This window comes from Echeneis naucrates, chromosome 10 (assembly GCF_900963305.1).
Source record: "Echeneis naucrates chromosome 10, fEcheNa1.1, whole genome shotgun sequence".
Taxonomy (NCBI): domain Eukaryota; kingdom Metazoa; phylum Chordata; class Actinopteri; order Carangiformes; family Echeneidae; genus Echeneis; species Echeneis naucrates.
The window spans coordinates 24,172,669-24,244,757 of NC_042520.1; the positions used below are offsets into that span (position 1 = coordinate 24,172,669).

The following is a 72,089-nucleotide window of genomic DNA, read 5'->3' on the forward strand; positions in this document are numbered from 1 at the left end:
TGGAAGATTGATCAATAATTTTTGGCGATAAAATAAAATCATTTCCACTCTGTGATGGGCCAGCTTCCCCTGCAGTTGGTTGAGATTCCTATAGCATTATCATGATAATCAAACAACCACCACTCCTGCAAATTCTCTTTGTGCTGAAGTTACGGGAGATACAGATACTTACTTTTTTTTGGACTAAATGGTGCCAAATAAAAGTGTAATTTATCTGGGAATTTTTCAGAATGTCTAACATGTCATCAGTGAGAATTTGCTGTGCTACTGTTTTCCTTTGATGCATGTTGTTACATCAAATGTTAGACCAGGGTTTTTTTAAAAAGAAGGTTAACATACAGAGTAGATAGGATTTGGGTAGTGTGATGATGAAACTAATTCTATATGAGCACAGCCATATTGTGACTATGAAGGGGTAACTCCACTGGTTGTGAAGTTAAATTGTTTTAAAGTCTACAGGAAAATGTCTTTACTTCTGACATGATTTATTACCCGTGTACATGTTTTGGTAGGGTCTCAGTGTCCAGTTAAGTCTATTTCAGTACAACATGATGGTCAATTAATGGTCCTATTGAGTGCCTGTTACACAAAAGTAGTAATGTGCCACATTTCATCACCTAGACTTAAGAACGAATATATTTCATGTAAAAGTCCAGTCAATTTTAATTTCTTCAAACCAACTCAAAACAAAAATGATTGCAATTCTGATTATAAAACATAAACATGTTAGATGTGTGCTGCAGTGATTTCTTTATGGTCTTCAAGTAAAATGGCGACTTGCTGCACATTCATTAAGAGATTCCTTTTTTAAAGTTAATGTGATCACCTGAGGACAAATAAAATCAAATTCTGTGTGTAGGACTGCATCATGATAGTAGCACTGTGCCCATATTGTAGTATTTGGAGTTAATTAAGCAACGTAGTGCAACCCATTTGAGTCATATGTCATTTAATAGAAAAAATAACACAGATGCACCCAAAATTTTCAACAGGAGTGTGACAACAGGAGAAATAAAAACATGTCAATAGATACAACTGACTACTGTGAGGTCAGAAGTGTTAAAATGCTGTGTTTGTGAGCACAGAGAGTAGAGCGAACAGACAAAGAGCTGAAATCAGCTGATCAGATTACAAATATGACATGATGATGATGATATGAGCAGCACCTAAGTTTTCCATTATGTCCCGAATTTGACACATTAAGCATGGACAGCCCAGTCCGGGATTTGATCAAGTGGAAGTAATCAACGTTATTCATATGTCAAATTAATGGACTTTATTCTTATGTCATTCATATACAGATTTTATGATGTGGCACTGGAGTGTAACTATTTGCACAGGTGAACTCTGTCATTAGAATTTGTGAACATGACTGAGTACAAAGAGATCAGAGTGCAGTAATATATGGAAAACATAGTTTAACTTTGTTAATTTTAGTAGTGGCATAATCCATAATAACAAGTGTCCAATAACAGCTCTTGTTATTTAATGTGTGTTGTCATGATTCATATTCTTTGCCTTAAACTGAGTGGTGGAGGAGGTTAAGTGGAACATCTACAAAGTCAGTGATTCTATCTCCACAGCCAGATAGAGGTTGTGGCCTCTCATACTCATTGCCTTAATCACAGTTTGCAGCTCTCAAGTACATCCAAAGGCCTGCCAGGGAGGGAAGTGTGGCAGAGACATCACAGGGATTAAATGGATGACACAGGTGAGTCCTCACACTTTTTACTTTAATAAATACTTTGCTCTTCATCTGAAAAAGGAAATGAAGAAAACATGTTGAGCGATTTCCATCCTGTAATTGACAATCCTTACTTACATAAGAGCAGGGTCGGACACACTTATGCTTTTTGTAAGATATGTAACACCGATTTTAGTAGAAATTATGTGATCTAGCATGAGAAAACAATCAAGCATAAGTGTGGTAAGAAGCCCAGAACATGCCTAGTGGTTGTTAGCATTCATAACGAGAAACATTACTGAGACAGTTCAGGTCACAAATGCTGAGGTGAAGAAGTCAATACTGTCATTGTATCATTTTATTTTGTTGCCTTAAAGGCTGGTCCCTGGAAATATTGTCTGACATTAAACGGGTCTGTGGCGCTGGTTGGGGACTGCTGATATACTCATTCTGAGAAAGTTTTAAAAATAGCAAAGTCTGTAATGTATGTGCACAACAAGTCGCTTGTGAATGCCAAAGACCCACATGATGAGTAAATGATTATATGATACCATTCAAGTATGCTTAATGCATATGGAAATGCATGCGGAAATATGAAATGAAAAGAAAACATGTAAACATGTAAACATGAAAGAAAATGTTGCCCAACCCTTGAATTAATGTGCTACATATACATATACATACCCTTTTGTGTTTTCATTTAGGCTATATAATGTTGGAATGGAGCAGCACGGTGGTGTAGTGGTTAGTGCTGTTGCACCATCTTGGTGGGTTCGGATCCCTGGAGCCTTTCTGTGTGGTGTTTGCATGTTCTCCCTAAGCCTACACGGGTTTTCTCCGGTACTCTGGTTTCCTCCCACCGACCAAAGACATTGTGTTTGGGTAAACTGGTGACTCTAAATTGTCTGAGACCATAAAGATGGGCACTTTTGAAGCTCAGGGCAGGCAGCTCTGTTTTCACCATCAATTATACCTCCTTTAGATATTTATATGGAGTTCAAGTAATCATCTTTTTCACTGACTTTTTCTGATAATCATCAAGTATAAGTACCATCCCCATTAGACGATCTTAGCCATATATTGTACTTATTGTAATCATAACATTTTTGCTGAAATTTTTTGAGTATAATATGAAGAAATAATAAAAAGGATGACCTGTGCTATGAAGACGCTAAAATGTTGAATTCCATTTAGTTGCATCAGGCTTGACTATCAATCGTACATCAACTGATTAAAACTTGAGTTCACAGTATAAACAAAAAAACTAACCCTAACCCTAAACAATGGACTTGTGGCCTATTATAATATCTACATATATATGTCATCGGCTTTAGGTTTCCAACTCTTAAAAGGAAGTCATTTTGTTGGGTAGGTTATGATTTCATAATATTAATAAAGATCCAAAACCAATGTCATAATCTTTTCAAGAGGTCTGCACTACAGCTGAATTTGAAAAGATTTAAAATCGGTTTTTCCAATTTGGAAAAATCCAAGAAGACAACCGCTATGCTGAGCATTAGAAGGTGACCACAGACAGATAGGAGATAAATACTTTCTGCAGCTGCAAAAAGGCAACAAGGGCATTCCCCTCTCAAAGGCAGAGTGGAGACAAACTGAAGCAGTGGGGGGGGGGCTGTACAGTGATGCCAGACAAAGAAAGTGGCAGACAAACATCAAGGCCAACACAGAGAGCTCACAGACAGACAACAGGCAGACTCAGTGATCAATTATTCAGCTCAGCACTAGGGTTTCCTGGAATGGGTTTTGTGCAGCTCGACCTGTCAGGGGTGTCAGTTCAATGGAGGAGGATACTACACTGAACCTAAAACACACTTACACTACTAACCACCACCAGCAATGCTCAAACACGAACCACAAAGTATCCAACCTTGCATACATATATGACGGATCAGCGCTGTTAATTACATCATGACTTCAGAGATTGGAAAGTCCTAAATCCTGCTTTGATCAAACATTTAATGAAGCCAACAGCTTGTTTATTTTTCTCCATTTTTTTTCATGTTACATTTTCATTTCCCCTCAGTCATTAATTTAACAAAAGATAATATTTTCCAATTAAATTATCCTTCTGTGGCACAATCAAATATGCCCATGGAGGATGTTAAATGATTTAATTCACCTTTATTTTTGTTTTTTTTTTTCTCTCCCTCTGAAATTTCTAAACACTCATTCATGCTATTTTAAAATGTTTTATTTATTCATGGATACCATGCATAGCTGAGGTCTAAAGCAAGCACTTGATGGCTTAGTTTGTAATTTTTCTGTGGTTTGTTGTTAAACATTATTTAAAGAACAACCCCCCTACTGTTACAATAGATTTAGAACAAGAAGAACTGGGTCAGATGTGTTCCCTACATATAGGCTAGAAGCTCCAGGATGTAGCCCAGAACGCAACCCATACAAGATTTTCAATAAATTGATTACATTGTACAATTAGAGACACTTCAAGATGTCTTAGTTTTTCCTGCTCCTGTTGCGGATGTGAGCTGTTGCACTTGAATAAGCTGCAGTCTGCTATTGATTTTTGAGCAAGACCTGAGAAAGTGCAGTAATCCAGTCTGCATGAGACAGAGGCATGCATAAGCCTCTCTGCATCCGACAGGGCAGGCTTCGCTCTGACCTTTGTACTGTCTTTTTAGCTGATAAAAGGTAGTTTTAGTCAAGAGGGTGGGAGTGTACTGAGAAGTTCAGGTAACTGTGGAAAATCACTGTGAGCGCTTTACCTGCTGATTATAACCAGACTTAATCATTTCAGCAGTGACATAATTTATTCTTGGCTGGATTTACTGAGGAAATGGCAGCATGTTAAAGTGTACTGCAGTCAAAGAGAGATAAAGTATGAAGCAGGAGCACCACATGGGAGATCCTGTTGATTAAGGTGAAAGTTGTTCTCCATGTATTTTAAACTTTGTCAAATACACTCTCTCATAATTGTTTTTTTTTTTTTACAATGGTTTTCCCATGGGAAAAAAGTAAAGACTAGGCCTGAGACCAATTGTCCTCGTACTTCCTCTTTGAAAAATCCCATCATAAGATTGCATGGGATCAGGCGTGAAGAACACCAAGACTTATCGTGTATCATGAGCTTCAGTGAGACCCACTGCAGTTAACATCTTATAAATGTTTTTTGCTTTGGTTTGTGGTTTGTTAGCTTGTAACTGGTGGTAAGTGACCAAGCTGATGCAAACTCTTGCTCTGTGTGATGAAAAGCTAATTTTCTTAATGAGTTTATGGTCTCAGTCTCTAGTTTCAAGTTTTAAAGTCTTCAATAGAGCATTACTTTTCTTTTTCCTTTTAGAAAGGTTTAGAGTGGTCTACGTTATGGTTGACAGACTGCATCTGAAATGACAACTTGATTGACAAAGACTGAAGCAGGTCAGAGTCACCTGTTCTCCTCCAAATGTGGTTAATAAGAAAGTCGGAATAACAATGTGAAACTTAAATTGACATGCTATGTCTACTTCTACTTTTTCTGGAACAGTTGACCTTATCTTAAATATGGGGTTAAATAATTATTATTAGACATTTTATGTTATTTTATTTTTTTATTTATTTCTGGACATTCACTGATCATTGACATTTGGCCTTTTCTTATGGTAAACATGATTCATTGTCTTGTTATTCCGCACATCTGTCACTCAACATATCGTTATGATGTTAAACACTGGTTCACTTATCTGGAGACAGAAATCACTAAAGTTTAAAATGTTCCACTAAAATTAGGTAGCCAGTGACTACTGATGTCATCCTGTTTTATGTTTTGTTTTTCTCTCTATGAAACATCCTCAAATCGCTCATTCACATGTTTCTTATTTATAATAAAGAGAAAAAAACTCACATACAAAAAAATTTTTTTTTGCATAATATTGTATCCAATTTTATTCCATAAGGCTCTGCTAATGGAATAAAATTGAGACAGAGACATGGACTGAATGCACATATCTGTGTGTGTCTGTGTTAGCCAGTCTGAGTGAGTGTGTGTGGCAGGGTGCAAACAAATGCGTGGGACCCCTGCAGACAAACAGAGCAGGAATCTGGGTCACTGTGTTGTCTGTGGTTCAGTGTAGAAGCATCTGGGAGCATCACTGCTCTCCCAGCATAACACACCGCCCAGTAGGTTGTCCACAGCCTGGGGTCACACACACAGTGGAGGGGTGGCGAGGAGAGGGCATGCCTGTGGGGGCATGCAGGGTGAAAAAGATTAAACACACAACAGAAACCACACTGACGCACTGTGTTCTGCGCTGTGCATGTGTGTCTGTGTGTGTTTGTGCTGAGTTGTTTTGATGTGACTGAACAAACTCACCATAAGCAGCCACTTAGACCCCAACATGATGTTTCTCTGGGAGTCTTTATCTTTAATGAAGGCATCCTGAATTCTAACGTGAGTAGTTTTCTTTGTATTATTTGTGGCTGGCAACCATTGGTCTTAATTCTTAGTAATAAGTAAAACAATTATAATTATACTAGCTATAAAATTTAAACTTAATGCATTGTAAGTTTGTCCATGAAAAATGGCAATGAACCTGCATAAATGTATAAACACTGTATGACTTTTTTGTAAGATTCTTCACTGATTTGTAACGTATTTACAACAAAAATGTATTCATTAAATGAAGTCCAATAAATGCAACAATTCATAAACTGTTCTCAAACCCTTTGAAAAGGTGCTCCTATCACTGATTTCAAATTCCAGTTCAGATGTGCAACATAATCATTGACAAAGACCAAACCAAAACAATAAAAATTAAAGACAATATGCTGACTTAAGTAAAGCCTAGGGATGTAGCTCAGTGGTAGAGTCCATCCATTGCACACAGAGGCCCCATGTTCAAACTCCAGCCATGACCCTAACAGTGGTACGCTTGTGCTTGTCCCGAGCCCGTAAAAATGGGGAGAGCAGAAAGGGTATCCCATGTAAAAGCTGTGGTCAAGTTTTCCGAGTAATGGCAACTCCGAAAAGGGAAAAGCAGAAAGAGAAAAAAATAAAAAACAAAAAACACTTAACTTAAATAAACTAACTTACATGGCAATATGCGGTCCAATAACCAAACATAAATTGAGGTTATTTAAACATGATAAAAGGTCAGCAAGGACTAAATAAAAGATCAGATGAAGAAACACCTATTGGCTGAACAGATTAACAGAATTTTGTATAAGGTCACAGCGAAAGATTCAGTATGTGGAACACAAATGTGAAGGGCAAAACTGAAAGAACAATACAGTCATTCATTCATTCTCTACTGCTTATCTATTTCCAGGGCACGGGTGGTGCTCAAGCTAATCCCAGCTCACATTGGGTGAGTGCGGGGTGCGCCATTCTCTCGCAGTCCAACATACAGAGATGAACAACCACTCACACTCAGACCTATGGGCAATTTAGAATCACCCATCAACGTACAGTATTAGACTGTGGAGAAACCAACACAAGCACGGGGAGAACATACAACAACAAAAAAACTCCACACAGAAAGGCCCCAGGAATTGAACCCACAACTTCCTGGCTGCAAAGCAACAGTGCTAACCACTAAAAAAAAAAAAAAATGATTTTGAATCCACCAGCTGCTGAAAACATTCCAATAATATATGGCATTTGTCTAAAGTTGGAGTGATGCCACAATCTTGGAGTTGAGATGCTTGTGCTGGAACTGGAGCACAGCAAAAGGTCTAGGGGAAATTGGATAAAATATCCTGCAGCATGAATTCTTGGGATCCAGAGCCTGTAGAGGGGATTGTGGTCAGCATAAATGATGATGCAAAATAAAATATTGTGGGTAGATCATGGGTGATGGTGTTTGATCAGATTTTAGCAAGTACCCAACAGGCTTTTCCTCATTAGCCTCATCTAGTCCTGACTATATACAGAAGATCCAAAAGAATGTTGGAGGTGGTCATGAAGCTTATGCCTATGATAATTATTTATCCTTAGATTCCAATATTTTATCTGTTAACTCACAGTGGGACGCGAACATTAAAATGTATTCTTTCATTCATTAATTCATCTTTTACCGCTTATCCCTTTCAGAGTTGCAGGGGTTGCTGGAGCCAATCCCAGCTCACACTGGGTGAGAGCGGGGTACACCCTGGACAGGTTGCCATTCCATCACAAGGCCAACATACAGAGACAGACAGAGACCAACAACCATTCACGTTCACACTCAGACCTTCAGACAATTTAGAGTCACCAGTTAACCCAAACATGATATCTGTGGACAGTGGGACGAAACTGGAGTACCTTCTTTTGGGGGACCTATCCACATTAGGTGGCTTCATTCCATCTTGTTTTGACTAGATCCAGGCTACTTCTATGTTAAAACAAAAAATGACTAGAAAATCCCGTGTGTACCAGAGCCATGCTTGTGACATTTCTTGGCCTCTCAGACTCATAATCTAAACTGCAGGGACTTTCACATTCAGATACTTGTTGTAAAAGTTAAACGTTCAAGGCCTCTCAGCCAGAACTGTTATCATGCAGGTGAGAATCCTACCCCTGAGCCATCAATGCATAGGTAGTGGTGGACAACCATGAAGCCATGCAAGCTCCATCCTTACTGGATAAAGGCATTACCATAATATAGACTAAATGCTTTATTTTCTTTCGTTGTTGACATCGAGAATCAAAAATATGAATTTGTCATGAACCAATACATAATAAGACATGAAAAAGAAAAAAAAGAAAAAAAGAAAAAGCATGAATATAAAAGAATATAGAATATGACCTAAATGACTGTGATGAGGGGTTGGTGGTGGGGGGATATCAACATTTTTGTCAATGTAGAGATCTATAAAATATTTTAAAAAATACAATCACAATACGTAATACTTAATACATAATTGTCACATAAAATGCACACCAGTAAACTCATCTGTCACTATCAAACAAAAACTGCTCTTACTTTAATTACCATAAATGCCGGTAGATAACTGCAACAAGTCATCTGTCATCAATCAAAATCAAAACCTAATTTCCCATAGATCCCATAGCTCTTTTCCCTGATAGGCTCTCCAGTGTTTTGTCTTTCATGGCATCGGTACAGCAAGTGTTTCTGTCCTCTGGCATTACATTAATGGGGGCTGCCAACCTTTCTGCTGATTGTTTCATTTGTTTACAATAATTATGCTTCTCTCTTAAGTCTGCTCATCTCAAAAGGACTACACTAATGGTTAATTCATGTGAAGATGATTTATTAAACCTAAGCCAACTTTGTTCTCCTTTATAAACAATGAGGCCAGCTGAGAAAAAATAAGGAGTGCTTTAATTGTACACATAGTTTATAATGTGCTGCTCATAACACAATGTGAAGCCTGCTCTTATGCTTTGCATTCATGTTCTTCTGACAAATACAAGCGACGACTGAACTGAACTGAACTGAAAAACTGCAATAGTAATGACTTTATACATGACCAAATGTCAATGCAGACTGTCATTATTTTAATGTGAAAGTATAATTCTCATCTTGTGGCGATTTATCTTTTATATAATATCATCCTGCTGAGAGCAGTCAGAGCACCGTTTTCCTCTCCTTGCCAAAAAAGTGTTTTCTGGCCATTTAAGCAGCGTCAGATTTTGTTTCTTTCGTCTTTTTTTCCCCCTTAACAGTAAACAGTTTAAGGGGTTGTATGACTTTAATGTAAATATTGCAACGAGAAGCTTTTATAGAAATATCAACAAGGGTTATCAACAAGGACAATAATAAAAATGGGCCCAGCTGAAAACTTGGGCTTGGACAGAGTATACCCTGAATAGTGTGCCAGTCATAATGAAAACTACTAAAAACTACTAAAAGTACATTCACTAACTAAAAGCCTGGATCCACAAAAGAAAATAGAGAAGAAAAGATGCCTCTAAGTCAAAAACTTGAAAGTAAGGGCCATTTTGTGGTTGATGGTTGAATAGTTCATTAATTTATTTGTTTTTGTAACCTTAGCAAACGTGAATTTTTGCTGATTTATGCTTTTTGAGCCATTGTGACATGAATACTCAACATAAATATCGGCTTGTTATATGAATAAACATCTTTGATAAAGTTTTCTTCTTTTCTTCTTAGATCTCAAGGTAGATAGTTAATTCATTCATCTTCTACCACTTCTCCGTTTCCAGGTCGTGAGGGATGCTGGAGCCAAACCCAGCTAACATTTAGCAAGGGCAGGTTACACCGTGGACATATATATATATGTCTGTCATTTGCTGCAGAATAATTTTATGGTTGCTTCCATTGCTGTGCACTTCGGAATGCGTGTATTGAAAACTCCCTTATAATATGATGATGATGAGTCAATTTGACTTGTCAATGCCTGTCACTGGTTTCCTTCCTCCCAGAAATAACAAGAAAACACGTTTATATATATATATTATACAAATACTGAAAAAGTAATTTATCATGCTTACATCAAACTTCCTTAAAACTTTAAAGAAAATTTTCAGTAGTTTTATTGCAATTCTTTCTCATTTCAAAAATTACATTCTTTACCACAGTTATTAAAACATGAAGTGAAAAGTGAAAACCTCTGACAGTTCCTTTAGGAAGACTCACCACTTCAGATGGTGTTGATGGAATACGTATATGGTGACTATAATTCCATCCTCCCACTGAGTCTGTATGTACACCAACAGAGACCCAGAACAGATCTCATTACATATTTTTGGTCTTTTTATGGGAGTTAAACCTCCTCCGTCAAACAAGGGAGATTGCCTTATCTAATTAGATGATTCAAATGATATCATTTGTTAGATAATTTTCAGACTGGATCTAATTTTGAACTTCATTGCAGAGGAGTCAAATGGGTGTAATAAATATCAGAATAAAATAATTTCTTGTCCCCATGCCTATTACTTATGTCTCCATAAAAGTAGTTGAGTGTATTAAGCTGGCAATTAGGATTTCATTAAAATCTATAAATGGAGGTTCATTTATAGTGGATGACTTATCATAGACATCTTTACATACTGTCTCCAGGGCAGATTGGAGATGAAATTATTACACGCACACACACACACACACACACACACATGCTTATAGCTTCATTTCAAAAGAGATCAGTTTACTCCATCATATTGAGCCAAATATATGTCGGCGCCGTGTGCTTCTCGGAAGCCCAGCTGCACCTTTGTGGAAGAAAGAAAACAAACAAACTGTTCTATCCATGTGCTGTCAGATGCAAAAATGCCCTGCCCCCAACTGTCGGCTCTCTGACACATGCACAAAGGAGACAATCAGGCGCTGCCAGCAAACCTGAACACAATAGCCCATATTAATATTTCATTTCATTTCTTTGTCTTCATTGACCAGCACATACCAGAAACCCTTTGAATGGCAGTTTTAAATGATTGTGTGTCTGAATTGGGGGATGGATGTTACTGTTATGGGGCTGTGGGGGAAACTGTCCACAACCGCCCTCACCCATCCTTATCTGAATTCTTTTTTATATACTGATGGTGAATGAAAACCTTTAAGAGTTACAGTATGCATGAACTTAATTACAACATATTGATGATTCAGAATGTGTTCCTAGATAGCAAATAAAATGTCCGGCCTAAGACTGGGCCTGATCGTGGGGCCAGAAAAAAACATTAGCTTTATCACAAGAATCATGATACTGAACATCCAGCCCATGTTTGGGTCAGATTTTAAAACTCAGACATCTCTTTGCATAGTTATTAATTTGGAGATCTGGAAAAGCAAAATTGTATGACTTAAGAAACACAGCATCAGCATCTCTTCAACTACAGTTTAGTTATGTTTACATTTTCCACTTATCCATGTTGAAGATGTTCACTGGTGTTAATAAACAATCCTGTTTGGAACGTACTGTACTGAGGTTTTAACTTATCATGGTTGACATAAAGGTTGTCAGGAGTTGCTCTCACTTAATCAGTTGTGGTGTCATCCATCTTTTCACAGGCACGCACATGCATTCACTTCCCACACTGACCTTTCTCCATATTTAACACACATGACACATTAGTGGTTGATACTGCGGAGCGGAGTGGAGAAAGTATCTTTCAGGCTACATCAGTCGACCAGCCTTGCAATAAATTCAAAACAAAGATGAACAAGCCTTTTTACATACTTACAATTATTGGGTGTGTGATTTTAATTTCTGATTAATAAATTCCTTTGATCCTATGCAATCCCATTTTTTGCTATTAAATACTGGTAAATAGATACATTATGTACATTCAAAATCATTTCAGGGAATTATTATTATTATTTTTTTTTGTATTTCACATTTATAATTCAGGAGACTTTTTTTTTCTCCTAATGCCATGTATATTTTCAATGAGTGGGCATTGTCTCTCCAAAGTTTCAGACTGACATGACAAGCTTTATTCCTATTTATCTGTTGGCTAAATTTGTATTTACTTCTTTATTTTATTTATTTTATTATTAATCTTATAGCAGTCAATAGTTTAAGTTTTGAGATTATTTTTTTTTTATTTGTTTATTTAATATCAAATAAAATAGAATTTCATCCAATTTAAGGTTGGACACAGGATTAAGGTAGGAAGTTCAGGCATAGCTTTGGGCAGGGACTTTTAGTCTGACATAACAAAGAAGTTACATTACATTACAGACGTTAAAGAAGTTGAATTAAGTCTCTGTGCATTTTATCCATGGATTGCACACTTCAAACTGCACCTAAACCTGCTTCATTATTAAAAATGTACTAGGGCATTTCACTTTGCACACCATCAAACATTTTCAAAGTGCATCCTTGTTATGATACCACAGTTTAACTACGAATTGTTTTGTTGTCTGAACATGCATTTTCCGATTTCAGAAGGAAGATGATACATTTTTCAGGATGTGAATTATCACGGTTATATCTGTGTTCGCAATAGCGATATGTTTCACTTTAAATGTCTCTGAAATTTAATCGCAATTGAAAAATGTTTGAAATAAAATCTGGATTGTAGATTTTTGAAAGCTACAGACATGATTACACCCTCTGTCATCTTAGATTCCATCCAAAGCCAGTGCCAGTGCCATCTGGTGCACCCCATCCAGAGATCAGCCCATGTCATACAATGCCAAGAACCCTGCAGTGCTCTGCAGAGAAGATCAAACCACTCTCTGTACTGCCTGTACTCACAATCTACAAGGATCGCAGAGGAGAGAAAGAAGAGGAGAGCAAGGAATGAAAAAACAAAGCTGGAAAACCAGCAAGCTGTAGAGATGGACGAATACAAGACTGGGGTTGTGCTGCTCCGATGGGGAGGCAAGAAGTCCTGTGCAGAACTATATTTCTCTGTATAACAGCTCCTCTGTGTTCAACCTTTTACCCAAAGAGCCACATGAGACACATAAAAGCACACCCCTATATAGACACATACAGAAACATAAAATCAAAACAAGACAAAAAAAAAGACATTGCTTGAAATATATCAGAAGATAACATGAAATGCAACATTTATGACCTTGTACGTCTGTGTATGTATCTCTCTCTATATATAGATGTATGTGTGTGTGTGTGTGTGTGTATCCATATGTGCATGCTGAAAAGACGTGCAGAGAAGGAGAGAAGATGAAAGTGAGAAAGCTGCAGGATAGAGCAGCTAGAAGCCCACCACATCTTCATGTTTTCATATATTTGTGTTAAGAAGCCAAAATAATAACTAGCAGGGCACTTGGAGAGAGCAGACTTCCGTCAATGCAAATGTCAATCAATATGTACCAGACATCAAAGGAAAAAAAGTTTCACATTCAAAGTAAATGATCTGGATCCGGACCAAAATTCTCTGGGTTCTACCCTGGATGGTGCCCAATCCCTTGAGCAGGTCCATTGCAAATATGCTCAGTGCTTTTAACATAATCCTGCTGACAAACCAAGAAAACCAACAGATGTGTGAAAACATAAACTCCTTGATGGAGGTAATGAACACTTTGCAAGTCATGGATGGTGAAAATGTTTTTTTTTTGCTGGTTCAAAAGAAGAACAATTTGTTTCATTTCTTTGTTATGAATGTTAGCCATGAACAAATTCTTAAAATATTCAAGTTCAATGCTCCCATCAACACATTGCCCCACGTACTGCAAATACAGCGCTATTTCTCCATGATGGTTTACGCTAGACAAATCATATTGTTTTTGAATTCCTAAAGGGGGAGAAGTAATCCAAATTTTCTATGTGTGAAATTTTCTTCCATAGTCCTGAATGAACTGAGTTATTGATTCTCATCTACCAACATCTAGAGACACAAAACTACATCAGACATGCAGTGAATGATGTCACAGCTGATCAGAGTGTCTCATTCAGATGCCTAGCTGTCAGCTGCTTGTACAGCCAAACTTTCTAGGCTCTCTGGGTTGGTCTTTATTTATTGCACTGACCAAATAAAGGAAGAGTACATTGGACAAGAAGATACAGTGGGGAAAAAAAGTATTTAGTCAGCCACTGATTGTGCAAGTACTCCTACTTAGAAAGATGAGAGAGGTCTGTAATTTTCATCATAGGTACACTTCAACTATAAGAGACAAAATGAGAAAAAAAAATCCAGGAAATCCCATTGTAGGACTTTTAAGGAATTTATTTGTAAATTATGGTGGAAAATACATATTGGTCACCCAAAAAAAGTACGATTTCTGGCTCTCACAGACCTGTAACTTCTACTTTAAGAAGCTCTTCTGTCCTTCACCTGCTACCTTTATTAATGGCATCTGTTTTAACTCGTTATCTGCATAAAAGACACCTGTCCACAGCCTTAAACAGTCAGACTCCAAACTCAACCATGGCCAAGACCGAAGAGTTATTGAAGGACACCAGGATGAAAATTGTAGACCTGCACCAGGCTGGGAAGAGTGAATCTATAATAGGCAAGCAAGTTGGTGTGAATAAATCAACTGTGGGAAAAATTGTAAGAAAATGGAAGACATACAAGACCATTGATAATCTCCCACGATCTGGGGCCCCACGCAAGATCTCATCCCATCGGTTCAAAATGATCATGAGAATGGTGAGCAGAAATCCCAGAAGTACATAGGGAGACCTGATGAATGACTTGCTTAGAGCTGGGACTAAAGTAACAAAGACCACCATCAGTAACACTACGCCGAGGGGGACTCAAATCCTGCAGTGCCAGGCGTGTCTCCCTGCTTAAGCCAGTACATGTCCAGGCCTGTCTGAAGTTTACCAGAGGGCATAAGGATAGTCCAGAAGAGGATTGGGAGAATATCATGTGGTCAGATGAAACCAAAATAGAACTTTTTGGTAAAAACTCATCTTGTCGTGTTTGGGGGAAGAAGAATGCTGAGTTGCATCCCAAGAACGCCATACCCACTGTGAAGCATAGGGGTGGAAACTTCATGCTTTGGGGCTGTTTTTCTGCAAAGGGGACAGGACGACTGATCCTTTTAAGGGAAGAATGAACAGGGTCATTTATTGTGAGGTTTTTTGTTTTTTTTTTGTTTGTTTTTTTTAAAGCCAAAACCTCCTTCCATCAGGGAGAGCATTGAAGATGGAACTTGGCTGGGTCTTCCAGCATGGCAATGATCCCAACACACTGCTAGGGCAATGAAGGAGTGGCTCCATTAAAAAGCATTTCAAGGTCCTGGAGTGGCCTAACCAGTCTCCTGACCTGAACCCCATAGAATATTTGTGGAGGGGGTTGAAAGTCCGCGTTGCCCAGCGACAGCCCCAAAACATCACTGCTCTAGAGGAGATCTGCATGGAGGACTGGACCAAAACCAGCTACAGTGTGTGCAAACCTGATGAAGACTTACAGGAAATGTTTGTTTCATTGCCAACAAAGGTGATGTTACAAAGTATTGAGTTGAACTTTTGTTATTGACTTATTTTCCACCATAATTTACAAATATTACACAATAGCTCAGTGTTTTTATGTATAAAATTAGGAACAATATTTTATGAAATACTACATCCTATTACAATGATCAGAAGTTTTTTTTTGCAGCATTTTTTAATTAGCTGAGGTTGTGCGGATTTTGACTGTGTGGAGTACTCGAACATTTTTAAAATTTAGAACTTCATAGGGAAAAACACAAAGGCAGGAGAGAACTGAATGTTGGACATCAAAAATTAACGTTGAGGACACAGGAAGGTTTTTGATCACTATGTATTGTAAAACATTTTCATCTTATCTGTCTAGCAATAATACAATCAAGCATTTGGTGCAGAAGCAGATGAGTCTGTTGCTAAATAAGAACCCAGCTCTGGAAGAGCATTGCACAGGCAGATTCATCTAGCTGTAGAGCATTCAGTGTTGAGGTGAACTGTATAGTAGCTAATAAAACCACACATCTGTTGTATTTAAACATCAAAAAAATTAAGCAAATAAAGTCACTTGAGAACATGTAACATGTTGGATTGATTTCCCTCGGCTACTCACAGGGCTCTAAGAGTTGGTTTTGAGAAATGTCAAGGGCAAAACGCAGCATGGTCTCCAAGAAATTATACAAGAACATTATCTATATTATATCATACAATGTCACAATCAAGTTCAAATCAAGTTTTTTTTCAGAACATCTATAAAATAGCTTTATTTTTCTGCAAATGGTGTTAGTCCTCCTCTCAAGAACATAACGGATCACTGACATGACACCGTTGCACAAATTTTATATATAAATAAATATATACAGAGTAGGAATAATTGAAACTTAGGGGCTTCTAAGGGGCTGCTCTGCATTAGAGAGAGGAGGGAGGGTAGCTAGCATACAAGCCTTATATGGTAAGAGGGGGGTTTCAGGAGAGATTTACAGGTTCTTTGGTGTTCTCTGGTGATGCAGTGGAAACAGTCAGGTGAATGCGAGGGGGACTTTCGGGGTGGAAGTTGCCTAATCAGGGGTTATGACTTCACAGGGGAGTCCAGATAATACAAGTTCCACAAAGGAGAACAGATGAATTTTTGATGTTAACACTACGTGGTGCCAAAAAAACTGCTGATGACTGGAGAGGACCACTGAGCATTTGTCAAAATCAAAGTTGATTGGTAGTAGTTGTACAGGAGTGACCCAAAGGAGAAAGTGAATCATCCACAGCCAGCCACACAACACGCACACACAACATACACAGACGTTCAATATCAAAGATTGGGAAGAAAAGCAGAGAACCACACAGGAACCAAGAACGTACTTCCTTAACAAGAAGTATGAAAAAACTTTTAAACAGTTATAACACCTGATGTAGGGCTTTCAGACAGCCTGGTACTCCGTGATAAACTGGAGCATTACTGACAGCAGCATTAAACTTAAACATTATGCTTAGCTCAAAGGCAACCAACACAGCAGTAAAAATCAGCCAACCCTAACAGTCAACATAGCATACATTTATTTCAATGACCTGTGATGATTGGATTAATTTTACTACAGACCAATTTGTGTTTTCTAGGAAACCCTAAATGAGATTCAGACTGTGTATTGACATTGATGTGCCAAGACCAGAATTAATCAGACTGAAATTTGAGGAGTAGACTGTGCAGAAAGCAGTTAATCTTTGGTGAAAAAAATAAAAAATAAATAAACAAAATATGCTGCTTACAAAAGGTTAATCAGCGGGCCACTTCCATTGAAGACAAAACTGCCTGCAAGTTGATTAGGACCTGAACTATGAATGACTGACGATAATGGCGTCCTTGCGGTCTTCAAAATTGAAAGCAGTTTTCATCCAGATGTCAGCTGACAGCTACATCTGTGTACTACTTTGACTTTTTGTGTGCACTTCAGATATAAAACAACATTTTACTCTTGCTCCCTAGCCCAGAATTAGCAGCATCATTGCTGTTCAGATCATGATGTACAGCATGACTGAGAATATAGGACAACATGGCATAACATTTAGATTTTTATCTCAGTCAATCTTATCACCTAGCCACATATCCGTTATGTCTGCAACAGTTTTGGAATAAATGTTAAAAAAGCAAAAAGAGAAAGGAAGAAATTTAAAATGCTTAAATGCTAAATACCAAATCCACAAGATGGTAGATTGATGAGACAGCATCAATCATTAATTAGTCATTCAGTCAAACTTTCTATGAAAACTCTTCAAAATTTCTGGTGATAACAAATTCAGGATCCAGGTGAGAGCATGCAATAGGCTCTAAACATATTGGCACATTTTGCAATGAGAAGTATGATCCTCTTATGCTTCCCACAAAGATACTATTCATACGAGAGATATTATGTGCCTGAAAATATGAAAAAAAGTGTGATCCTTGGTGATGTAATGTGATGCTAGCGTCCAACCAAGTGTCGACCATCTGTGACTTTCCACTGAATAATCAACTGTTGTTTTGTATTCTTGAATTTCTAGTTTGTTCTTCAGCAATCTTGTTTTTTTTTGTTTTGTTTTGTTTTTTTTTACAATGAGAGTAGATCATCAAGGTCTTCCAAAACTGTGTAGTAGAGTCTGTCAATCACACACTCCTAAACCATCATTTCAAATGTTGAAATTGTGTTTTATAATAATTTAAAGCTAGAGACAGAGAGTGTAATTTTTCAAACATTTACTGAGATATTAAATCAAATAAGAATTAGGACCATTTTTCCATAGACTTCAATATAATAATTAATAATCCAAACATAAAGGTAATTCCAAAGGCCCTTGACAGGACCAAGCTACAACAAAATCCATAATGAAATCCTAAAATGTAAATAAACAATTCACCAACAGCTAAAATCTGCATCAGCTGTTTCATAACATTTTAAAAGTTTCAGGTGACTGCCATCCGGAAGCATGAAAACATTTACAGCTTTGGCAGTGACATTTCATGCAGCTGTCCACTGAGTTTACTCTTTGACTAAGGAAGCAGCAAATGAAACCAGGCTGTTTCAAAACAACCACACACACCACAAGGCAATATTCTGTCTGTTTATGCTGGAGATGTCAGATTACAGAGGTTTATCAAACCTGGCAGTCTCTGCTTTCAAGGCGTTACCAAGTGGCATCTCATGTTTTACTCTGTAATTGGATAACGTTGCTGCACTGCAGTATCATGTTTTAAGAAATTAGATTAATGTTTGTGAAATCAGAAACCATAAAAATTATTTTAAAACTGTCATTTAAATGGCTTCACTTGAGGGTTGCCTTTTTTTTTTGTTGTATCATTTATTTTCAAGGTCAATAAAAAAATCCACTCCATCTGCCATCAGCTGCACATCAAAAGTGTGATGCTTTTGTATTGTTTCACTCAGTACAATCCAGGAAACAATATGATCTCCTGAAGAAGCCTCTTGTCATTTGCTGAGCTGTTGTCATTTGTCACTGTGACTGCCATGGCTGTTTTGAAGCGATGAGGCCTGTGATGTGAATGGCTGAGAGTGTGTTTATAAAACACAATAACCTCCAGTCGATATCACCTCCCCCAGCTTCTCTGCACCTACATGAGCCATCAGAGCTGGTGGTCCTGGAGACACCCACGTTTTTCTGTGTCAAACAGGCAACATTTTGCACTTGCATCTGGGTATCTGCATCAAATCAAATCAAATCAAATCAAATCAGATTTATTTGTATAGCGCCAAATCATAACAAAGTTACATCAAGGCACTTTACATATAGAGCAGGTCTAGACCAAACTCTTTATAAATTTTTTTAAAGAGACCCAACAGATCCCCCGATGAGCAAGCACTTGGCAACAGTGGCAAGGAAAAACTTCCTTTAATCTGCATTTATGAGGGCTCAATGTGAATGAATGACGCTCTACATTTATTCTAATCAGAAGATGAGGTGGGGTTGGATTATAGGCATTGATAGCAAAATACATGTGGCCTTTACTTCTTCCGCCTGCTTTTGTTTCTTTTGTTTCAAATTCCACACAGGAAGGGGCACACACAGGAAATCCTGTAGCAAACTTGGAACTAACTTGATATCTTCATTGTAGTTTGTGGTTAAGAGCAGAGACACATTGGATGTGTTGTGTTCATTTTCATTTCAGCTCTGCTGTTAACGGATTGATCCAGCAGCACATCATATCAGCAATAAGACAAAAAACTATCACTTTCCATTATAGTCTCCGAATCTGAATCTGATATATATAATACATGTAAAGACAGAGAAATATGAAAACATTTCTATGTCAGCAACATTTTACATTACATTTACCCTAAAAAAAAAAAACAAAAAAAACAAAAAAACATTTGAAATCATTTAGTGAAAAGAGAAATTAAACATTTGGGCAAGCTGAAAAAACTATGTCACCATATATAGAGCAGGCGTTAGTACATACAGCAGACACACAGCCTATACGAATACTTTGTTTTAGTGCAGTAGCAGCTCAGCATCTGTAGCTGTGACACACACCACGAAACCATTGTGTTTCAGACAGTGTTGAGCTGAATCTCAGGAATAGTTCTCAAAGAACTACACTTCCCAGAGTGCACCAGCAGCAGCACACCAGCTGCTTGTTACCTGACCAGTCATTGTTACTGATGTAGAGCACCTGAGAAGGAATAGAGGCTCTCAGTCATTCAAACAAATAATCTTCAGAGAGAAGAAGCTCCAAGTAAACTCAATAGCTTCAGCCCAAAGATGCCAATGGTTGGTAAAATGGAAGGAAGGAGCCAGGCCGGGAACTGACCTGCGACTTTCTCTTTGCGGGGAAACAGTGCTAACTACTACCCTACTGTGCCGCCTGCTTTCTGCATCGTATACAATGAATATCAGAAGGGCTCTGATTGTGTTGAAGCCTAAGGCAAAATTGATGGACTTAACACTTGGTTTATCATGTGAATATGCATTTTCCAAATTAGTTTATCAGAATCTCTAGTATCAAGTCTTTTTCAACACAGGATGTTTGCCTGTTGGGATCCAGATGTCCAGTGTGCAAAAGTTTTGGGAACAAAACTCATAAAATCAAGGAATTAGTCATCTCTCTGTGCCAAGAAATCCATTCAGTGAAGTTTTTGTGGCAGATGACATTAGATAGGGGACACTGACTCCCATAGTTCAGGAAAGTGAAGCTGAAGCATGAAAGATTGAACACTGATCTGTGTAATACTCTGACAGGAGAGTTAGATGCCAAGGAGAAAAATTTCCTCCTTTGTCTGCTCTTTGAAATCAAGGTAGTTGGAGATGGCCTATGCTTTTTGAACATGTGAAGGAAATGTGATGTTTGTAAATCTGTGCTCTTTTAAATTTAAATCATTGACATTGATCCTTACCTATTCATATATGTATTTTCCCGATGTTTCCAGTGCAGCCTGTACAATGATATTTCAACTCGTCAGAATTGTAGAGATAATGGCTCAAACAAGGTCCATTTGACAATTCAACTCTTGTCTTAACACCAACTCAAGCATGTACAAAAAAAATCACAACATAGAAAAGTGTTAAATTTGCTCATGCTTGTTTTTGTTCTTTTTCCATGTATTGATGCAATATAGTGCCTGAGTTTAGGTTCTGATACCAAAATAATACTCTTACTTACTGGATTTGCACTGGTTTAAGTCAAGTAAATGACAATTAACAGTGAGCAAATGCAACAGATTTTTATCGCAGTGGATATTGGAGATTAGGGTTAGGGTTAGACATAAAAAGCATGGAAAAAACGTTTTTTAGATATATATCTATATATATCTATATCTATATATAGATATAGATATATATATATATATAATCCAAGAGAGAGTTTAGCCTCTTCTCAAAACCACAGAACGACAGCTGATTTGATGTCCTTGTTCCAGCAATGAGTGCCTCAGTGGCTCAGGCTCCACTAACTGACCAGCTCCTGCAGATTTTAGTCTTATTTGGCTTATGTACATTAATCTCTCAAAGAGAAAAATTGACTCACCCCTACAAGAAGTAAAAAAAAATCAAACAAGTTCTGGAGCCAAGACATTTTCCATATGCTCCAGTGAGATCTATAAAAATCATAAATAAACCAAACACAATAGTCAAAATTTTGAGAGAGATAATGCTAAGCGATGTATTCTGCTTGTGTTTTTCTCCTGTATTCCTAAAGGTATATGTTTTTGTTTTCACCTGTCTTTGATTGTGTATGTGTTTGAGCTATTTATTTCTGTAACTGTATGATTGCATCTCCCGCAACCTACCAGCTGTCTCCACTTTGTGCTTTTCTTTCGTATTCAGCTGCTCTGTTATGTTCATTCTTTCTTGAATAATGCCTGAGGGCATTTCTGAGGTCATGAGGACAAACTACGTTTTACAAGTGCGTATGTACTCATATGGGAGACACACTCTTGTGTCAGGGCCATAGATTGTGTATAATAGAGGACAGGTCTGAAAAGTGAAGTCACTGCTTTCTGCATTGTCCGTCCATCCATCTTCTACCGCTTTTCCTTTGTACAATGCCCCAGCCAGCGTTCCCCGCGAGGTACACCCTAGGCAGGTCGCCAGTCCATCACAGGGCCAACACACAGAGACGAACAACCACTCACACTCAAACCTACGGAAAATTTTGAGTTACCAATTAACCCAAACATGATGTCTTTGGATGGTGAGAGGGAAGCGGAGTACCAGGAGGAAACCCATGCAAGCATGAGGAGAATATACAAAATCCACACAGGAAGGACCCAGGCCAGGAACTGACCTGTGACATTCTCTTTGTGGGGAAACAGTGCTAACCACTACCCCACTGTGCTGCCTGCTTTCTACATTGTATACAATGAATATCAGAAGGGATCTGATTGTGTTGAAGCCTATGAAAAAATTCCTGGACTTAACACTTGATTTATTATGTGAAAAACGAAGGCAACAGGAGTCAAATTACAGAATGGAGGTTTCAGACCAATTGATGATGTGTTGAAATTGGATTAGAATGCAACACAACTAAACCTGTTTATGCTTAAGGTCCAAAAAGAATTTTTCAAGAAAAACATTAAACTGACAGAAAAGATAACTCAATAAATAAAATCTTCATGTGATGTATGTCAACAATCTGATATAATGGTTTGGGGTGGGCGTATGAATCCAAATATCAGTGGTATCAATATTTCAGTATCGAATCAATACTAGTGTGATACCATGAACATTTTTGTGGCAGTTTCTCTTCTTATTCAGCAAATTATTTGCATTTTCTCCTGTTGGGATATTGTACATATTAAAAGTATGTATTCAGATAACAGTTAATTACCAGTATGCCTTTTTGTATTAAGATGTGTGCTTCCAAGCTTGATGTGTTATGAAGAATATGTAGTTGCTTGGATAGTGGAAAAGTACAGAGTGTCCGTTAGAAATGAACATACAGAAGACACAGGGTTTGAAGTAGATGTCCTTGTAAAGTGTGTGCGTCAGAAAATAACAGAGAGTGTGCGTACTTGTGACAGAAAGGAAATATCTCTCACAGACAGACAAAGAGGAGTCAGATAGCAGCGAGGTTAGGTCAATCAGAGAGAAAACGCACTGCACGCAGATTCATAGCAGACCAATCAGAAGTGGAAGACGACGCGTGGACATCGACAACGGACCAATCAGAAGAGGACATCGGCTTGCGTGCACATTTATCTGAACTGTTACGTCTTATATACTGGGTCAGGGAAATACAGAGTGTGAGACTTCGTGAACTGACACACATTTGTTGGTGTTAGGGAAAGAAGTTTCGACCCAGAGCTCTGTAAGCTTTATTCTTCTGCTGGATTAAATAAATACTTGAATTGAGACCGAATATCTTCTCCTATTCTCTTCATAAAAGAACGCGCTGGAGACGGCTCACACATAGAGTACGTTGTTTAGTAGATTGAGCAGACTGTTCTCCAACAAATTGGTGACCCCGACGTGATGAAGAAGGAGAAGTGACGGAGAAAAAGGAAAAAAAAAAAAAAAGGAGTACACAGCGGAGGATCGCAGTTCGGTGACAACACTTGGCCGGCCACAAACGAAAGGTAAGCAGACGCCTGTTTAATCAAAAGTTCTGCAATTGGACATACCAAAAGTGTGTTGTCATTTAACTAAAGCCTCCTAGTAAACCTAGAGCAGAAAGAATAAAGCTTAAAACGATAAGTTGTCGACAACAGGACGGGGGTGAGATGCCCGGAGACGGACCTTAAGTCCGCACTCTCTCCAAACACGAGACATAGTCGGGGGAGTGGCCCTGGAATGATTCATAAAATCATCTCCTAAATATTAAACATAGTCTAAGAGGCCCTGAGACTTAGGGTGTGCCATCCAGTCTCTACAGAGGTGACCTCGCCTCGGGGGAACATCCATAAGGTGGTCCCTTGGACAGGTAATGATATAGATAGCTCGGGGAGACATCCATAAGGTGGCTCCTTGGACAGCTGGTGGTATAGTCGTGAGCGTCCTGAGAGAAGTACTAAAGAGTGAAAAAAGAGGTTGAAAGACCCCTGTGTTGATTGTGGAAACACAGAAAAGAGGTTACGGAGTTTTGTAAGCGGGGGAGCGTGTGCCATGTGATCCTCAACCTGAATACTATCGCTCAAATTGAGACACGTATATTCAGCGGCTTGCAAAACCACTCCATTTCTGGAGAGTGTAAGATATGAAGTATTGTTGGTTTGTATAAAATAATTATGGTATAAATTGTGTGGGTGGTTTACCGACAACCAGCTATTTTTACGAGGCGGAAGTGCTGTGTAGGGCCTAGTAGAGGTGGCCCAAATTCCAGCGCTTTGTCGGATCTCGAGCGGTGTCGTGTTCGGTGGGGCATAAGGGAGGAAGTTGTGTAATTTTGCCTCAAGATAGAAGCTAACTGTCGCCGAGCAATAGGCATCCCGCACCCTCTTAGGAGAGAGGTGTAGAAGCTTGGATGTGTCGGCCTGCAGCTAGTGGAACTTGAGAAGCAGAATCACAGCAGTAAAAGGGAAGAGTAAGTCCGCGGTGATCTGCATGCAGTCGCAGTCACGTGGCGTGTAGTTACAAAAGAACATAGTTTGATAATTCTTGTAAAAGTGTGACTACATTGTTACATTACCATGGAGGGAGAGTTCGAGAGGGAGTGTGGGGAGTATGGAGGGTGCGACGGATTAGTACGCAACCAATATAAAAACATTAGAACACAACTATTATCTGGCATCGTAGATAAAGACAGAGCAGCCACAGGGAAAGAAATAGATGAATTATGGTTGGAACTCCAGAAAAATGGCGACATTCCAGCCGATGACTCAACACACAATGTGACTAAACGCATACAGAAGGCGGAAATACAGGCAGCCGCTGAACTGGCAGAACATGTGAAAAAAGAAAATGAACCCAAATTCATAAAGAGAAAGTGGAAAGATCAGAAAAAACTTAAAGATAGACGAAGAGCACTTCTTCACCAGATGGCGCTGGCGGCCTTAGCAATTGACTCAGCAACGGTGAAGCCGCCAAAAAAGAGAGACAAAGGGGGACCTGCCTTAAATTCGCCAACAAACCCCCCGCCAACTGCGCCGATATATCCGACATTACCCGTAGAGGGAAAACCCCTTCCGCCTCCTTACGGCAAAGCTAATCAGATGCCACTGTTTGTAGTCCGCGAAGGAGTATTCAATGCACAAGTCGTAGAAGGAGCAGAATATGACGCTGAGAAAGCCCGTCTAACCAGAGAAGCCGAAGAGGCAATAGTGAAGGTAGAGCAGATGAAGAGAGACGTACAACTCGTACAGGAGGTAATAGAGCAATCGATGGAGGTGCATAGGGAGAGCATGAAGCTATTAGGGAAGGAGAAAGCTGAGGGAAGATTTCCCAGCTCAGCAGTTATAGCAGAGAAAGAGGAAGTGGAGAGTGACTTAGAAAGTAGACTTAGCAGAGGGAGAGAGTCAATAATGACCAGCACACCTCGTGCACCCGAAGGGGCCGAGAGGATATTTGGAATTCGAGCACAAAGAGAGGGAGGAGCAGAGAGACAGGAAATAGAAAGAGATGAGGAAGTGGATGAAGAGGAGGAGCTAGACAGCAGCAAACACTGGTCAGAAGACGATGAGGAACGACAGGTGGTGATTGAAGGGAAGATGATAGCCCGTAAGACAGCCAAGGGACACCAAGAGCTTAGGGAGAGACCTCATACTAGCTCTCCATACATCAGCAAGCTTAGGTCACATCACAAAAGCCAAGTCAGCCATCACATGATGCCACTTTTACAGAAAACACCAGATGGAAGCGAGGTTTATCGACCCTTCTCCTACACAGACATGCACTGCATCCTGGATAAGATGCCTCCTCCTACAGAAGGTGGAGGCCCATGGATGGAGAAATTCTGTAACCTTACAATGGGACACAAAATCGCACTAGGCGATTGGAGAGCTCTGTTGGCACAACAGCTCTCCAGCTGGGAACTTACTGCATTAGAAACACAAGCAAAGACTTCAAAACGACCTGATAGTGAATCATTTTCCAGGCATGCCACGGCCATTGGCCGAGCTATGAGACAACGTTTCTCCACTCCAGCTGGAGCCATACACTCTCTCACATTTCACATTGACCCAGAGGAAAATGTTACCACATTCCTCCACAAATGTAAAAACACTTGGACTGACGTAGCAGGTGTACACCCAGGCTCTGATAGCTTACAGACCACTTTGTTTCGCAAAGCAGTGATGGAAGGAGTGCCCGCAGCAGTTAGAGAGGCCTTAGATAACAATCCTGATCTCCCAGGGTGTGACACCGAACAATGGGAGAAACATCTAACACACCATCTTAAGAAACATAGAGCCAAACAGATGGAGGTTAAGAATAACACAGAAGCTAACCAACTTCAACTGCTTAAACTTCAGTTGGAGGATGCTCGCCGTAAGGCAACAGATATCAAAAAGGCAGATAAAATGACCAATAATCAGATGGTGGCTCAGGCGCAGCAGCAGTCCTCCGAGCCACACACGCCAGATCTCTTTCCCACCCCACCATGGGTGGATCCATCTCCTCCAAAATGGGGTAATCAAGGGGGGGGCATGAGAGGTTTTGGGAGTCGAGGTACGGGCCGTGGCGTGTCTAGGGGTGGCCGTGGGCGTGGTAGTTGCCATATCTGTGGGGACCCCGGTCATTGGAGAAACCAGTGCCCCCAACAGACTTGGTCTTATGGTACGGATAACGACTGGTCGGCCGCACGCAATCGAGGCAGAGGCTGGGGACCGCCACGACCAGGCGGTTTTAGGGGGCAACCCAGAGGAGGGTTTCAGCCGCAGGGACACCAGGCTCCAAATTCTAACCTGGCCCCACAGGGACAGTTCCCGCAGGTGCAGTGGGACGAATCCCAGACTTATTGACGAAGCCCAAGAACCCCAACGCAGGAGGGGCTGGCGGACCCCTATCTGCAGCTGACAGTACTAAAACAAGAACTGCCTTTTTTGCTTGACTCAGGGGCAAGGTATTCCACACTCAACTCACCAGTCTCTAGAACCTTGCTCTCATCCTCTGCAGTCGAGCTCACAGGGTTCTCGGGACGACCGCAGAGTCTTCCGCTCACAAAACCCCTAACCACAACCATCCTCCATGCGGGACAGACTTTTGCACACAACTATGTTTCCTCTCAATCGTGCCCCGTCAATCTCTTAGGGCGAGACATACTGTTGAAGTGCGGAGCTTCCATTCTCTGCAGTCCAGAGGGACTGATTGTCACATTTCCAAACGGATACACCATAAACTGTTCTGTCTCCACCACACACTCCACCTCTCAAATGTTGCTCATGGCAGACAACACTCCTGGAGCAGAAGGACTGTGGGCAGACATTTACTGGGGTCTTGTGAACACGCCTCCGGGGACCCAGGGTATTGGTGCTCTCTATCAGTCTTGGCGTCCCTGGATTCAGTCATTACACCCGTACACTCCTCCTCCCGATCCTCTCCATGTAACTCTTTACTATGATCGAAATGGTGATGAGCTATATCAGCAAGCCTTCTATTCGGACGCAGAAGGGGTGGGATGGGAGATCCAGTCGACATGTGTGTGGGTGGGAAAGGAGGGCGTGGCAGCTGCGGTTGAGCTAACCCCCGAGCAGTTAAGATGGTACGAGGGAGCTGCAGACGCATCTCCCCATATCTCTTTAGCTATACATGCCAACCATCAAGCTAAAGACTTAGGTCCTATGTGTAAAAGACTGTCACAGCTCACCGATTGGCAACCCACACAAATTCCACAGGTATTGTTTTCCCCATCTGAGGGTGCATACCAAATAACACAGACAGCTGAAGACACAGCCGTATTGGAGCACAGGCAGATAGAAAGATGGCATGGCAGGGAGAAGACTGACCACGTAGATGCTGCTGCAATGTTGAGGGCCCTTCCAGACAGCTTGTGGTCCGCAGGATCAACTGATGTAGGGTTTTGTTCTCACATTTCTCCTGTAACCTTTGACCTCACAGACTCCACACCTATTTGGCAGACACAATATCGACACAAACCTGCCGCCGAGGCCGGCATTGCAGACACCATTGAAGGATTATTTGCCGCAGGAGTATTAGAGCCCTCCACCTCTAAGTGGAACACACCTATTCTACCAGTTGAAAAACAAAACACAGGCAAATACCGTATGGCTCATGATCTCAGGCGTATCAATGCTATTGTCTCCACCCCCACTGTCCCTGTCCCCAATCCGTATACAGCTCTCTCTAGCCTCACACCAACACATCAGTGGTTCTCCTGTATTGACTTGGCTAACGCTTTTTTCTGTTTGCCCCTTGCCCCTCACCTGCGTGACATCTTTTCCTTCACATACGGCGGTCAGCAGTTGCAGTACACTAGAGTCCCACAAGGGTTCATACTCTCACCAGGGGTGTTTAATCAGACCCTGAAACATCAATTGGCAGACCTCCCTCTGCCCCCTGACGTGGTTGTCATACAGTATGTGGATGATATCTTACTGGCGGCCCCGACCCCTTCCACCTGCCTGGAGGCCACGCAGGCAGTCCTGCTTCGCCTCTCTGACACTGGCTTTAAAGTCTCCAAGTCCAAACTTCAGTGTTGCCGCCAACAGGTGTCGTTTCTTGGCCGTGTTGTATCTAACAAAGGCACGGCCCTGTCACCTTCTCATCGGGAGTCCATTCTTAACCATCCTCTCCCTCAAACTGTGAAAGACATGCTATCTTTTCTGGGCCTTACAGGCTACAGTAAAAACTATGTAGCCGCCTACGGGGAACTGACACACCCCCTCCGGGCCCTAGTTAACGAGCAAGGCATGAGAAATCTAGCTGCACCTCTCAACTGGACCAAGGATGCAGAATCCTCGTTCATCCAGCTGAAACAATCCATGTCACGCGCAGCTGATTTGGCCATCCCAGACTACACTCTCCCGTTTTTCCTGGATGTTTCTGAAAAAGCACATACCGTATCCGGAGTTCTTTTTCAGAAAAAAGGGGGAGGTAGACAGGTACTGATGTATGCTAGCATTTCCCTAGATCCAACAGAAGAGAGACACCCACCATGCACACGACATGCGGCTGGAGTGGCTAAAATTTTGCAAAAAACAGCACACATTGTGATGGGACACGCGCTAACAGTATTAACAACACATAGCATAGTGGCCTACGTCAGCTCAGCAGCATTCACCATGACATCACTCAGACAAACAAGGCTGGAAAAAATCCTAAACGCACCTCACATAACATTCACACATGAAGGGATCAATATGGCAGATCATATAGGAGAAGGTGAGCCTCACAGGTGCGAGGAGAAAGTACAAGAAGACGTCAGGGTAAGAGAAGGGCTACACACAAAAGCTCTAGCAGACGCAGAAGAGATCTTGTACACAGACGGATGCTGTTTCAGACATCCAACAGAAGGGCTAAAAGCAGCATATGCAGTGGTCAGGCAGACAGATGCAGGGTTTCAGGAGATCATCACAGAGACAGTGAAAGGGAAAGAATCCTCCCAAAGAGCTGAACTCCAAGCGATGATTGCAGCTCTAGAATGGTCAGCTGGAAAAAAGGTGAATATCTACACCGACTCTGCCTACGTGGTAGGAGCCATCCATGTGGAGATGCCTCAATGGATGAGATCCGGTTTTTTAACAACAGCCAAAACGCCCATCAAACACAAAGAGGAGATGATGACACTTAAAGAGGCTCTTATGAAGCCAGACCAGGTAGCTGTCATCAAGTGCAAAGGACATGATAACTCAGGGACAATAGTATCCAAAGGGAACAGAGCAGCAGATGAGGCAGCAAAAAGAAAGGCAGGGTATAGCACCCAATATGTGATGCTACAAACAGAGAAAACAATACATGATCTGTTGCCCCCGTGTGATGTAAATATGTTAATAACAGAACAAGAAAAAGTATCACCAGAAGAGCTCACTGTCTGGAGAGACAGAGGAGCAACCAAAGTAGAAGGTATATGGAGGTCCCCGGATGGGAGGCCAGCATTACCTCCAGGACTGAAATTGTCAGTCCTACAAGAAGCACACGGGATGTCTCACTGTGGAAAAACACAGATGGCAAGACACCTAACACATTGGTGGCACCCATTCTTACCAGCTATGGTAGAAAATCATGTGCGTGAGTGTGAAATATGTACAGAATATAATGTGAAGTCAACTGTGAAGCCTCATCAGGGAAGGTTTCCACTTCCAAAACTACCAGGTCAGGAGATTGTGATTGATTACACAGACATGTTGGAGCGAGTAGGAGGATACAGGTATCTTCTGGTAGCAGTGGATGCATACACTGGCTGGCCAGAAGCCATACCTGCAAAATCAGAGGATGCAAAAACAGTAATCAAATTGCGTGCACATTTATCTGAACTGTTACGTCTTATATACTGGGTCAGGGAAATACAGAGTGTGAGACTTCGTGAACTGACACACATTTGTTGGTGTTAGGGAAAGAAGTTTCGACCCAGAGCTCTGTAAGCTTTATTCTTCTGCTGGATTAAATAAATACTTGAATTGAGACCGAATATCTTCTCCTATTCTCTTCATAAAAGAACGCGCTGGAGACGGCTCACACATAGAGTACGTTGTTTAGTAGATTGAGCAGACTGTTCTCCAACACTCCCAAAATCTTTGAGAGGAGTGCTGCTTACACAACAGGACTGGTAGAGAAGGTGCGCTCACACTCTGTTCAGGCTCACTTTGCCCCTCCCCCTCCCCCTCCTTCCCCACTCTGCCAGAACAGAAAGAGCAGCTCACCACTGGCTGGAGTCCTGATGATTAAGGAGAGGAAGAGGAGCGCTGTTTGAAGCTGTTTTACAGCTGTTTCACAGCTGCAGACAAAGACACCTGTGATGTGTTCAAGAAAAAAAAAGGTTACATTTTAATTATGCATTTTTTGGCTCTCCAGTAATAATTTTGTTCACTTTTCATATTTGCAAATTGAGTTTGTTGATAAAATTGATTGAATATTGAGTAAGTTAATAATTTCAAAAGCATCCAATGATCTTGAAATTTCAAGTAAAAACTATTGGTGTCAGAATCAGTATTGGCAAGTCTGTCTCTGTATTTACTTGATGTTGATAGCAAAATTTGTAGTGTTGCCCACCTCTAATGATGGTTTACTTTTACACAAGAGAAGCTGACAGCTGCAGAGCTGTCAACTCACTGACAAACCATGTACTCACTCAGCTTCAACGTCTCAGATGAACAGCAACAACAAATATCTGGCGAGATAAATTACAAATTGGTCGCTTCTAAACAGCAGTTCAACAAGTATGTGATATCACAGTAGGTTGATTCTTGGTCGCATTATCTCCATGAGCAAGTCTCTCATAGCCCAGCTTTCATTTTTGGAGTTCAGCTAAAAACTTGGTTCTGATTGCCTAACAGAAAGATTGAAGACTACTGCTCACATGTGGTAGCTAATAAAGACATAGCTCCCTGGGCTATTGGAGAAACACTAGGAAACACAGTTCCAAAATAAAGCGTATCCTGTTCAACCCAATATTTATGTGGGGATCAGTAAAGATTCAGTCTTGCACATCTTGGATCCTTTCTCTTTGCCTAAACAGAGAAAGTCCATTTCTGAAGTAACACCAAAGGCTGTGTAAAAAGACTTTTTCCCATATTGCTCATGTATCCTCTTCAACCTCCATGCAGCATAACATACTGCAGTTGTGAGTGAAGAAGCATCTTTTTCATTCAAGGATGTATACAACAGTTTTAATGTCATGCCTGCGGCCTGCAGAGCAATAACACTTATCACCAGAGTAAAGCAACAATACACATGGCAACATTCTGCTTTTCAGCAGTTAGTAGCTCAAATGAAACCTGGAGCATTGTGAGAGCTTTTTCCTTTCCTGTTAAACCTGCAGCAACAAGAAAGACCACAGCACTGCTTTAATATTTCTGACAGCCATTTTTTTTCTTCTCAGAGGGTATGTTAAACAAAAAGGGGTAAAATATGGCCTGAACTTGCTCAGGTCCAGAATTAAATCCAGAAATATATTTCAAGAAAAGCATGGGTTTGCATTGCTTAGCATTTTAATGACTCATTGTATTGAAGGCTATGAGTCTTGTCATGCTGCATTTGTTCTGTACAAATGCCCCAGAGGAATTTTGGAGGTTATATGCATTTCGTATCAGAAAAGTAACTTCTCTACCTCAGCTGGAAACTGGCAGCATGTTTTGTTTTTTTTTTTTGAGCGCGCATAAAAGACAGGATAAACATAAAATTGCCAACTGTTCGCAAGTTAAGATATTTTCTTTTCAAAAGTGTAAATATCTGGAGAGATTAAATGTCAGGCGCCATACACACTAGCCCAGAAGTCATCAACCCATCGATCCCAAACAGCAGACCTTATGGACTTTCCCAAAAATAATGGGAAAAATTATATACAGTCACATTTTGCCTGATTGATGTTGTGAACATTTTGTTAGTTAGAGAGAGAAATGCCTGCCCATTTCCTCCCTCTTGAATCAGCTCTATTGCTGTCATAGCAGCGTGAACGTGACCAATAAGATAAGAAAAGAATAGAATTATTTTGGTAATGTAAAAAAAAAAAGAAAAAAGAAAAAAGCTGTTTTTGTAGTGTTGGATGTAGTTTCATACGTAAAGACATAGTGGCTATGTTTGCTAGGAAGCAGCCAGCAAGGTGAAAATTTACTGATAGGGGAGGAAGAATTTATTTTTGCATTTGTGTTAGACAAGTGTATATGTGTGTTATGAAACCAAACTCAAGTACTGGGCAAATTCAAAATCTTCACAATGAACTGTTAACAATAACTGTCTTCTATTATCCACTCATGATCTATTCATCACAGAATGTTTTGATGTTTTTCCTACTATCAACATATTAACCTGACATGCATAATTGTGTGGACCGGATACACAAAACGACCATGCCTTTGATGTGAAACTGTTGATGAGAAAATGTGTTGTTTTATTTCCACCATTATGTACATAATTCAGTAATATGAATTAGATAAATGCTTGTGTTCTTTGTGTTCAGAGTTGGCCCAAATGAAAGGTCTTTAGGTAGAAGTAGATAATTTCCTTGTCCAGGGCAAAGATTAGACACCTTATACACACACACACACAGTACTATATATAACAAGTGCGAGTCGTAATGCAGAATTAGGAAAGAGTCCAGTTGACCAGGAATTACACCTTAATCTCAAAATAAAAATTAGATTTGTGTGCCCATCATAAATAAGATAAGAGATAAGATGGCTGTTGCAGCTTTTCAAGTGACCCAATCAATGATTTTGACTGAAATTACATATGAGTTGAATTTAACTCTAAAACAACAACTAGCCCTCCGCTATTCATTTGGCTTTGAGATCACTGTTCAATGAAATTAAACAGAATCTTTTCACAACAAAAAAACAATATATCAAATAAGAATTCAACTTTCTCAGCCAGTTAAATAAATAAATAAAATGTAACATCCATCCTGGTAGTTTCAATTTCTCCTGCCCATGACATAGGATTAGCTATTTCAGCTGATTCCTCAATCAGTCAATTGCTCAGTCAAGTTAATTGTCAAGTCTATTGCACAGCCGGTGTGGTGGGTACACTGTAGCCAACATTCATAGCTTAGAATATAAGATATAAAATTATGTTATTGATTTGATTGAGGATTTAAATTATTTAGGATGGTGTGTGTATGATCCTGATTATAATTTAAAATGCTGATCCTAATTTCTGTTTTTCTCTTGAGGTTTTCAACCTGACTGATTGACTGACTGATCAATCCAACATTGAAGCAAAATCAAATAAAGAGTGAAAAGTTTGAATGAGTTGACTCCTGCATCCTCTGTGCAAGGCCTGGTCGACTTCAAGCAGTTTAAACTAGATAACTAGACAGTTGAAAATCACGCAGGCAGCCTGGACAGGGAGATCAACATCTTCGAAGTCCAATGGAAACCTGCAGACTTAAGAGAGGCTGTGGATGACTCAAGATGGCAGAAAAGGTTCTGGGGAAGACAGTTAAGCAGCTCAAAATGGAGAGGACCACTGCAAAAAGCAGCTTCACAAGGCAATCCAACGCCATCAGTAAAGGAGCAGACAGCATGGTGGAAGAAGAGCTGGGTGAGAAGTTTTGACCGCTTGATTCCAAACTCTATAATCTCTCATGAAAAATACCCAGTTAAACATGTATTCATTAATTGTGTTATGATATCTTTAAAAAAACAAAATAACACCAAGATGTATATTTTAACAAGTTTAATTATACATTTATAGCATCTTAAATCGTAATTATTGCATTTTTTCTCGATAGAATTCAACATAACGTTGAACACAAATACAAAAATTTTAAGTATTATATATGATAGTTAAACATTTTATTTTAACATTTGTAACAAAACAGTCATCCCTGATGTTCTTCAGCATGCCATCATGGAACACACATAAAAAGGCTCGGAGCGAATCCTCAATATTGCGCTTTGCGTGCGCTGTGGGGCTAGCTACCTCCGGCCGAGAAGAGAGGGCAGACTGGACACTGGCTCAGAGGTATGTACTGGTTCGGGAATCCCTATAACAACAACAACAACAATAAGAAGAAGAAGAACAAGAATCGGCTAATTATAATAATAATAATACTAATAGTGAAAGGGTCGCAGAGAAAAAGGCAGCACAGGACTTAACAGTGGAGCAGCAGGAGAAAAACACAGGACAGTGGAGCTCACCTGGCCCACGTCAGCCGTGAAGAGAACATCTGGATCCACAGTATCCAATGAAAAGAGACTGGTTAATCTTCATACTAGAGCCCAGCAATGCATGACTGCATCATGATGATGGTTTCTGCAAAGACATCGACCTGTGCAGAAATAAAGCCTGTGACAAAGATGGTACCTCTGATCACCATTACTTCCTCTGTCCAGCCAAAGGCAGCAAAAAATTCAGCTGTGAAGACAGCAGGAAAGACAGCAGAGGGAAAAGCAAGCTGACTGAGGAGCAGGAGAACTTTCTGTCTGAACTTTCACCTGAGATGGCAGAGAGATGCAGAAATGCATTGACCAACAGTGTTGCATGGACAGCTAACACAAATAAGAAGCAGTCAGAACTTTTGCTACGTGAACTTCCTGTTATCCTGATGTTGATAGAAATCACTGCCAACGCAGGACAGAAGGTGGGAATCCTGGTGGATCTTGCATCTGATACCAACTACATCCCCCACAAGGCTGCTGACAGGCTGATGTTGCAGAGTGAGAATGTGACTTTAGTTTCACATGGTGTTGGTGGGATGACTATGAGAGTGAACACAAGGAGGTACCTTCTCAGAGTCAGGGTAAGGACAGCCACAGGCAAGGAGAGAGCCCATGAAATGGTCTGCTATGGACTGGATGACATCGCCAAGGTGCACAAGGTCATTGAACATGAAGATTGAAAGAATTCTTCCTGGAGGTTGAGCTGGAGGAACTAAGGAGGCCGGAGGAGGTGGAGCTTCTCATCAGCCACAAAGAGGGAAGGCTTGCTCCTCAAAGGAAGAGAGGAGTTGGAGACCTAGTCTTCTGGGCGAGTCCCCTTGGGAAGACAGTCGGAGGAGCACATTCCAACCTCTTTGAGGAAGTCGAAGTGGCAGTGCATGGGTCCAAAACCCACTTTACCTGGTCTATGAGAACGGCTGCTGTTAAGTATGACGAGATTATCAGAGACAGATCAGAAGCTGAAAGTTCCCATCCAAAAAATGAGTACACAGCATATACAATGTTCACAGCAGCCACAAATCATGAGTGGTGGAGATGGGAGATCAAATCAAATCAAATTAGATTTATTTGTATAGCGCCAAATCATAACAAAGTTACATCAAGGCACTTTACATATAGAGCAGGTCTAGACCAAACTCTTTATAAATTTATTAAAGAGACCCAAGAGATCCCCCGATGAGCAAGCACTTGGCAACAGTGGCAAGGAAAAACTTCCTTTAAGAGGCAGAAACCTCGAGCAGAACCAGGCTCACGGGGGGCGGCCATCTGCCTCGACCGGTTGGGTTGAGAGTGGGAGAGAGTGAGATAGGCATTCGAGGGGTTGGGGGGGGAGTTCATGCATGCATGAAGTTCATGGATTTGAGCTCTATGGGACCAGCAGGTGTTGCAGGAACATGGGATGGCGATGAGTCACCACCTGCAGGATGAGGACAGGGAGAGAGAGGAGAGGAACTGGGAGAGACAGAGACTTTGGCAGAAAATGGTTAGTAAATGCAGTATAAATGCTTAGAACTGTGTGAAACGGTGTTTTTTAAGAAGGATGGTTCTTAGCAACGCATGCAAGGGGGGAGGTAGGGAGAGCGAGTGAGAGGGAGGGAGAGAGAAAGAGGGAGAGGGGGAGAGAGGATGACAGGGAGAGACAGAGAGAGAGAGAGAGAGAAGCTCAGTCCTTCCCCCAGCAGCCTAGGCCTATAGCAGCATAGCTAAAGAGTAGAGGACTTTAACTTTTTAACTATAACCTCTGTCATACAAAAGAGTTTTAAAGCCCGGTCTTGAAAATTGAAAGAGTCCACCCCCGGACCGATACTGGAAGTTGGTTCCATAGAAGAGGAGCCTGATAACTGAAAGATCTGCCTCCAGATTTACTCTTGGAGACTCTAGGAACCACAAATAAACCTCCATCTAGAGAGTGGAGTGGCCTACTAGGAGAATAAGGGACTATGAGCTCTCTGAGATATGATGGAGCTTGGCCATTAAGAGGTTATGTTGACAGAAGGATTTTAAAAATACTACTCTGTATTTTACCGGCAGCCAAAGAAGAGAGGCTAACACAGGAGAGATGTGATCTCTTTTTTTAGTTCCTGTTAATATTTGTGCAGCAGCGTTCTGAATCAACTGAAGGACTTTCAGAGATACAGTAGTCCAGCCTAGAAGTTACGAATGCATGGACTAGTTTTTGTTTCTGATTTTCCTAATGTTTCTTAGATGGAAGAAAGCTGCCCTGAATTACTTGTTGTATGTGAGGGACAAAGGACATGTCCTGGTCAAAAGCTACTCCAAGGTTTCTTACAGTGGAGCTGGAAGCCAAAGTGATGCCGTCCAGACTGATTAGATGATTAGATAGCGTTTCTCTGAGGTGCTTAGGGCCGAGTACAATAACTTGTTTTGTCAGAGTTAAGAAGTACAAAATTTCCAGTCATTCAGACTTTTATGTCTTCAAGACATGTCTGCAGTCTGACTATTTTACTGACTTCATTTGGCTTCATTGATAAATACAGCTGAGTGTAGTCTGCATAGCAGTGAAAGTTGATGCTGTGTTTCTTGATAATGTTGCCTAGAGGAAGCAGATAAAGTGTAAAGAGGATTGGTCCAAGTACCGAACCCTGCTCTGTGTGGTATATTCTATCAATTACATATTGGCCTTGACCTAATGCATACTTCGTTTTGTGGTCTATTTTCCACGTTGAACAAGACTTCAAAGTAGAGACGGTAAACTTACCATCAAAGTATGTACTCAGGTCATAAATCAAGCGAGAGGTAGGGCCAGTTCCTGTAGAGTTGTCTGACTTTTTTCCAGACTCAGAGAAGTTGCCTAGTTATAGTAATCAGATAGAATGCAGGTTGAAACTTCAACATGTTCAGCAATGACTTTTCAACAATAATGTTTAAGTTCATTTTTATCTACAGTCTCTGTATTTGAAGTTGTTGAAGTTCAGACCTCTTCAGAGAAATTCTCAGAAAATCTTCTAAACTCAAACACAGCTGAAGTCATATAGGACGTCTCCCTTTTCCTCTGGCGTGTATCTACATTGTTGCTGTCCAATGCTCCAATGCTGTCTGGTGACTTACACGCTGTTGTTGTGGAGCGCCCAACTCCCCCCACAGCAAAGAGCAGGATGCATCTCTTTGGTGTCTGAAGACTTCTCGTGTACAGTCTGCTCTGAGACAAGTGCCTCCATCCTGATCCGACAGACTAGTCTTCCATTTCGCTGACCCTGGATCTGTTGGCTAACCCCCCCACACACTCACACACAGAAACTGTTCTAACACCTCTTTCACAAGCCCCTCCAAAGGTGCTCACACTTGCTCTATCACATCCATAAAAACAAATAGCCATTTGAAATTATTTATTCCTTCTAATTCAGCCAAACCTTCAAAGCCCCAAAAGCCTTTCAACTGCTGCTCATGTGTTCTCTTTCTTGTCACTTGTTTGCACTTTAAATACATTGCCAGAGAACTCCATTTGAAATTTAACAGCTTTGCAGTTGTGTGGCAAGAAATTATGATATGAGGGGGCTGTGTGTGTCTGTGTGCATCTAAAAGTGTGCTTGTTTGCACACTCTTGTTCAGGTCTAGCACTGTCCTACTGTCACATGAAATGTGCCATTGGAAATGTCAGGTGGTGGCTCCATCACAGCTAATTGTTCTTAGATCACTCTAAAATTTGTTTTATGATAAGGAAAACATGTAAACAGGGAACAGAGGATTATTACTGCAAAGGGAAAAAGTGCAGCCTAAATTGCCTTAATTAGAATTATTATTAGATTATTTTTTTCTTTTTTGTAATAATATTCAGTGACTAATTCACTCCATGATCCCACCTCGCACATATCGTGCCTATTTGCAACACTCTTCATGTAGCTGTCTCTGATTATTCTGGTGCTCGCTTTACCACCCAGCTATGGCTGAGTGAATCTCATCCTCAATCAGTTTGACAGGTTATGCCTCATGTCTGGGCGTGGATGTGGAAAACTAAATGTTGAATGTGAGATGCTGTGAGCCCAGAGAGAGCAACAAACACTCGACCAGCAGGTCAAGAAAAAGTAACAGGTAAGAAACCACAAATGTCCCCATCATTAAATTCAATGGGGGGACATCAATCAGAGGTCATGAGCTGTTGGGGTTCAGTGGCATCCACGAAAACAGCAGTAGAGTGGAAATAAAACAGAGTAGGGGAGATAGACAGAGACAGAGATCCAGGGGGACAGTGAAAGCAGAGATAAAACAACTGGATGGAGGGATGTGATTGGACAGTTGATGCTACTGTAAGTGGGACAGAGAGGAGGAGACAGTGATGAAATATGACATGTGACAGCCTGAAGCCTGTCCACTGAGACAGAGCAAGACAGACAACCACACCAAGAAGCTGATTTAGTTTTTATGCTTGACACATATATAGTCATCCTCTGTGTCAACACCGTTTGTTGTGTTTCTTTACTATAGTAGAAATTTGTGAATTCTTATGGAATAATTTTCAGAACTGTGCAGGAAAATATTAAATCTGATGGCTGAAATGGGCTCATTTATAAGGAAACATTAGATCATTATTACCAAGGGTTTTTTGTTTTTTTTTAATTCAGCGTGACAAATAAATCTCACTGAAACAGAGATGCTGTGTTTGATGAAAAAAGAAACTACTTTAAAAGGCTCATTCAAATCTACGCAGGTTACTGAAATCATTTTAATATTTAAGCCTTGGGCCTAGATTTACCAGACTGAAGACTGAAGAAACAAGACAGTTGACAGCAGCAAAAATTGAGAAATAATATGTTTGTCTCTGTGCTGAACTACTTTCCAGCATCCTAGATGACAATGGCATCACATCTCTCTGATTGTAGAGAACATCAAAGTCTTTCTTTAAGACCAAACAGCTCAAAATTAGATCTACCAAATAGCTTTCCCAATGATTTGCGTTAATGTAAATGCTGTGGATTAGGGGAAAATAATCCAAGTGCACTATCTACAACTGTGAACATTTCACTATCTTGTGCAATTGCTGGAGTTCTGAGCTTTACAGATAACTCTCTGTGTGATTTTTCTAATAGTCAAATAAAATTTGACAATTACATTTTTTTCTGCTACTAACTGGAGTAAGTAGGGCTTTTGTTGAAAATGAATCCACATTTAAAGCTGTATTGTGTATTTGAGGTATTGAGATAGTTCATGGGGGACTGATTCAGAATAATGTAGAGCTGTGTCCCAATTGAGGCGTCGCAACCGTTGGAGGTTTCATTTGAAAACCGATCAAATCAAATCAAATCAGATCAGATTTATTTGTATAGCACCAAATCATAACAAAGTCACATCAAGGCACTTTACATATAGAGCAGGTATAGACCAAACTCTTTATAAATTTATTTAAAGAGACCCAACAGATCCCCTGATGAGCAAGCACTTGGCAACAGTGGCAAGGAAAAACTTCCTTTAAGAGGCAGAAACCTCGAGCAGAACCAGGCTCACGGGGGGCGGCCATCTGCCTCAACCCGTTGGGTTGAGAGTGGGAGAGAGTGAGATAGGCATTGGAGGGCTGTAGGCAGGAACATGTTGCTGCATGAAGTTCATGGAGTTGAGCTGTAGTACAGAATTCATGAAATATGGGACCAGCAGGTGTTGCAGGAACATGGGATGGCGATGAGTCAGCACCTGCAGGATGAGGACAGGGAGAGAGAGGAAAGGAACTGGGAGAGACAGAGACTTTGGCAGAACATGTTTAGTAAATGCAGTATAAATGCATAGAACTGGGTGAAACTGTTTTTTAAGAGGGATGGTTCTTATCAGCGCATGCAAGGGGGGAGGAAGGGTTAGGTTAGCTCACCAGACTGATGAGATGATTAGATAGTATTTTTCTGAGGTGCTTAGGGCCAAGTACAATAACGTCTGTTTTGTCAGAGTTGAGAAGTAAAAAATTTCCAGTCATTCAGACTTTTATGGCTTCAAGACATGTCTGTCTGCAGTCTGATATCTCACTGACTTCATTTGGCTTCATTGATAAGTACAGCTGAGTATCGTCTGCATAGCAGTGGAAGTTGAGGCTGTGTTTCCTGATAAGGTTGCCTAGAGGAAGCAGATAAAGCGTAAAGAGTCCAAGTACCGAACCCTGCGGGACTCCATGACTGACTACAGTACATGAGGAGGAGCTGTTGTTAACATGAACAAATTGATGTCTATCTGATAAGTAGGATTTGAACCACCTTAGTGCAGTTCCTTTAATTCCAATTTCATGTTCCAGTCTCTGTAGTGAAATATTATGATCTATGGTGTCGAATGCAGCACTAAGATCTAGAAGGAGAAGTATGGAGGCTGGTCCATTGTCTGAAGCCATTAGCATGTCATTGGAGACTTTAACCAGGGCTGTTTCTGTGCTAGGATGGGCTCTAAATAGTTGTTTTGCTGCAGCTTTCTCGATTATTTTAGAAATAAATGGAAGGTTCGATATGGGTCTATAGTTTGCCAAAACATCTGGATCAAGATTAGGCTTTTTAAACTGGGGTCTGAGAGATTCAGAGGTGAGAATGATTCCAGATGTAAAAGAGGCGTTGCAGCTGATTCAGGAGTTGTTGTATTAAGTAGGAGATTTTTATCTAACATAGGCAAGAGCTGATAAATTCTTTCTCTGATCGTGAACTAATATGAACTTCTAGTACTAGAGCTTTTTTATATGTTTTTAGGCTATCTTTCCAGGCTCTGTGAGACTCTTCTGACTTACTGGAACGCCAATTTATTACTAATTTCCTTGATGTCTGCTTTAAGACACGGATTTGGTAACTATACCAGGGAGCCATCCTCCTCAGATTGAATACTTTCTTTTTGAGAGGGACAGCATTGTCGAGATTTGAATGCAGTGTGGCCATAGTGATAGTCACAAGGTCATCAACCTGCGTATGGGAGAAATCCTCATTTGAATTTAGATATGGCATTGTTGGGAATGATGACCGAATGTTCTCTTTAAATTTAGTCACAGCAGCTTCAGATAAACATCTTCTATAGCTGAATGAATTCATCAATGCTGTGGAGCCCATTAAAGTAAACTCAAATGTAATAAGGTAATGGTCAGACAGGAGAGAATTTTGGGGAAGAATTGTTAGCTTGTCAATTTCAATGCCATATGTTAGAACAAGATCAAGGATATGATTGTAGAAGTGAGTGGGCTCATTCACATGCTGGGAAAAGCCAATTGAGTCTAGTAGGGAAAGAAACCCAGAAATAAGGCTGTCGCTTTTTACATCAACATGTATATTGAAATCTCCCAGAATAATGATTTTATCTGTACTAAGTACTAACTCTGATATAAACTCAGAAAACTCTGATAGGAATTCTGAGTACAGACCAGGTGGACGGTATACTGTAACTAACAGAACTGGTTTTTCACCTTTCCAGTCCGAGTGGGAAAGACTAAGAGTGAGGCTTTCAAAAGACCTGCAGCCAGATAGCATCATAATCACAATTAGACTGACAGGAAGTGAGTTTTTCCATAGAATATGTTTCCTTTATAATGCCCAACCATTGTTTGGCCTTGGGAGGATATAGGATTTCTTGTGATGGCCATTTCGTCGACAGAAATCAAGACTTGGAATAATTGTCATTTTCTTTGGACAGCTGGATGGAAATTAGAATTTTAATTGTAATTATTGTGTTTCAGCTAAATGTGCAAATATTAAAACTGAGGACCTCTAAACCACAGGTTTAAAAAAATATATATTAAAGACAAAAAACATGTTTTCATTGTTATTAAGAAATAACACAATTTGCATTGCAACAGTATGTGTGAGTGTAGCTGATGACAGAAAACAAATATTGTGCATAGAACATTTCATTTCAGCTTGGCCATCATTATCAACATAGAGCCACACTTTCATGGACTGTGGCCCTTTGCAGTTTATGTGCATGGCTGTGGGATGTGACAACCTGCATGGTGTAGTGCAGCACATTCATGTTTTTTATTTACTTTTGAGAAGTAATGCCTCAGGAGAATAAAGCATATCAGAGTTAGTATACAAACAGATTTGGTCAATGCATCATGCAGTTAAAATATTTACACACAGCCACAATTATAAAAATAAAGAGGTGGGGAAAATGTCAATATTAATATTGCATTTTCTATGTAGGTGTTGTATTTATGCCATAATGTCGGCAGTAGATTGTAAATATATATTCTTCCACTTGAAATCTTTAACAGGAATGCCAGCCCCTGTCTACCAAAAGGAAATGGTTATGGGGACATAATGAAAGGCGATGGATGAATTTTTGTACAATGTAAACGGATTACTCAATCATTTTTCAGCAGCAGGTTACGAAGCTATCCTGGTCCGACGGAAAAAAGTACATAAATAATAACAACACTAAGCCTGTTTTTGTGATTGTTTTCTTGACTGCCTATACAACCACACACCCCCCACCCCACCCCACCCCACTGGACTGTGTGATTACTTTAATCCATAATCTGGCATGGCTCCATCCTCTGTCACTGAAATGCAATTTGACTGAATTAAGATGTAGTCCTCAATTTCGAGGTTAAGAGGCACTTTGATAATTGAGGCGCTGGAACTGCACAGATTGTGTACAACATGTAGAATGTAAACTTAACGGCACTGTGACTTACATTGGTTAAGGCCAAGCCTTCTGTTAGCCCCAGGGACCTGCCCTTCATCACCAGGTCAGGCAATCAAGACAATGGACCTGCCATTAGGAATATTAATGAACTCCACTTGGACTTCTCTTGATATAAAAAAGATTAAAACACACACTAACATATGTGCTGTTGTAATGAGAGACAAATACTTAATTTCCAACCCTGGAAAACAACATTCTAAACTTGTTTTCAATTGGAAGATGACTGATGCCTGTTTTTTTTTTTTTTTTTTTTTTTTTTTGAGTTCATCATATTGTCAATCTACTGCAAAAACAGAGAAGAAATTCATACTGAATTTGCTGTTGCCATCGGTCCGTTCCATCCTTCTCCATCTCCTCCTAACACAGCCTGCCACTCTTTACCGGACTCCATCTTTGTATCTTACTATAATTACCAGGGTAACTATGGGACTACGGGATGTACTTAGCTGCTACACAGACTGAACTGGAACAGCAAGGCCAGCCAACTGGCTGTATGAGTGATGAAGTTACACTGTTGGCTGTGTCTTCCCAAATTATGTTAGGCATATAGTTTTTTTAAGTTGCAATATTTCCAGGGCATAGTTATGCCAAGCTTTTTTTTTTTTTTCAAAGAACGCCCACCTACATATCTAAAAAAAAAAAAAAAAAAAATGTAGAGTCTTCAGTATTGCCACCAATGAGTGAGAGAGACAACTCCTGTCCACTGTTTTCAAGGTGGAGTTAATGATGTCAACAATGCTTTACACTGATCATGCATAACATTATGACTACCTGTTTAATATTGGGCTGATCCCCTTTTTGCTGCCAAAACAGCCCTGACCCATCAGGGCATGGACTCCACTAGTCCTCAGAAGGTATGCTGTGGTAACTATTACCAAGATGTTAGAAGCAGATCCTTTAAGGCCTGGAAGCTCCATGGATTGGACTTGCTTTTCCAAAAGATGTTCAATGGATTGAGGTCTGGGGAGTTTCTAACCTTTCCTGAACTATTTTGTTTTTGTTTGGCGCATTATGCTGCTGAAAGTTTCAACAGCCATCAGGGAATATGATGTCTGTGAATGGGTGTACATCGTGTGCAACGATGCTTTGGTAGGTTGTTTGTGCCAAAGTAGCATCCACTTTGATGGCAGAATCCAAGGTTTCACAGCAGTATCATACCACCAGGTATGCAATGTGCACACATTGCCATCCACATAATGTGGACAAATATAATCAGACCAGGGAACTTGTTCTTTTGCTCTAATGTCCAGTTTTGATGCTCATTTGAGCATTGTTGGCTCTTTTGGAGGTGCACATGGATCAGTATGGAGACACAGTGTGATGCACTTTGTACCATGAAACCTTCCTATCAGAACCAGCATTTAACTTATTCAACAATTTCAGCAGTCACAACAGTACCCCGTCTGTTGGATCAGACCACATAGGCCAGCCTTCATTCTCCATATTCATCTGTCAGCCTGGGCTCCCCCCGATCCTGTCACCCCTTCACTACTGTTCTTTCCCCGTAATATATTTGATCGATACTGACCACTGTATAATCTCAAGAGCTGCAGTTTTTGAGATGACCATCACAATATGGCTTTGCAAACTCACTCAAGGTACCGTGATGAAGAGATAATCAGTGTTTTTTCACTTCACCTATCAGTGGGCATAATGTTATGCCTGAATTGTTCAAATCCCCAGAACCTAAAACCTTGGGTAAATGGAGACCCACTATGTTCATTGTGTTCAGGTACTGCAACTCTAAGGCACATCTTGTGGTATACACGGCGACATAAACAGGTTTTAAAAAGCTTAGCTGAAGGCATTTAAGATATACGGAGGCAGGCAAATTTAGGGGGGTCTAAAACAAAGAATTGCAATTCAGTTTGTTCAAGTAGGAGGGAAAGTTAATAAGATAAGGAGGCAAGATAGCTTAGAGGATGCTGGTGACTGGGAGATGCAAGTGGATTTAGTAGGAAAGCTTGTTGTTCCCCGTAGGAAATAGCCTGTATGCAGCTAAGGCCTGATATAATTTTGTGGTCTAGGAGTAGAATGAAAGTATATTTCATAGAGCTGACTGTGCCATGGGAGGATTCAGGTGAAGAAGCATATGAAAGGAAAAAGCTCAGGTATGTAGGGCAAGGTAAAGATGCTGAGCGGCAAGGATGGAAGGTTAGGATTTGTCCAGTGGAAGTAGGATGTAGAGGGTTTGTAGAGGGTTTGTAGCCAGATCTGTTGTTGCTTTGTTGAGGGAGTTAGGAGGAAGGGGACAGAGTGTGAGGAAAATAGTCAAGGAAATGTCGGATGAGGCAGCAAGATCCAGTCAGTGGATTTGAACTAATAGTAGCTGGGGCCCCAGCAGGGGGAGTTCTTCAGATAGACAGACTCTAGGGAGGAGCAGAGGAAGAAATTCAGGAAGAGGAAGTGTATTTAAGTGGAGGGTGTGGCCTGTTTGAGCCTCTTTGAGACCATGTGGTTAAGCAAGGTGAGTTGGCCTGTATTGGGTTGATTTGGTTTGATTATAGGACTGTTCAGGTGAGTTTGGTTGCTGAATCTACTAGTGTAGCTTGTCCTCCACCTCCTGCACCCTCTATACTTCTATTTCTCCCCCCTACCCAAACCAGGGTCTGTATCCCCACCCCGTTTTCACTGGTGCAGTTGGTGAGAGGTCAGAGCAGTTGACAGTAGTGTTGTTTGAGAGAGTTGTCTTTGTGTGAGGAGCGGCGATGGCTGGCATTAGGGTGGTGGCTCTGGGCTCTCAGTGTTCACTATCTAGCCTACTGGAGGTGTCATGGACCTAACTAGACGAAACACCAATGAAAGGCAGTTCCCACCTGATGACCCCAAAGACATGTTAGCTATCACTGTTCAATGGCCTAGTTAGATATTATCTGTAGAGTACATAAAGCAGTGCGAAAGTTTGTTTTTGGGGAGCAGTGATAGTTTGAAGTTTGTTGTTAGTTTTAGGGAGTCAATCACTGAGTCTGGTCCATGTTTTTGTCAAACAGGTTTCTTGTGTTTACTCTAAATTCAAATGTTAGCATTATTTGGTTTCACATATCCCAACATATTCATCAGCAAAACTGCAAAACATTGATATTTCTTTGTAGAGGACAGATTTATGGTCATGATTTTCTAGTTTCTTTCTATCTGGTTAAATGTGATTTGCACACAAAGAACGTAGATTTGAACTCATCTTCATCAGCTTTATTTATGTCAGGGGGCTGCTGGAGCCAATCCCAGCTCACATTGGGTGAGGGGCGGGATACACCCTGGACAGGTTGCCAGTCCATCGCAGGGCCGACACACAAGGACAAATCACTCATGCTCACATTAACACCTACGGTCAATTTAATGTTGCCAGTTAACCTATACATGCATGTCTTAAGACAGTGGGAGGAAACTGTAGTACCCAGGGGAAACCCATGCAGACACAGGGAGAACACGCAGACTCTGCACAGAAAGGACCCAGTGCTGCCCTACGGCAATACAATGGGAGTCAAATATGTTTTACCCAAATTAGAAACTATAGACAGTGCAAGTATGTTATTTAGATTAGATTGTCTAAGATTTTTCTGTGTGAAGTCTTGTAATTCTGAATATACTTAATTCATTTCTCACAACCCTAAATAGTCAAAACAATTGCAACTCCACCCACTGATTTAGGAACTGATGCACTTTTTTCTCTTTTCTTTTTTTTAAACCAGAGGAAGCCATATTTGGAGATTTTGAACTGTTAAGACATTTGTGGTAGTCTGTCAATAGCTATGTCCTAATCCATCCCGTACAAAATAGTCTATTTTTCCACTACACTGGATCATAATTAAAAAAAAAAAAAAAAAAATTAACATCACTTGAGACTGAGCCATAAACTCCTGAAGGAAACTTTTATTGAGGTTACTGCTTTTAGGTTAACTGAATAACACTGATTATCTGCTTACCATGGCACCTTTATGTGGGTGGGATATAATGGGCAGCAAGTGAATATGTTGTTAATGTGTTTAAGCAGGAATAATGGACAAGCGTAAGGATGTAGCGACTTGAGCAAGGGCATCATCCTACAACTGTGTTAGGGCATCACCCAAAAAGCAATTGTGAGAGCTTCCTGCAATATCAACACAGTGCCTTCCACAGGTGGTTCAAGGAAGAAGAACTGGCCCACTGCCAAAAGCACTTAAAACTGGCATGTGAGCATCAGGGCAATGGAAGAAGGTGGCCTAGTTGAATTCAGGATGCAGTATGAGACAAAGAGACACTGACCAAGACAATGCTGATGATGGTGTAGTAATCAGGAATGATTTCAAAACAACTAGTTCAAGATGTTAATTTAGCCTCACCCATCTGTGGGATGATCTGGACGAACAAGTGACCCATGGTCAGAACTGTTTTGTCACCAAAACTGGGATCTATGCAAGAGCATTTTGGCATACACACACTATTTTGTGTGTGCGTGTGTGTGCGCGCGTGCGCACGCTCTCTTCCATGCATATTTCAGAAAAGATGTTTGAACACCAGTTCAGTGTGGGACAGTAGTAGAAACGTAATATCCAGGGCAATGTCCATTGTGCATTTAATCAAACACAACGGTATTCTTTAGGCATCAAAAAATTAGATTTTCGTTCATGTCATCAGTTGAGCCTTAATTTCACATAGTGTTGCGTCTTTACAGTACAGTAATTTTTATCTTGGAACTAGCTAACATGACGATATGTGATGTTCAATCTCTTAACATCTCTTTATTTCACACAAAATTAATGTTTAACCTTTCATAAACTGCTTATATTTCATATGCAGGGGTATTCATCACCATTTTGAAGTGTGGACTGAAGATTAGTGAGTGATGACATTCACAGAGCCACTGGCAAAACATACATTAACACCCACACCCACTCACACAAGTAGGCCTGTCCAATCAGAACACACTTATACACACGCCACCATGCTATGATGTATACATCCTTTGTGTTTTATTGTTGCAGAGGGAGCAGAACGAGCCACAAATATCCCCTCTGATCCCCCTCACTGCCTAATCCACCATTAGCATAATGAAACCTGATCTAATCGAATCAAGAGGCTCTCCCTAAAAGGATCGTGCATGGATGACAGATTAATAAAGAAATAGAGAGAAGAATGAATTGTGCTTATGTGTGTGTGTGAAGGTGGTGGTTTGGGGTGGGATACAATCCAAAATAGATATTAGACTTATTTGGGTCAGTGGGAATCAGAGGGGAAATTGAGATGTTGTGGCTGGTGTCCATTTTACAGGGGCTTTAGAGGGTGATCCACAGGCTGGGGTTTTTTGAAGCTGCCTCTGTAACACTGCCACTGGAACAAACTAGAGGGATTATCACTAAGTACTAATATTTTTTCAGTGTTCTTTCCTCAATTCAATGACAATAACTGCTGTGATAGTAAGATCTTTGGAAATATGTGCACCCTAACAAGCACTTAAATGTAACCTAAGTTTGTTCTTTTTTTGTGATTGTGAAATTTCACATTTTAATAGTCTTCAATCAACCTCCATGCCTTAGCGATGGTGATAGCTGTAGCAGTAACAATGGCAATAACAATGGTAATATCATGCACAGCAACACTAATAAACAGTGATTGCAATGACAATCACAATGGCACAGCAACAGCAATAGCACTGGTCTATCTATGGGTCTTGCGTGTGAGGAAGAGAGAGAAGGAGTGTGTGCGTATGTATGAGCTGTAAAGATGGCCGCAGAGTCATGTGAGTGGTGCCTTTAATTGCCAAGATGGCGACGGAGTGACGTAAACTACACACCCCTCAGAGCCAAGATGGCAACTAATCACAGCGTGTGAACGGCATGAACAAAGAGAGCGAGAGAGAGAGAGGATGACGTCCTGGGGCTTAGTTACTGAATTTGCAGTAACAGGGTAACAGATCTGAAACACCATCACAATCAATGCAAGGTGAATGTAGAGTGTATGTGAGTCGGAGAAAAGAGAAGGAGAAAGAGATCAAAGAAGATATCACCATAGTTGACAATTACAATATCACTACACACAGTTTGCCAGCAAACGGAGTTCACTGGTCGGGTATTGGTCCTTTAACTAGTGATATTGCTTAATCACTGATCACAGTGACTGCCGACACGAGATCTGTAGCACCAACCAAGTTTACAACTAATGGGACTTAAAGGAAATACAACAAAACAAACAAAGCAAAGCAAAGCCAAACAAACAAAACAAAATACCAAATAAAACAAAATACATGCTATTGTAACTGTCTCTGCCCAGACATAAGCCTCTTTTGTTGCTCCGCTCCTCCAGAGTGAGGGAGAAAGGGAGAGAGCAAGAGATCTGCTTTGAGTGTCCGCAGCACGTTCTTCAGCTCGTTTGAGCGGTCCGTGTTGCTCCTCAGACAATGGCGATGTGATGAGTTCCTCGGCGGCAGCAGGAAGATCACAGAAGATTATGTTCTTTGTTAGCTTCAGGTAACAAAGTTGGCGTGCTGGTCTTCACAGCACGTGGAATCAGATGATTGTGCGGCGGTCTTGTGCTGAGTTCGAGGAGAAGAGAAAAAAAGAGAAAAAACAACAAAAAAAAAAACACAGCAGTCTGTGCTCATGACGCGAGTTGAAGAGTGCAACCCAGGGTTTTGTGGTGGTAGGATCCAAATGTTTGATGTTGCTCCCTTTGGCGATCCGGTCAAGACGAAAGCTGGGACAGCTCTCTACTGCAACTAGAGCCTGGGAAAAGGCAAAGGTGGACGGTTGCCATGGGTCTTCATCACCTGGGTGACGTCACCGGGGACCCCTACTGAGGGCCAGCCAATGTCTGCGTTCAGGTCCTGTTCAAACTCAAATCCACACTTTTAGTGTGGATCATTGAGGTTGTGGCGCCATTTTCAAACAGGCAGACAACTCTGGCCCAGGCTTCTGGAGGGACATGTGGGCTTCTCTATTATTCTTTTCAGAACACATGTGAGGTGATCCCAACAATTTATATATCCATATACATGTACATAAATTATATTACAAGGTGCATTATGCAGCGCTCGCACCATCTATAAGTCAGTGGCCTTAACTGCATATACAATGTGATGCATCTCCATCTGTCCTGCTTCCTATCCCTGCCTTAAGTTTGGACAGAGAAGCAATGTTGCAGCACTTGACAGTAGCAAATGTTGAGTAATAGTGTCAGCAGGCCCATTATATTGTTAAGTGGCACTGCTACTTACTAGAAGACAATAGCTTCCACAGAGCCAGGTTAATCAGCAAGCAAAAGCAAAAAAACTAAAGAAAAAGAAGAAAACATACAAAAGAGACACCAATAAATACAGCAAGTCACCATTTAAAAATGTCTAACAATCATGTGCTATTCATCTGTTGGAATTGTATTTTTTTTTTTTTTTTAGTGAGCATGGTTTACCATATTACCATGGTAATCCCCAACTAGAAAATTCCAAGAAATTTTGAAGTGCCACGGGTCGGCGTCCCCTCGCCCGTCGTCCCCTCGCCCGTCGTCCCCAGCCCGGACGAGCAACCCACGTACCGTCATGCTGTCGAAAGCCATTCTGGTGAAATTTCCGTTTGGAGAACCGATTGAGCTTGATTCTGTGAGTGTGTCTGTATATCTGTCTCTTTGTATGTTTGTGTATATGTGTGAGTGCGTGTGTATATCTGTCTTTGTGTATGTCTGTGTATATGTGTGAGTGCGTCTGTATATACGACTCTATTTGTGTCTGTGTATATGTGTGAGCGCGTGTCTATATCTGTCTCTGTGTGTATGTCTGTGTATATGTGTGAGCGTGTGTCTCTTTGTGTGTCTGTGTATACGTGTGAGTGCGTGTCTATATCTGTCTCTGTGTGTATGTCTGTGTATATATGTGAGCGTGTGTCTATATCTCTCTATTTCTGTCTGTGTATATGTGCGATTGTGTCTCTGTATATGTGCGAGTGCGTGTCTCTGTGTGTGTCTGTGTATATGTGTGAGTGCGTGTCTATATCTGTCTCTGTGTGTATGTCTGTGTATATGTGTGAGCGTGTGTCTATATCTCTCTATTTCTGTCTGTGTATATGTGTGATTGTGTCTCTGTATATGTGTGAATGTGTGTCTGTAAATCTGTCTCTGTGTGTGTCTGTGTATATGTGTGAGTGCGTGTCTATACCTGTCTCTGTGTGTATGTCTGTGTATATGTGTGAGCGTGTGTCTATATCTCTCTATTTCTGTCTGTGTGATTGTGTCTGTGTATATGTGTGAGTGCGTGTCTCTGTGTGTGTCTGTGTGTGTCTGTGTATATGTGTGAGTGCGTGTCTATATCTGTCTCTGTGTGTATGTCTGTGTATATGTGTGAGCGTGTGTCTATATCTCTCTATTTCTGTCTGTGTATATGTGCGATTGTGTCTCTGTGTGTGTCTGTTTATATGTGTCTCTGTGTGTGTCTGTTTATATGTGTGAGTGCTGAAGGTCAGAGGTCAAGGTCTTCTGAGCCGTTTAAACTTTGAACGGCGTTTCTGTGACAAAGTATGACGAAGCAGCGAGGCTCCAAAGTGAGGTGGGTTTGATCCACAGCAACAGCTGCACACAGACCTGTGCTGAGGGACCTGCGGTTGCCACGGTGATTTGAGAATTCAGTCTGGTCAGAGCTCAGACTCCCTCCAAAACTCTCCCAAAATTGGCTTTGGACCACCTCCCGAACTGCTTCGAATTGCGAGCAAACCGTAGCTCCGTTCCCAAAAGCGAAAACACCGTGAGAGGCAGAAGAGTCTGGGGATTCCAGCAGTCTTTGTTTGATTAGAAAAGTCCTTAAAATGAGCGTGTAGGGACAGTGCGAAGTCAGAGTGAAATTGTTTTTAGTGAAAGCTTGATTTGCATTGCAGTCAATTGGGGCAAAAGCAGGTGTTGCTGGCGCTCTGAGCGCAACTGTGTAAATTTGGTGAGGAGTAGAGCTGTCAAAGTTAGATTTTATGAATCCCAAGACCTGTGTCTACGTTTTCCCAAAAAATCATTTGCCTCCCTTTCACGGTTTGGCCGTGAGCTCGAGTTAAAAATGAAAATGTGGGTGAATTTTTCACAGTGCTCTCACTCTAGTTAACGACCCTCTCCACTCTAACTTGGAGGAAAAAGTGAATCGGACTGCTCCTTTGAACGCTCGTAGTTCGAAAACCGTACAACCTAGGAGAAAAAGGTTTGATGTTCTGGAAAGAGCACAAGATTTCCTCCGTTTTGACGTTTGAATGACATTTCTAGGCGCACGTATGACTGAGCTACGCGACTGAGAAAATAGGTGAAATTTGGAGGCGATTTCTCTTCGGACCCCATTCATTCCTATGGAAGATTTTCGGTGGTTTTTTGGGAATAACTTTGGGAAAAATGGGAATATCGACTACCCAGAACTTAGCACACTTGTCACGATCGAGCCGCACGTTTTGATATATATATTGTTGGGCTACGTCAAGCGGTACGGCCCGCATTAACTGCCGAAAAACGGCGGAATAATAATAATAACTAGAAAATTCCAAGAAATTTTGAAGTGCCACGGCGTCCCCTCGCCCGTCGTCCCCTCGCCCGCCCGTCGTCCCCTCGCCCGTCGCCCCCTCGCCCGTCGCCCCTCGCCCGGACGAGCAACCCACGTACCGTCATGCTGTCTATTTGCTCTCTATTTCTGTCTGTGTATATGTGTGATTGTGTCTGTGTATATGTGTGAGTGCGTGTCTATATCTGTCTCTGTATGTATGTCTGTGTATATGTGTGAGCGTGTGTCTATATCTCTCTATTTCTGTCTGTGTATATGTGTGATTGTGTCTCTGTGTGTGTCTGTTTATATGTGTCTCTGTGTGTGTCTGTGTATATGTGTGAGTGCGTCTGTATATATGTCTCTGTGTATGTCTGTGTACATGTGTGAGCGTGTGTCTATATGTCTCTATTTCTGTCTGTGTATATGTGTGATTGTGTCTGTGTATATGTGTGAGTGCGTGTCTCTTTGTGTGTCTGTGTATACGTGTGAGTGCGTGTCTATATCTGTCTCTGTGTATGTCTGTGTATATGTGTGAGCGTGTGTCTATATGTCTCTATTTCTGTCTGTGTATATGTGTGATTGTGTCTGTGTATATGTGTGAGTGCGTGTCTCTTTGTGTGTCTGTGTATACGTGTGAGTGCGTGTCTATATCTGTCTCTGTGTATGTCTGTGTATATGTGTGAGCGTGTGTCTATATCTCTGTATTTCTGTCTGTGTATATGTGTGATTGTGTCTGTGTATATGTGTGAGTGCGTGTCTCTTTGTGTGTCTGTGTATACGTGTGAGTGCGTGTCTATATCTGTCTCTGTGTATGTCTGTGTATATGTGTGAGCGTGTGTCTATATGTCTCTATTTCTGTCTGTGTATATGTGTGATTGTGTCTGTGTATATGTGTGAGTGCGTGTCTCTTTGTGTGTCTGTGTATACGTGTGAGTGCGTGTCTATATCTGTCTCTGTGTATGTCTGTGTATATGTGTGAGCGTGTGTCTATATCTCTGTATTTCTGTCTGTGTATATGTGTGATTGTGTCTGTGTATATGTGTGAGTGCGTGTCTCTTTGTGTGTCTGTGTATACGTGTGAGTGCGTGTCTATATCTGTCTCTGTGTATGTCTGTGTATATGTGTGAGCGTGTGTCTATATGTCTCTATTTCTGTCTGTGTATATGTGTGATTGTGTCTGTGTATATGTGTGAGTGCGTGTCTCTTTGTGTGTCTGTGTATACGTGTGAGTGCGTGTCTATATCTGTCTCTGTGTATGTCTGTGTATATGTGTGAGCGTGTGTCTATATCTCTGTATTTCTGTCTGTGTATATGTGTGATTGTGTCTCTGTATATGTGTGAGTGCGTGTCTCTGTGTGTGTCTGTGTGTGTCTGTGTATATGTGTGAGTGCTCAAGGTCAGAGGTCAAGGTCTTCTGAGCCGTTTAAACTTTGAACGGCGTTTCTGTGACAAAGTATGACGAAGCAGCGAGGCTCCAAAGTGAGGTGGGTTTAATCCACAGCAACAGCTTCACACAGACCTGAGCTGAGGGACCTGCGGTTGCCACGGTGATTTGAGAATTCAGTCTGGTCAGAGCTCAGACTCCCGCCAAAACTCTCCCAAAATTGGCTTTTGACCACCTCCCGAACTGCTTCGAATTGCGAGCAAACCGTAGCTCCGTTCCCAAAAGCGAAAACACCGTGAGAGGCAGAAGAGTCTGGGGATTCCAGCAGTCTTTGTTTGATTTGAAAAGTCCTTAAAATGAGCGTGTAGGGACAGTGCGAAGTCAGAGTGAAATTGTTTTTAGTGAAACCTTGATTTGCATTGCAGTCAATTGGGGCAAAAGCAGGTGTTGCTGGCGCTCTGAGCGCTCCTGTGTAAATTTGGTGAGGAGTAGAGCTGTCAAACTTAGATTTTCTGAATCCCAAGACCTGTGTCTACGTTTTCCCCAAAAAATCATTTGCGTCCCTTTCACGGTTTGGCCGTGAGCTCGAGTTAAAAATGGAAATGTGGCTGAATTTTTCACAGTGCTCTCACTCTAGTTAACGAGCGTCTCCACTCTAACTTGGAGGAAAAAGTGAATCGGACTGCTCCTTTGAACGCTCGTAGTTCGAAAACCGTACAACTTAGGAGAAAAAGGTTTGATGTTCTGGAAAGAGCACAAGATTTCCTCCGTTTTGACGTTTGAATGACAGTTCTAGGTGCACGTATGACTGAGCTACGCGACTGAGAAAATAGGTGAAATTCGGAGAAGATTTTTCTCCAAATCCCATTCATTCCTATGGAAGATTTTTTGTGGTTTTTTGGGAATAACTTTGGGAAAAATGGGAATATCGACTACCCAGAACTTAGCACGCTATTCCCGATCGAGACGCACGTTTTGATATATATATTGTAGGGCTACGTCAAGCGGTACGACCCGCATTAACGGACAAAAAAGTGACGGAATAATAATAAGAATAATAAGTATGGGCGAAGAATAAATAGTGCCTCGTGCTATGCACAGAGGCCACTACTTCTGTAGAAGTAGTGTCCTCTGTGCTTATAGCCCGTGGCACTAAATAAGTATGGACAAGATTAAGTAGTGCCTCGTGCTATGCACAGAGGCCACGTTATAGCCCGTGGCACTAAATTACTGGCACAACCGGCACTTTATGTGCGAGACTCACACATACACAAACACAAGGAGGCGAGGTGTACTATTTTTTTGATGGTTGTGTGGAGAAGAGAGCCAATTAGCGAGCATCCAGATGCTGTTTAGCTAATCCCTGCTCTGGAGGAGACACACAGACACAGACAAACAGAGAGAGAGAGAGAGAAACACCCTCAAACCTATACACTAATATAAGCAATTAAGCTTCCACAGAGTATAAATCAAACATATGCATGTAAACATAGGCATGTCCATAAAATATGCACATATCCATTTAAACAAACAGAGTGCATATGAAGTGATGTGCTGTTTCCCTACTTAATTGCAGCATATTTGCACAAATGTGAATTGGCCCGCACAACAACCGTTCAACAAGTTCCCATTCATCCCAATCTCCAAATTTTCAAGTGAATCACAATAACTGACTAATTTCCATGAAATGTGATCAACAACCAAAAGACTGTGCTGACCAGTGAGTGCCCATGATAATCACAGAGTGAAGCCTCGTATGAAAATGTGTCATGGCATGATCAAGTGGAGCAGATGTTATGCTAATGTGGGCTATCCATCAGTTAGCTTGATTGACAGGGAGCTGCCATTAGAAAGAGAGCGAGCCCACTCATTACAATTTCAAATGCAAAAAGCTTGCCTTGGAAGAAGCAGCTGTAAAATCTAGTATGGGGTGTAAATGTTGGAGCTAATTTAATAAGACAATTAATAATAATAATAACAATCATCTTCAGTTTTGTCGCTCTTCTTGCCACTGATAGGTCTCCCCAACTGTGACCCCCCCCCCCCCCCACCCATGGAAAAGAGGGTTAAATCTTCAAAACAGAAGCAATCAAATTCCTTTCAATAATATACTTCACAACATAAGGACAGAAATGGAAGACGAAGACTCACAAACAGTCCACAGGTCCAGTCAAAACAAGTGTTTGGCAGTAAGAGCAGCAGTGATGTGATTTTGGTTATCAGGGTAATAATGCTAAGGTTTGTGATTGCGGATTCATACATTGCTCATCTCTTCATTTATTGTTATTGTTTTGGCCCTGATGGTGACACGTTTGTGTGTGTTAGTGCGGCTCTTGTGCTCTCTCTGTCTCTCTCTCTAGCCCAGGTGGATGCTCCACCCCCAGATACAGGTGCTTCGCATTCACCTGAGCAGTAGCTGGAGGATAAAAGGGGAAGAGAGGTAACATTCGAAACCAGTGTGCCACTGTGTGTCAGCCGTGGTCTGTGGTCTCCTCGGTGTGTGTCAGTGTAAACCCTACATTTGTTTCCCCTTCTATGTTTCTGTTACTGACCTGCGCTTGTTTTCATGGTCACGCTCTGACATTGCGTTGATTGCACATATGTAAAGTATGTGTACCTATATCCATGTGTCTTTATTATCTGTTTCTGTTTCATAGTGTGTTTATGTCTTATTTTGTGAATATTTTTATATTTCTTTTTCTTTGCTGAAAAATACCAAAAAAAATCTGTATGTTTAAGCACGATGACAGTACAGAATTCTTGATTCTTGAGAGAGAGTGAGGAGTGAGATAGGCATTGGGCGGGGGGGATATAGGCAGGAACATGTTGCTACATGAAGTTCATGGAGTTGAGTTGTAATACAGAATTCATGAAGATATGGCACCAGCAGGGGCTGCAGGAATATGGGATGGCGATGAGTCACCACCTGCAGGATGAGGACAGGGAGATGCAAGGGGGGAGGAAGGGAGAGCGAGTGAGAGGGAGGGAGAGAGAAAGAGGGAGAGGGGGAGAGAGGGTGACAGGGAGAGACAGATGGGGAGAGAGAGAGAGAGAGAGAGAGTGAGAGAGAAAGAATCCCAGTCCTTCCCCCAGTAGCCTAGGCCTACAGCAGCATTACTAAAGAGGAGAGGACTTTAACTTTTTAACTATAAGCTCTGTCATACAGGAAGGTTTTAAGCCTGGTCTTGAAAATTGCTAAAGAGCCTGCCCCCCGGACCGATACTGGAAGTTGGTTTCATAGAAGAGGAGCCTGATAACTGAAAGATCTGCCTCCAGATTTACTCTTGGAGACTCTTGGAACCACAAGTAAACCTCCATCTAGAGAGCGGAGTAGCCTACTAGGACAGTAAGGAACTATGAGCTCTCTGAGATATGATGGAGCTTGGCCATTGAGAGCTTTATATGTTAAAAGAAGGATTTTGAATTCTACTTTATATGTTACTGGCAGCCAATGAAGAGCAGCTAACACAGGAGAGATATGATCTCTTTTCCTAGTTCCTGTTAATATTCGTGCAGCAGCATTCTGAATCAACTGAAGGACTTTCAGAGATACAGTAGTCCAGCCTAGAAGTTACAAATACATGGACTTCTCTCTCTCTCTCTCTCTCTCTGTCTCTTCCTGTCTCTCCCTGTTACCCTCTCTCCCCCTCTCCCTCTTTCTCTCTCCCTCCCTCTCGCTTGCCCTCCTTTCCTTCCCCCTTGCATGTGTTGATGAGAACCATCCTTCTTAAAAAACACAGTTTCACCCAGTTCTAAGCATTTATACTGCATTTACTAACCATGTTCTGCCAAAGTCTCTGTCTCTCCCAGTTCCTCTCCTCTCTCTCCCTGTCCTCATCCTGCAGGTGGTGACTCATCGCCATCCCATGTTCCTGCAACACCTGCTGGTCCCATATTTCATGAATTCTGTACTACAGCTCAACTCCATGGACTTCATGCAGCAACATGTTCCTGCCTACACCCCCCTCCAATGCCTCTCTCTCTCTCTCTCTCTCTCTCTCTCTCTCTCTCTCTCTCTCTCTCTCCCTCTCCCACTCTCAACCCAACCAGTCTAGGCAGATGGCCGCCCCCCCCTGAGCCTGGTTCTGCTCGAGGTTTCTGCCTCTTAAAGGACGTTTTTCCTTGACACTCTTGCCAAGTGCTTGCTCATTGGGGGATCTGTTGGGTCTCTTTAAATAATTTTATAAAGAGTTTGGTCTAGATCTCTATATGTAAAGTGCCTTGATGTAACTTTGTTATGATTTGGCACTATACAAATAAATCCGATTTTGATTTGATTTGATTTGACTTGTTTTTCTGCATCATCCTGAGAGAGGATGTTTCTGATTTTCCTAATGTTTCTCAGGTGGAAGAAAGCTGCCCCACTAATTTGTTTTATGTGAGGGACAAAGGGCATGTCCTGGTCAAAAATTACTCCAAGGTTTCTTACAGTGGAGCTGGAAGCCAAAGTGATGCCGTCCAGACTGATGAGATGATTAGATAGTATTTTTCTGAGGTGCTTAGGGCTGAGTACAATAACAATAAAGTTTTGTCAGAGTAGTTGAAAGGTAAAAAAAATTTCAGTCATCCAGACTAGATCCAGACTCATCCAGATAGTCTGACTATCTGAGTGACTTCATGTGGCTTCATTGATAGGTACAGCTGAGTGTCGTCTGCATAGCAGTGGAAGTTGATACTGTTTCTTGATAATGTTGCCTAGAGGAAGCAGATAAAGCGTAAAGAGTCCAAGTACCGAACCCTGCGGGACTGCATGACTGACTACAGTACATGAGGAGGAGCTGTTGTTAACATGAACAAACTGATGTCTATCTGATAAGTAGGATTTGAACCACCTTAGTGCAGTTCCTTCAATTCCAATAGGCTTGACTGAAATATTGCAGCCAACCCCCTCCTCAACCTGTGGTACGACGGATATGAAAATTAACATGAGTTGGGGGTGTAGCTTATCATACTCATCCTGCTGCAGCCACATTTCAGTTATACAAAATAAATCAATACGATGATCAGCTATGAGATCATTTACTAGTAGACATTTTGATTATAATGATTGAATGTTCAACAGTCCACATTTGATCGCAGTGTTATTTTTGTTCTAAATTTAGGTGGTCAGGGGACAGACACAGTTTCTATAGACCTAAATATAGACAGAGACTCTATTCTATTCTTGGCAGGTGACATGCCAGGTGACCTCTGACTGAGTCGCAGAACTGCGGCTCTGCCTCCTGGTCTTACTCACAACATTTAGATAGGAAACCACTCATCAACAAATACGGCAACATAGTCTACCCCATAACGTCTAGAATGCTGCTTTTAATGATGTGTGTTGGTCTATTATATGTTTATATATAATATATAAACTTAGCACAAAAAAAAAAAAAAAAAAATTGTTTGATAGGTTATTTCTTTGTTGTAACAATGCTTCTTGGCAATAAATCTTATACTGTTGGAAAGCCTGTTAATTTAACTTTTAAAGGGTACCACATTCGTAAGGAACATGCTGCCATGCAGCTTATTCTGCTGTTGCCACTGACTCTTGTTTTGAGCTTCTGGTACTCCCAGGTGCTGCCAATCAGGTGCCAATCACCAGTGTGTATGGAGTCAGAACAGACTCATAATAAATGAACTCTTGCGGGGCTTTTCATGAATGCACATGCTTTGTTTCGTAGTCGTATTTCAGACTGCACAAATGTAATACAGTGTTTGCACTTTTGCAAAATGCAATTTTGAGACACACTTGTCATATAAATTCACGGAGCATATAAATTGCTGTATGTGCATTTACAAAATCTGTGCATTGAATTTTCATTCATCAGCCAATCATATTGCTTCTTCCATTTCTGCACACTTAAACCAATGGGGAGACTCAACCTGTAAGTAACATTTATCTGACTATCCTTTCGTTATAAATCATGCAATGTCTCTGAATTAGTTGAAGCGTCCTGCTTAGCAAGTTAATTGTTGGAATGGACAGCAACTATGTGACCGTATGTTATATGCTGCCTTTGCGAAACGTGTTTATTGTTGCTATAATGACAATGGCTGCCAAGAGTTTAAGTTTGGAGAAATGTAAGGAGCCATATGATTGGCTGAAAGCAAACACACCTGATTGGCTGATGAATCTGTCAAACAGAAACATACATTTGATTGATAGCTTTGCCAGCCAAAGGTGAAGTTAGTTGACCTGTGACCTGCGATGTCAGATCAGTGTCAAAATTCAACACACAGATTTCGTAAATGCACATTCAGCAATTGGTATGGTCCATGAATATATATTACAAGTGTGTCTCAAAATTGCATTTGTGGAGTCTGAAATGTACTAAGAAACAAAACATGTGCATTCATGAAAAGCCTCACGTTCATTCAATATGAGACTGTTCTGATTCCATAGTCTGTGTCTGCTCCAAGAATGACATCCCACTTTTGACTGGGCTCGTGCAATTGTGCAACGTCAGGCTGGTGCTCTCAAAACCAAGTTGCAGCATTATTGGGAGTGAGCCCAAGCACCATCTTCTAAGTGAAGGCCATGTTCCATATAACATGGGATGTATGAGACAGGCTATGAAGTTGGTGTCCCAAGAAGATGACACCCCAAGAAGACCAATTGCAGCATGATATGGCTAATGGCTCTCTGCCCAAATAATCCAGAAAAGACTGCACGCAGCCAGTCTCTGGTGTCATAGGGCTGCCAGGAGGCCTTCTAGGATTACCCTTCACCATCAGGCCTGTTTGTGTTGGCATCTGCAACACATACACTGGAACCTGAATATATGGAGGAACGTTATGTTCAGCAATGAGTCCAGATTCTGCCTACAGCAGTTGGATCGTAGGGGCGTAAGTGTGGAGAAGACGTGGAGAATGCTTTGCTGATTGCTGCACTGATAGAGTAACATGTTTTGGTGAAGGCAATGGTGTGGGGCGGCATCTCCCTTACCAGAAAAACAATGAAGGGAGATATGGACATCTCTGGGACTGAACTCTATTGTCCAAGACAACAACGCTTGCCCATAAAACATCGAATCAACAGAGACTACCTCCAGAATTTGGAGTGGAGAGGATGGAATGGCCTGCCAGCAGTCCCGACCTCACCCCCAGTTAACATTTGTGGGATCAGCCTAAGTGTGCTGTTCATACCAGAGTGACCAACACAACCACGTTGGCTGACTTGCGACAAATGCTGGTTGAAGAACGGGATGCCATCCCACAGCGGTGTGGGACCGGGCTGGTGACCAGCATGAGGAGGAGCTGCCAGGCTAGTGTGGCTGAGTATGGTTCTTCCACACGCTACTGAGGCTCCTGTTTGTTAAATGAATAAATTGTTAAATTGCCAATGTCTTATTTCTTTAAACTTCAATCATCCAATCCACTAAACAAGAATCAATGGCAGAATAAGATGTTTGGCATTGGTAGAGAATATTTGGCACATTTTTCATGGGAGTAACCCACATACTCAGCTCTGCTGCTCACCCCACATTTTCCTTACAAATGGTGCCGACAAGAGGATTATCCTTATGACAGCTCTTCCGACTCAGACACTCACAAATCGATTCACAACTCAACATTTTAATCCAAACAGTGGGATGGAATTCTGTGAGTGCAACATTAGATGAATTCTAATGCCTTACCTTTAGTCGGCTTTTGCTAAGGGGGGGGGTGTAATGCTCAGCCTTGCAAATTACAAAAACATGAAAATTTCACTCATGTTCTTCACTGGTCACACCCACCATCCTTACTCCATCATTCAATAATCCAATCACAACTCCCAAAACCATCTGTACCGTGTCAGGCCCACCTCCAGGAAACTTTCAAATCCATGTCAGACTCGTCGGTAGGACTGGTTCAGGAAGTAAGGGAACACCAGCTCACCTTCAGCCTAAAACACTGTGTGTGATTCTTGTGGCAGCATGTCAGAATTGTGTTTTCAGTCCACGTCATTGGCTCACAACCAAGGCCTGGAGACACATTGGATTGTTTATTTTCCTGGCAGAGTTTCCAATGGAGTTGCTGGTTCTCCCAGATAACGGCCAACGCTGACACTGACTTTGACTGACTATCAGACGGTACTTTGAGTAGACCTACTCACACATTGTTGTATGGAGTTGCCTCTCCTGTGTGGTTTTTCTCTTTGGTTCGTTTTTTGGGGTATCTGCGGTAAAACCCGGAGTGGTGCTTTGAGTTGCCTTTATTTTTGTGTTTAGCGACTGGATTTGGACTGACTGGGTTTGGGGATGTGAGGAATACCAAAAAAAGATTTGTAGATTTGAACTTTTGAGGCTGAGGACTTGTTGCACGCACACACACCACATACACGCGTGCCTTGTGGAACTGTTGTGCTAAAATAAGAATGTCGTGGGTTTGGTTCTCAGGCCTGGGGCCTTTCTGTGCGGAGTTTGCATGTATTCCATTTTCCTCCCACCTCCAAAGACATCATGTTTGGGTTAATTGGTAACTATATATTGCCCATAGGTCTGAGCCCCGCCATTCTCAATGTGATCTGGGAATGGCTGCAGAACCTCTGTGACCTGAAAAAAGATAAGTGGTAGAACATCAAGATAAATGTTTTATAAAATACACTGTAAGTCCTGTCATACAAACCATTAGGAAACCGATTACTACCAATCACTACCAATGCTAGCAGAGGTATAAAAAGTTAACAACATGAACTCACTGAAAGTATTAGGAAATGCAGGGGCAGAGTAACAATGAAAAATCACTTGGAATCTAGGAACGCGAATGGTAGAAGAAACCCCAGTGGTCATATGATACGGTTCAAGTAGCTGACAAAAAAGAAGCAGAGCTCGGAACAAGACGCTCTAGCAACGAGGAGAGTGGAGACTGGGGTTTAAATACTAGAGTAATTAACCCAGCACACCTGCACCGCATCCAGCCCTAAAACAGAAATGAAAAGATGAACACACGACACAGGAAACACAACGTAATAGAACTCCAAAATAAAAGCATGAACCGGAACCATGACAGATTCAACAATAATTACCTGGTAAAAAGCTATTTTCTGTACACAGTAAAGAGAGTTGAAAAATGGCATTACAAGAGTAGAATAAGGTTGTGCCCACTCTGTTTGATGTAATCCAAATTTCTCTGTTCGCTTTTTTGATAACCGGTCTGAGAGCAGGTGCATGTGTGTGTGTGTGTGTGCATATGTATCTCCTATGTCTAAATGGAGGCACTGCCACATGCAAGCTGACAGTTTAGTACTTAGCATTAAGCTGAAAGCAACCTTCCTGAAATTTTGCCACTAAAGAAACTATTGTTTTTATCTTAAAAAACCTCCAACAGATAGAGATAAAACCAGAAGAACAACTGACCATTCCAACTGCTACCTCAAATCACTGTTGTGCAGTGGGCTATTAGAAATTTTCTTCCAGCTCTATTGTGGCCTTTACCAGCTGCTTGAGTGTCATTCGTATATCCACGGTCCTGGATCCCTGCAAAGAACTGCGTGGTGGAATTCCTTTCCCACTTGGACTGCAGTCAAAGCCCAATCGGCCAGCCCATTCAGAGTCTTAATAAGGCACTTGTTATTATTCTGAGATGTTTGTTTTCTGGTACCAAAAAAAAAAAAAAAAGTTCTCTGAAACTGGTGTATGTTGCTTGGTGCTGGCCTTAGTTTGGATATACATTTTAAGGTTCTTTGTCTGTATTTTTCTACAAGATGTGACTCCTGCATGAATGCAGGGGGTAGTCTTTGCTCCCCTGTGTCACTTCAGCCAAATGTTGGCTGAATGTTATCAGTGTTAGATGCCCAGTAGTCTTGTGCCTGGTCTGTCATAGCCAGGTATTTTACAGTCAGCAACTTTCAATGGTGCAAACTTGATCTCAACATATCCCAGGCTATACTTTTGGCAGACAGGGGCTATGGCAAAGAAGTCTTCCTCAGGTTGTAATAGCCCCCCCCAAAACAAAACAACAACAAAAAAAAATCTCCTGGGCTGTATGCTGTTAATTTAGTTTTACTGTCAATTTTTTGGAAGACAGATTATGTGGGTACCCATGTTGAAGTGACAGTAATTATTTTCTATTCCATCAGTGTGACAGACAGGAGTTGGACTCCTCTGTCAAGCTTATAAAACTCTGTAAATGACAGCTAACCTAAACCCTGATTACAAATATTTTTCTATTAAACATTAACCAGGGCTTGACTGATGTGGGATTTGAAAAGCGGCACTAAATTGTTTCGGAAAAATGCCTCATTTAAATCAGTCACTGCCCTTCCCTGTAGACCAGAGTGATTTTTAAACAAAGGTGTATTGAGAGGGGACATGCTGAGGGTGAGTAGATACAAATATGTATTTTGCAAGGAGTAAATGAATAGCTGGATGCTGTTATATTAAAAAATACATGTTAGCAATTGTAATTTGACCCCAAAGCTCAGTATACAATATATGTGGTATGTGGTAAAAATGTGTCATAATATTTAGGCTTTGGACCTAATCAAAATCATCATTATCCAAGTGAAAGTCATTTAAATAGTAAATGTTATTAAGGTTTAAAAGTTGACAAAAAAGTCACTCAGTGACAGAATCACTGTGGTGTCCAGACTGCCAAGAACAAGGTGTGCTGCTCAAAGGAAGAATTTTGTTGCCTCCCTTGTAGCTGGACTGTCTGACTTCCATATCACTTTAAATTTGGTGACAATGCTGTAGGCTCCTTGTTTAAGACTTTTTGATAGCTGCTTTCTGACTCTTGGACCCCACTACACAATTATACATTTTGTTAAACAAGCTTCTTGGAGAATTATGACGCTGGTATACACTTTTGTATATTATTATTTTATTAATCAAATCGCTATGTATTTGCTATTGTTTTTGTTTTGTTTATTTTTGTGTGTATTTTCAGTACAGTTGTGTATTTCATAGTCCTTTATTTTACTGCCTCTGTGTTAAGAAATTGAGTAAGATGTTCTCTGAATTAGGTTGCGACTTATCTGTTTACATGTGTTTTTTTAAGTTACGCTCTGCTAAGCTCTCATGGTCACTGAAGGAAGTAGAGAGGGAAACCCCTATCTATAAAGTTATTTAAATTGAAGGGCAGGTTTACAGTGAAAAAGGAACATATTGAAGATTGATTAAAATATAAAAGTAAGGATTATTTACATCTCAAATTTGATTAAGAGAAAGACTAATTCATTTTGATATTAGTCTAGATGTAGTTAACACTTGGAGCAGTTGTACAGCTTTTATAGAAGTGGTGCAATATCAGTAATTCTTGTGTAAAAGCAGTGTGCTACAGCTAAAAGCAGCCCACTATGCATGGTATGTTTTTTTCTTTTCTAAAAATAAGTGTAACAGCAGTGATATAATTGTTATAACTTCATAATAGATTAATATATAGTATCATATAATATATTATTGGGTAGTATTCAAGGAATCTTTCTGATTCAGAAAACTAAATTTGCATATTGGCTGATATGACTTACAATCCGGGATATGTAAAAAGCAAAAAAATAATAGCTGCGTCCTCCCAGCACTGAATGGATGCGATTGCCACTGTTGAATGGCATGGCTCATCATGTCTTTCTTTTTTGTTTTTACTTCATGTAATTTGACTGAATTTCTGACACACACAAAAAAAAAAAAAAAAAAAAAAGTTAAAATAGGGCATTACACTTTTAAAACAGCTACATAATACAATGACGTAATAAATCAGTGAATTAAAAACTAAATAGTAAACTAAAGCTATCTTGGAATAAATAAATAATTATCTGTCAGTTATCCTGCTGTTATCATATTCGGTTTCCAGTGTTGAATGCGACATTTATTAAACTGATTTGCTTGTGTTGAACTGGCAAAGCTAGTTCCTCTCCTTCTGATGACTGGTTTCTATTTATGGTAGTATATACGAAGTAATGCTAGTTGCTGCACAAGTCAATATGGCTAAACTAGAGTTGTGACTCACTGGAGAACAGGAGAAAAATAATCACCTTGTCTAAAATTTGATAATGAAGATAATTCAATATCAGTATCTAGGCAAGCTCAGCAACCCACTCAGCTGGAGATGACATTAATTAATCTGATGCTGAATAAAAACCTTTAAAATAAAAACACATTTTGTTTTGAACCCAGTGGTTGAAGTAAATATGCAGATGCTACAATAGATAGTGTTCTTTTATTCTTTTCATACAACAGACTGTACTTTCAACACTCATATAAGGAAATGTCACCATCTGGTGGTCAATTCAGTAACTTCACATCCCATTTTTCCCAGATCAGCTGTGGAATGAGCTGCAAACAAATAAAGTGGAAGGCATAAATGCCACACTGCTAACAGACACAGACAGCCGATGACACCATATGTAGCTGATGAAACCATATGTAGTTTAAAACAAAGTGCACCAACACACTTCCTCCCGAACACACACACAAACACAAATATTCATGCACATAGCCACAGATTATCCAGTGTGATGGCTCCCCTGAGCCCACTTGTTGGTCTGTGTTACGTCACTTCATTTGACCATTTGAATAATCCCTATGATGCACCAGGGAGAAAGAACAACAGTTTTATAATTACGCCCTCATAACAGGCTCCAACTGAGCACCAGGGTGTGTTTTTGCATGTGCATGTGTATACTTACCTTTGGATGTATATGCATGTAAATGCATAAAGATACTGTGTTCATGCTTCCATCTATCTTTTTGCCTGTGTGTGTGTGTGTGTGTGTATGTGTGCGCATGGTAAATAGCTTCCTATTTACCATGCGCACACATACACACACTAGAAGGGTATCTCTCTCCTGTGGTGATGGGCTCAGCACTTCATTACTTATTCATCAACAAGTGCAAGAGGAAGAAGCATTGAGCGGATACATACTCTTGGAGTCATTGTTTTTTGGCATACCAGAGGCACCACTGAGGAACAGTGGGAGAAGCAGGATTACAGTGTTTCTGGAAGAAATGGAAGGCGATAAACTCTCAGGTAATTGTTTGGTTTGGGCAAGCAGGCTCACATTGCTTCCTGGAACACTCTTAACTGTTCCAGGCAGTCAGTTTCCCTGCCTGTAACAGCGCCGAGTGACTGGGGCAAAACAGTTACAAGGGAAGTAACTCAGAGGAAACAATCACATATGCACTGCACCAATAGTAGCATTGAGAGTTAGACTGGTAAATTTACTAAGACTGTAAGGAATGTCAGTGATACAGAGTAAATATTCACAAAACTGTACATATAAGTGTTCTATAATTAGTTTGAAGAGATTTTGGCGATTTTTCAGTCATTAACACAGAACCCAGGCAACATGGCGGCACAGTGGTTAGAACTGTAGCCCTGCAATAATAAAGTTGCAGGTTTGATTCCTGGGCTTGGGGTCTTTCTGTACAGAGTTTGCATATTCTCCCTGTGGCTGTGTGGGTTTCTTCTGGGTGCAGGGAATGAATCGAATGGAATGAGCCAGAAATGGATAAGAGGTAGAAGATGAATGAATGAATATATTGGAACCAGAAAAGAACAGGTAATTGTTCTTCTCTTCTTTACAAGAGACAGATTAATTTGTACAGTGCCAAATCATAACAAAGTTACATCAAGGCTCTTGACATATGGAGCAGGTCTAGACCAAAACCCAACAGATAGAGGCAGAAACCTCGGGCTCGGGGGGTTGGCCATCTGCCTCGACCGGTTGGGTTTAGAGAGAGAGAGAGAGAGAGAGATGATGAGAGAGGTGCTCAGTCCTTCCACCAGCAGCCTAGGCCTATAGCAGCATAGCTAAAGAGTAGATGGATAACTTTTTAACTACAAGCTCTGTCATACAGAAAAGTTTTAAGCCTGGTCTTGAAAATTGCTAAGGAGTCCGCCCCCCGGACTGATACTGGAAGTTGGGTCCATAGAAGTGGAGCCTGATAACTGAAAGATCTGCCTACAGATTTACTCTTGGAGACTCTAGGAACCACAAGTAAACCTCCATCTAGGGAGCGGAGTGGCCTACTAGGACAATAAAGAACTATGAGCTCTCTGAGATATGATGGAGATATAAAGGATATTTAAATTCTACTCTGGATTTTATCTGCAGCCAATGAAGAGAAGTGAACACAGGAGAGATGTGGTCTCTTTTCCTAGTTCCAGTTAATACTTGTGCAGCAGCATTCTGACTCAACTGAAGGACTTTCAGAGATTTGTTTGGACATCCAGATAATAATGAGTTACAGTATGTGCTGCTGACTTGATGCTGTGTTTCCTGATAATGCCCGCAACCCTTTCTGGAGAACCCTGGGTCCTGGGAGGCCCTCGATTGTTGCAACAAGCATTCAAGACCATGTGGCCTCCAGTCCAGCAGGCTAGTCACTGGTCACCAGACCAACAGGCTAGCCACCAGCCACCAGTCCACCAGGCTAGCCACCGACCACTCCCCATTCCTGTTCCGGCTGGACTGCCACCGCAGCCATCTCCCATTCCTGTCCCAGCTGGGCTGCCGCCACCATCTCCAGAGTTGGAGGCGCTCCCGCTGCTGTAATTGGTTTGCTACTGCTTTCTCAATGATTTTAGAAATTAATGGAAGGTTCGATATGGGTCTATAGTTGATATATATATAGTTGGTTCTATAGTCTGAGGTACATAACTCAAAGATAAGGTCAAATTAATGAAATCTAGAATGAACGGCTCAGTTAAGAAAAAAAATCTCTTTCAAGTGGTTAGTTGGTACTGGATCTAAAAGACAGGTTGATGGTCTGGATGATGAGACTATAGAAACTAGCTCTGAGAGATCCAGTGGTGAGAATGATTCCAGATGTACAATAGGCGCTGGTAGGCGCTCGTCAGGATGGCTGGGTGACTGTCTGTGACATGGCTGTAGGCAGCAGCCCCCGGTTCACCACCAATCAGTTCGAGTTTCCAACAGGTTCTTCCCACTCAGTGACACATCCACTGAGAAAGTGGCTTTCGTTTTTGGTGATTCTGGTCTGAGGAACGTGAAGTTAGTGACACAAGCGGCCATAGTCAAGTGCATCCCTGAGGCCAGATTGGGAAACATCATTGTGGCACTGTTGGGTGTCACAGAGATTAATGTGGAGTGAGTAATTGTGCACAAATAATGTCAGATGCCAAAGTTTTCTCTACACCCCTGCCCATTCTGACCATCATTTAACTGCTGGTTGTCGAGGCAGTGTCCCGAAAACAATGTGGGCTACATAGACAATTGGAAGACTTTCTATGGGAGACCTAGTCTGATCAGTAGAGATGGCATCCATCCCACCATGGAAAGGGGCCTGGAAGGAAAGCTTAAAACATATAAAAAGCTCATTGCATTGCAGTGATAAAAAACAAGAACAATTCCAGGTTTCTCTTCAGCACTGTACCCAAGTTGACAGAGAATCATAGCTCAGTGGAACCATCAGAGCCAATATTCAACAGCTTTACCGGCAACTAGCAATAATCCACTAGCAAATGCAGCAGATTCTCAGTCAACTGTATAACCTATGTTGCGTTTGAAAAATTTTTCACCTTTTCATTCTCTCTTAGATAGTTTCCATAGTCTCATCATCTAAACCATAAACTTGTCTTTCAGACCTGATACCTTCCAGGCTGTTTAAAGATGTTTTTCCACTAATTAACATGTATATTCTGGATCTGATCAGTGTGAACTTATTTCTTGGTTATGTACCACAGCCAAGGTTGCTGTTATTAAACCTCTGCTCAAAAGTCCTAATCTTGTTCCAGAAGTTTTGGCTAATAATAGACCCATATCTAACCTCCCTTTCATTTCCAAAATTCTTGAAAAAGCAGTTGCAATTATGTGAACATCTGCATATGAATGGTTTATTTGAAGAGTTTCAGTCAGGTTTTAGATTTTAGAGTATATCATAGCACAGAAACATCACTGGGAAAAGTTACAAACGACATTCTAATGACTTCAGACAACACATTGGCCTCCATACTTGTCCTGTATCCTGTATCTTGGTGCTGTTTTTGACACCATCAACCATAATGTTCTATTTCAAAGACTGAAATTGGGATCAAACAAATCATACAAATATCACTTTGTTCATGTTGCAGTTTTTCTCAATTGCTAAAACACATTTCACAAAACTGTGAGTTTTCCCACAACTTAACTAAACACCTTCTCTCCTCAAAACTCAAACTTTCACATCAAAACAGCTGCTCAAAACCTGCAAAAATTTAAACAGTGTACACATCATTAAAACAAAACAAAACAACTAAAAACACAATGTTCAGTGTGTGAGAATGTTCTTTTCTTTCCACAACTCCCAAAGCATGTTTTTAAAAACCTTATCGTATCCATTCTCAAAATATATCACTGTAGAATATTGGGCTTTCATAGATTTGTGTGTTTCATATGAAGAGTATGTAAATCTAGAGAAAATACAGTATGTACACGACTGCACTGTATCACAACTCAATGCAAACACTACAGAGGATCCGTAACACACAGCAATACTCATTGAAAACAATGTTTTGGGTGTGATGTTTTTCATTTATTGAACTATACCACACACACACACACAGTCATCGTGTCGTCATTGAGCTGGGTTAGGCCACAGGACCTCATCTACATCATAGGCAACATTGTCCCTTGCCAGGCAACAGAGGAAGAACGCCCTGGCATGGTGGCTCCACAGGCACGTTGTCACAGGCCAGGTCCATAACCCTGAGAAGGTTCTCTCTTGTGTAAGGTTGAGAGAAAAACTCCTCTATGGGGTTGAGGAAAGGTGAGTAGGGTGGCAGACAGACATCGAGGTTCGTGCGATGGAAACGAACATTGTCCAGAAACCTCAACAATAGCTCTTTGACCAATGATGTTACTCCCTCTTTGCCTTAGTTTCATGAGGTTGAACTCAGCCTCATCCAGGAAGCCATCGGGTCCAAATGGAATATCCCCTGTGAAAATGTGAAAGTGTTCAGGTGTTCATAACAGTAAATATAGTAGCACAGTATTGCTATTAAGTCGACTTTGTCAGCAATGACTCTGATGATTAGTCTGATGGTGTTCTCCCGTACCATATCCACAATGAGGTTTTCTTGTGCTGGTGTAAATATGGCAACCCATATAAATGAATGTCCAGGAATTCCACAGACGAAATAAAATGTAAAATTATTTTTGGCTAGAGACATGAATTTATAAAAATATGCCATTTACAAGGGAAAACTGTGATCAGGTAACTGAGACGATCTTGGCCTTTGACATTTCAGAACTAATCTAATCAAATAAAATCTAGTTTATTTATATAGTGCCAAATCACAACAGTTACTTCAAGGCACTTGACACATAGAACATGTTTACACCAAACTCCCAATATATCCCTCTAAGAGCAAACACTTTGCAACAGTAGCAAGGAAAAGCTACCTTTAAGAGGCAGAAACCTTGGCCAGAACCAGGCTCGAGGGGGGATGGCCATCTGCCTCGACTGGTTCAGTTGATCGAGGGAGAGATGGAGGAGAGGAGGGTGGATCTCAGTAGAGGGATGGAGAGAAAACAACAGGAGGACAGAAGATGCCATGGAAAATAGAAATAAAATATACAGAAAACAGTCATTGTAACCTGGTAGTTCTAAATGTGAACTAGTAAATAACTGATAACTAAAGGTAAGTCTTACAGCAGCAGATACTGAGGAGCAACATGGAGCAGAGATGATTCAGCACCTGTAGGATGGGGACAGGAAGAGAGAGGACAGGGGGGACAAAACACAGACTACAGGGAGAAACATGTACTATAATGTGCATGCACTGGGGGGGTAAGCTTTGTCATAAATGAAGTTTTTAAGCCTGATCTTGAAAGCTGCAACAGAGTGTGTCCCCAGACTGTAAGTGGGAGTTGGACATGTCCTGATCAAAAATGACTTCAAGATTCATAACAGTGGAAATGGAGGCCGAAGTAATGCTATCCAGAGTGTTTAGGTGATCAGACAGTACTTCTCTAAGTTGCTTAGAATCAAGTACAATAACTTCAGTTTTGTCTGAGTTCAGAAGTAAAATGTTTCAGGTCCTCCAGGTCTTTTTGTCTGGAAGAAATGACTGAAGTCTGGTTAGCTGATT

General features: G+C 41.0%; 1 protein-coding gene across 1 annotated transcript; it reads left to right on the forward strand.

Moving 5' to 3' along the window:
- Positions 1 to 24,546: 24,546 nt before the first annotated feature.
- LOC115049619 (uncharacterized) lies at positions 24,547 to 30,722 on the forward strand. Its single transcript, XM_029511989.1, has 4 exons — positions 24,547 to 25,348; positions 26,544 to 26,789; positions 26,969 to 29,723; positions 30,554 to 30,722. The coding sequence occupies exons 1-4, from the start codon at positions 24,547 to 24,549 to the stop codon at positions 30,720 to 30,722; spliced, it is 3,972 nt and encodes a 1,323-aa protein (XP_029367849.1).
- The last annotated feature ends 41,367 nt before the right edge of the window (positions 30,723 to 72,089 follow it).

Excerpts from the sequence above, each read along its gene's own strand:
- LOC115049619 (XM_029511989.1), top strand. The coding sequence starts at position 24,547 with ATGGAGGGAGAGTTCGAGAGGGAGTGTGGGGAGTATGGAGGGTGCGAC. Across the intron at positions 25,349-26,543 it reads AGTGGAGAGTGACTTAGAAA|GGGTGGCCGTGGGCGTGGTA; the intron begins GTAGACTTAGCA and ends TGGCGTGTCTAG. Across the intron at positions 26,790-26,968 it reads GGACAGTTCCCGCAGGTGCA|TCGAGCTCACAGGGTTCTCG; the intron begins GTGGGACGAATC and ends CATCCTCTGCAG.